Source organism: Spinacia oleracea, chromosome 3 (genome assembly GCF_020520425.1).
Source record: "Spinacia oleracea cultivar Varoflay chromosome 3, BTI_SOV_V1, whole genome shotgun sequence".
NCBI lineage: Eukaryota > Viridiplantae > Streptophyta > Magnoliopsida > Caryophyllales > Amaranthaceae > Spinacia > Spinacia oleracea.
In genome coordinates, this window is record NC_079489.1 from 137,608,112 (window position 1) to 137,680,200 (window position 72,089).

The following is a 72,089-nucleotide window of genomic DNA, read 5'->3' on the forward strand; positions in this document are numbered from 1 at the left end:
TGACTGACAGATTACACACAATTACCATTCCTAATGGTACTGAATTGTCAGTCACACATAAAGGTCAAATTGATTTAGGAACTATTGTTCTCCAGGATGTTCTTCATGTGCCAGGGTTCCAGTTTAACTTGATCTCAATCTCTAAGCTGTGTTCTGATAATAATTGTTCTGTGTTGTTTACAAATGGTGAATGTTTTGCACAGGACCTTTCACAGAACAAGCATACTCTGCTTGGTAGATTGGACAATGGATTGTACAGTCTAAATGATGGTCTATTGGTGTCTAACAACAGTTTCAATAAGCATGCTCTTTCAAGCATCTCTGCAGTAGAAGAAGCAAAGCTTTGGCACCTTAGATTAGGTCATATACCTTTTGAGAAAATAAAAAACATCAAAGGCATTGATGTTAAGGGTTGTTTAGCTGAAAATTTCTGTCAAATTTGTCCATTGGCTAAGCAAACCAGATCTTCTTTTCCTGTAAGTAGTATTAAGACAGTGCAGCCCTTTGAATTACTTCACATTGATGTATGGGGACCCTACTTTGTGCATGATAGTTCCAAGTGTAATCAATTTCTCACTATTGTAGATGATTTCACTCGAATGACATGGACTCACTTGATGAGAAATAAAACTGATTCTGTCAAAATTATGCATGATTTTTTCTTATATGTTGAGAACCAGTTTGGTCTTACAGTGAAACAGATTAGGTCAGACAATGCATTAGACTTGACAGAAGGTGCAATGAGAGATTTGTTTCTCAAAAAGGGGATTGTACAACAGAAAAGTTGTAGCAACACACCTCAGCAGAATGGTGTTGTTGAAAGAAAACATAAACACCTCTTAGAAACTGCTAGAGCTCTCTCATTTCAAGCTAAACTACCTGACAAATATTGGAGTGAATGCATTCTCACAGCTACTTATTTGATAAATAGAATGCCTCTCAAAAGCATACAGTTCAGCACTCCATATGAAAAGCTGTTTAAAACACCACCTGACTTGTCTCATTTGAAAGTCTTTGGTTGTTTGTGTTATATCAGCTCTTCTAAAACTCATAGAACTAAGTTTGATCCAAGAGCTGAACCCTGTGTTCTTGTTGGATATCCACCTCATCAAAAGGCTTACAAAGTACTCAATTTAGCTACACACAAATTTGTTGTTTCTAGGGATGTAGTGTTTCATGAAAAACATTTTCCCTTTCACTTTTCAAACTCTCCAAACACTACCTACTCAAATAAATTCTTCTTGCCTGTTGTGACTCCTTTCTCTACAGAAATCTCTTTCACACCATCCACTTCACTAGACCAGCTTCAAACCTCACAAATCCATTCCAACTCCAACTCCAATTCTCCTACTTCTTCTTCTACTGATATTTTACACACTTTTCCTTCTACTGCTGATACACCCACTCTATCTACCAATCTACCAAATGAACCTCCAAATGAACCTCCAGCTCCCAGAAAATCTACCAGACCTTCCAAACCACCTGCTCACTTACAAGATTTCATATGTTCTAAGCCTACAAAGCATTGGTGTAATCTTGTAGCATATGACTGAAGGAAATAATGCCCTTGGTCCAAGTATGCATTCTATGTTAAGTCTAATAAATGCGGTTCAGTATTAATTAACAAGTTAATAATTCAGTGAGATCAAGTGAGCTGAATGCCTAGCTAGAGGCCGCTTCAGTTCAAGTGGAATTAATGATATTAATCCACAGCTTACTCTTGACTGAACCCGTAGGGTCACACAAATAGTACGTAAACGGATCAAGTATTTAATGGCATTAAATACTCCATCTATGAATATTCGGAACCGACGGATCTTGGTTTCAGTGGGAGCTAAGATCGTCACAGGCAAGAAATGAATACTCCGGAAACGATGATATTGCCGGAAACGGAAATATGGATCGTATCGGAAATATGAATATTATCCAAGTCGTAGATGTTGCCGGAAACGGAAACATGGTACGTATCGGAAAATATTGTTGGAAATGGAAATATTACCAGAATCGGAAATATTGCCGGAAACGGAAATATTGTCAGAATCGGAAATATTACCGGAATCGGAAAATAATTCCGGAAACGGAAATATTAAATATTTGTTCGAAACGGAAATTAATTCCGGAATCGGAAATATTAAATATTGTTCGTATCGGAAATAGATTCCGGAAATGGAAATTTAATCGGAAGCGTATCGTACGAATTAGCATCGGACGAGGCCTGCCGGACGAAGGCCCAGCACGAAGCCAGGCCATCGCCCAGCAAGCACGCACGCCACAGCCCAGCGCGCACAAGGCCGCGCATGCGTGGGCCGCGCTGCGTGGGCTGCTGCTCGCATGCGTGGGCAGCCCTTGTGGCTGCCGTGTGTGTGTGAGTTTGAGCTCATGCGAGATTCCTGAATCTGCAAGAGTCAGTGTATGATTAAATGTCTATTCCTATTGGATAAATTGATTAAGTAGAATTCATGTAGAATTCTAATTCCAATTAATTCGCATCCTACTAGGATTACGATTCCTTTTCCATAACTCTATAAATAAAGGCCTAGGGGTCATAATTTATACACAAGTTTCAAAGTATTCAAAAGTGAGTTTTTGAGAGAAAATTCAAACACCCATCTTGCCCCAAAAGTGCCGAATTTTCTGAGTACCTTAAGGGCGATTCTAGTTGGTCAATCTTAAGGCGGATCCGGACGTGCTGTGGACTTTCTACGGAGGGACGACACTTGGAGTCCTAAAAGACTTGTTCTTGTTCGGTTCGGGCGCAGCTAGGGAAGGCACGCAACAAAGAGTATGCATCTAATTATGCTATATGATTATGTGTAAATAATATGTTTTCTGGGTTAATGGTTGTTTCCGCATGATCTATGTAAATGTCATATGTATCATAACCTAACAGTGGTATCACGAGCCCCTTATTATTTTCATAATCTAAATTGCATGAACATGGTTAAATATTACAAATTTGCAAGAATTAAAAGGGGTGATTAATTTTCGTAATTGTTAATTAATTGCAAATTGCGTTTATTTAAATATATGTACGCAGTTTTTCGGCAGTTTCTTCATTACTCATCCGAATTGAGTGATTTTTGTGTCAATTCCGTATGTAAAAGGCATTCTAAAATTTTGACAAAAATAGTATTTTTCTGCCGAACCCAGAATTCTCAAATTCGAAGCCTAACTATGACTTTTCGAAGGTTTTAGTTTTTCGGATGCAAAATTTCGTAAATTTAAGATGTTAAATTAAATATTTGCGATTCTTGTTGATAAATCTTGAATTTTTGATTGACCTACTGCATATGTTTAACAAGTTTGAATGCCTAGTCTTGTTAATTATGCAATCTAATTTGTAATTATGATTAATTTGTTGAAAATTAGAATAATTTAGAATTAATTTGATTTTCATAATTAATTGTAATTTAATTAGAAACCCTATGATTAAAAACCACCATAAAAATTGTAAATTTACGATAAATTTTAAATTTTTATGACCTAGACTTGAATCCATATCAATCGGAAATCAATTGGATAATAAATTTTCGATTTTTCGCCCTAAAATTATGAAATTAATATTATTTATTAATTTGTCATTAATTTTAAATATAAATTTTAAATTTTATGCGATTCGTTCAAATAACTTGCACGCACGAAGCAATGGACGCTTCGTGTTACCCTTAAGGGGTGTTGTATAATGCGGGCATGCGACGACGAGCAAGGGAGCTCGTCGCCCGTGCGGCACGAATGCAATGAGCAAGGGCGTAGTGCACGAGCACAAGGCAGCAGCCCTGCCTTGTGTCGTGTGCCACGAGCAATGAACGAATGGGCATGGGCGAAGGGCGAGCCAAGGCAGTCGCGTGTGGGCAGCAAGCGAGCTGCGCCACAACGCGCGCTGCCTCGCACAAGTGCGCGCAGCCTCGCGCGCAGCGAGCGCAAGCTCGCGTGCCACGAGCGCTGCGCCCAGCACTGCTCGCGCGCGCAGCGCGCGATGTCGCTCGCCCAGCGAGCGATGTCGCGCACCAGCGAGCGATGGCTCGCGCCAGCGAGCCAAGGCTCGCGCCAGCGAGCGATGGCTCGCGCGCGCAGCGCGCGATGTCGCTCGCCCAGCGAGCGATGTCGCGCCCCAGCGAGCGATGGCTCGCGCGCACAGCGAGCGAGCCAGCGCGCCCAGCGAGCGATCTCGCGCGCGCACTGCGAGCGATAGCTCGCGTGCGATGGGGCGCTGTGCGGAGGCTTGCGTATGGGACAGCAGCAGCTATGCAACGAGCGCATGGGCTGCGCGCACATGGCCAGCAATGGCTGTGTGCGTACGGCCCATGGGCGTGCAACGCGTAGGGTGTTTGCGTTTCGATTAGATCGTTTTGAATGTTTAATTTGAAAATTTCAGTTCACGTAATTTTAATTAATTTTTAAAATTAATAATTTAAATTAATTTCTTGGATTTTAATTTTGAATATTATAATTATAATAAATGGAATTTATTCTAATTATTTTACTAAAATTAAAATCATGAATTAATTTAAATGCGACTGAAATTAAATTAAATTTTGGATTCAATTATAAATTTATATGAGCTTTAAATTTTAATTAAATTTGTATGTTTCCGGTTAGACTAGAAATACAATTTTATGTTTAAAGTTAGTAAAGCATATGAATTTATTGGTTTGAGTGGGAGCGCTTTTTAGTCATAAACTCTTGATTAGGTCTACAAATCCTTAAGGTTAAAACAACTCGATTAGAATTAATAAGGACTGAATAATTGGTAGATTATTGGTGCCCTTGATTAATTGCTGCAAATGTTTACGTGATGCATAATGTGTTTAACTAACCAGCTATGTGGGCCATTCATGATAATGAATGGGTGAATGGTATATATTGTATATGTACTGTTTTGCAGGTTATGAAGTGACTAGTATGGCCCAAATAGGATAGAAAATATGGTCTGCGTACCATTAATTTGAATGTAATTGGTCTAAAGTACCAAAGTTGTTTTTCAATTCAAATATGGTCTGCGTACCATCAAATAGTTGTAATTAGTTATAACTTATCCTATTTGAAGAAAATGGTGCCTCCCATGGAGATTTTCAAGACGGACTTTGAAGTCAAAGCTTCAAGATGAAGTCGGGCCATACTAGATCACAAATATCTTATGCATGTTTTAAGTTATTTATTGCTTTAAATATGTCTTAAAATGCATGAGATCAAAAGCTTGATTATGTTGCATGATTAAGGATTTTAGTTCACTTAAAATCTAACCAACATAGTAAGAGCCTTAAGTTCCAAACTTAAAAATTGAGTTAAAAGGTGCCATGCCAAAATATACACTTGCTTGGATATCCTTTACATCAATCTAGTAATAGTTTTCGCTCAGCGAGGTGTTACTTATTGGTCCTAAAGGGGCAAGGTACACAAATAATTGTGAGTACATGTTAGTTTTGGTGAAACTCAACGATATAAGTAAGGAGTCCTTTTATGTCGTGGCAAATTCGATAGGTTTACCTAATAAGTTCTTAGACGTACCTATCAACCAAGAATAGTTTCTAGACTATTAGCAAAAGGCTTTTGCTTACCTAAGATGTTCTAGGATTAAGTCGACAAACTGTGCTTAGTTCTTCAATGATTTTAGGATCTTGGAATCATTTTATTCACACCTGCCGGAACAATATAATCGAATAAAATGCTAATAACTTGTTTGAATTGCATGGTTGCTTTAATTTCAAGTTATTATTCATGATAAATGTTTAGACTTTGCATGCTTCAATGTATGTTTTAATTATTGTTTATAATTAAATATCTTGCACTGCAATAAATCCTTTTAGAAAGGTAACAGTAAATTTCCTCGATTGGTAGTGAATCCAAGAACGATTCACGGAAAAGAGAGAAAGTGAGCAATTTAAAATGTACGTTTCTTATATCGACTTTTATGGTTGTTTTCGAATATCAAAATCGAATGGCAAACCAATTGGTGCTTGTGAATTCAAAATACAATGTAGTTTTGAGATCGTAAAGCATTGAGTTTAAACGCTCAGCCTTACCAATGGTTAACAACCTAATATCTTTGTCCATTTAATTCTCGAATGAGTCTAGTCCCTAGACATTCGAATAGATCGATGCTTAGAGAACTTTAGAAGCTTCTGGTAAGATCATCTAGTTGAAACAAAATATTCAACATAAATTAAAATGGTAAAGAACCTTGTTGGTGACATTGGACATGTCTAACAAAGTATAAAAGTCAACACTAAAGAATTCAATTCTTAAGACTATAAGAAAGGGTACAAGAAATAGGAAAACGAGGAACAAATGAAAGGAATTTACGATTCCGTTTCTACCTATAAGTTTATGTTTAAAGAGAAGTGACCTAGCAATCAAACTTCCTTGGTATCATATACCGCTTGAGGTTCTTACTTCGGTAATAACTCAAACAATGGAAGCTAGGATACACTAATGACCTACAAGTGGGAAATGAAGCATGGCAATGCTACATTAGTTGTAGGGTCATCTAGTTTGTTTTAAGTCCTTTCAAGGCTGGAACTTAATGGCTATTTTGTTCCATAATCAGCATACCTAAATTTCTGCTTCAAACACAGAAAGACTCACATTCAGAAGAACAAAAACAATGCTTGTTTGTTTGTTTATTTGAATGAAATGGTCAATTACAGGTTGAGTCAATATGCTTGATTAAAACAAACAACTCTTTAAAGAACTTTACTAGGTTCAAATCAACCCCTTGATTTGAGTTCCACTAATCTTTGGCATTGTTGCTTAGACCATATCAACAAGTTGACATTCATAAGCTCTATTTTGATGGACCTTTTGAAAGTTGGTTGATTTCTAGATCAACTTAAGACAAGCTAGTCTTACTTGTTGAAAGTAACAAAGAATATGAACTATTGTTAGAACGCCTAGACAATAGAGTTCAAAGCTAAAGAAAGATTTTATGACTTTATTATTTCACATGGATTTGAGTGAATATAGGTTTATTTACTCAAATGTGATATAAGTTGAATCTGTTTGGCTAGTTCAAAGATTCAGAAGTATAAATCCCACTTGGTAAGAAATCATAAAGATCTAGGTTAGATCATGTTGATGATTACTTGAGACCAAATATGATCATCAATGATTGTGTGTTCACAATCTAGGTCCATAAGATATGGCATATCTACGTTGGAATGATCGAAGTCAATTAGTACTTGATTCGATCAATGATGAATCATAAAGACTTTTCCTATAATTTCTAAAACAAAATGCTCAACTACCACCAAACTAAACCAAATTCGTCAAAGCTATTGAAAAGTAATTTCAGAATATCTTTTCATAATATATCTAAGAGTTCTTAAACTCAGTGGGAGCTTAGTGTTTGTTATTCAACAAACTAAGGTCCAAGTATAGATATATGTTTCATTGTGATTTATTCAAATGAGACACAAGGGTATTGTTTCTACCACAAATTTTTGAGAACATAATGTTTGTTTGCTCGAAATGATGTCCTTTTGGAGATTCGTTTCCAAAATGACAAGTGGGAGAAAATAGACCTCGAAAGTCTTCGAGACGAACAACAAACATAAACGGACATTCCGGAGGCTTTTCGAAGTGCTTCAGAAAACCCGAACTTATTCTTTAAGGACTTTAGAAGTGGCTTTAAAGAATAGACATCTCTTAGAAGACTTTACAAGTGCTTCAAGGAGAACAGAATATTCAAAGGACTTTCAAGTGGCTATTGATATTCTATTGTTTGATGTTCTATACCCAAGTAGGCATAGAGTTCAAGTCACTGGAACTATGAGATTCTTCTATTAGATAGTAAGGAAACATAGAGTTCTGGTCAATGAAACTATGAGATTCTTCTATTCGATAGTGAAGAAACCTACAACTTGCAGTCAAACTATTATCATGTAGATTAATGAGTTTATGACTTGTAAGAAAGCTATGACGAAACCTAGATTCCCTAAAACGGTTAGAGGCCATATATAGACTCAAATGTTTTAAATGGTTAGAGGCCATAAAACATACTCAATGTTTTGATGACAAAATTGAAATTTTGTTGATTTGCAAGAATAGTTTCACACCTATTGGTTGCAAGTTTGTTTTAAGGATAAAAACCATCAAACATGGAATTGTGTTCACACACAAAGCTAGATTAGTTGCTAAAGGTTACAAGCAAATTCATGGCATGGATTGTGTTGAAACCTCATGCAAAATCGTAATGCTTAAGTCTATAATTCAAGCAATGATTGCATATTGGTACATATGGCAATTGGATGACAAAACGTATTCCTCAATCAAATGTTGGAATAAACTATGTACATGGTATGTCATAGGATTTGTGGATCCAAATAAATGCTTGAAAAGGAAAGCTAGCTTATGAAATCTAAGTACAGATTTAAGCAAGCAATTGGGAATTAGAAATGTATTTTAGTGAAGCTAATAAGTATTTTAGTTTCATAAAATGTACATGATTCTTATAGATATATAAGAAGTTTAGTGGGAGTACTTAAAACTTAATTGGTCCTATGTGTATTACACACATATCTCTCTATTGTGAAATAACATTCAAATGCTAATGACTTAGATTTGAAATAATTCATCAATGATGGACCATGGCGAAACTTAGTACATACTGGGTATTAAGATCTATTTACAAAAATCTTATGATATTGTTTTGGATTAAGTAATGGCATTTACTAAATCAAACACGAAAGTCTCCATTGGAGATATTCGACCCATGTGAATAAATCTAAGTAAAGGATGTTTGAACTATGTATAAGCATTTACTAAGTTAAACATCAAAGAGTCTAAATGAGATTCTTAACCTATATTATATGTCAAAGAATTTAGCTGGATTCAGTATCTGCTGAAATTGAATAAGCTAAAGTTACATGAATAGAATTCAATTGGGAATTATTCTGCAAAAGAATTTATCATGTATGATATAATATGAGGATCGCCAAAAACGTATCGTATGACTTTAGCCATGACGAACATATACCAATCTCTATTGATCTAAGTGAAGATCAACTAGATTGAGATCAAGAATACTTATGGTACTTGAAAAGGTACATAGGAATAGTTCTTGATTCAAGGAAATAAAGATATGCTAAATATTGATGCTACACGCAGAAACACTGGCAAAGGATCAAGCAAGACCCCTTTGGAGTTAACCATTGACAAGGACGAGCTATAGAGCATCGTGTTTTGAAATGGCAACATGGGTTGGAGACCATGAGTTGTTGCGTGGGAAATTAAAATATTAATTTCTATGTTCTAAGATACAGCTGGAAAGTCTTCCACATATCTATGAACTGCTTGGATAGGTAAATCCAAACAAAGCATCACTAGCAACCTATAAAGTTGAAGTAAAAGTAATTATTGCCTAAGAAGCAATAAAACAGGGTTGTTTAAAGTTCTTCACTGAACTTGGGTAGATCACCTATCTGCTGGCTTGATGATTCTTCATTGAAAAATGCGTAGAACCACTCTTGAAGCAAGAAAAACGTCTGCTAACTTGATGGTTCTTCATTGCAAAATGATAAAACCACCATCGAAGTAAGAAAGACTAGATCACATAATAAACAAACTCGAAAAGATCTTATCATCATATCTCGAAGAACATTCGATGAAAAGGATATTAAGATTGGCAAAGCATGATAACTAAACCTATGCAACAAGTGAGAAGCAACACTCACATTGTAGCACTGGAAATCAAGCATAGCTTTGAATTCCATGAACTGTTTTAAAGATGGGTTTGAGGCCCATGGTTGTAAAACAATTGGGTTAAACATTTATCAAATGTATTTTCATATTCCATTTAATCTTGGTTTAGTATTAAATGATGAGTCCCTTCAATTTGACGAAATATTCAAGATAGACTGTCAGGACCAGTCCTGTGACTAAGAAATGTCTATCAAGTGAACTTGAATGTCAAAGGTTGAAAATGGTCCCTAATCGGAGTTTTCTATAAAATTGGACGCATAGAAAACGTTAGACGATTAGAATGCAAGATGACTAGTAGTTCTGTTTCTTGAACTATGTGGACATGGCAATGTCATAATCATTTGCATAGATACTTACTTTGGGAAGACTAGTATCGGACAAGACCTATGAAACTTTACTGTAAGAGATGAAAGTCTGTCATAAGTAAATTTCATTAAATTATTAGACACTAAATCCTCAATACCTGAGTGATTTGAGATTACTTGTTTGAGAACTGGTTGCTTTGACGTTGACCAACCGTCGCACCGTAAAAGGAGGCTATAAAGGCAACGCTCAGGTAATCACCTATCAAACGAAGTCTAATCTCAAGATCGCAAGATTGGGATTGTCCTCCCATAAATCGGGATGAGATGCTTAAAAGTTGTACAAGGCCACTCGGAGAGCTAGAAACTGTGAAATGCATGGCCGTGCTCGGATGAATCATAGGCTATGATTATCTGTTTATTTGATCAGTTGAACTCTGAAACCGAGGAACACCTCTGGACATAATAAGGATGACAACTCTTACCTTATGTTCAAGAGCAAGCATCGAGCGACAAAGGAATTAGGAAATGCACACTTGTCCCTAAGGACAAGTGGGAGACTGAAGGAAATAATGCCCTTGGTCCAAGTATGCATTCTATGTTAAGTCTAATAAATGCGGTTCAGTATTAATTAACAAGTTAATAATTCAGTGAGATCAAGTGAGCTGAATGCCTAGCTAGAGGCCGCTTCAGTTCAAGTGGAATTAATGATATTAATCCACAGCTTACTCTTGACTGAACCCGTAGGGTCACACAAATAGTACGTAAACGGATCAAGTATTTAATGGCATTAAATACTCCATCTATGAATATTCGGAACCGACGGATCTTGGTTTCAGTGGGAGCTAAGATCGTCACAGGCAAGAAATGAATACTCCGGAAACGATGATATTGCCGGAAACGGAAATATGGATCGTATCGGAAATATGAATATTATCCAAGTCGTAGATGTTGCCGGAAACGGAAACATGGTACGTATCGGAAAATATTGTTGGAAATGGAAATATTACCAGAATCGGAAATATTGCCGGAAACGGAAATATTGTCAGAATCGGAAATATTACCGGAATCGGAAAATAATTCCGGAAACGGAAATATTAAATATTTGTTCGAAACGGAAATTAATTCCGGAATCGGAAATATTAAATATTGTTCGTATCGGAAATAGATTCCGGAAATGGAAATTTAATCGGAAGCGTATCGTACGAATTAGCATCGGACGAGGCCTGCCGGACGAAGGCCCAGCACGAAGCCAGGCCATCGCCCAGCAAGCACGCACGCCACAGCCCAGCGCGCACAAGGCCGCGCATGCGTGGGCCGCGCTGCGTGGGCTGCTGCTCGCATGCGTGGGCAGCCCTTGTGGCTGCCGTGTGTGTGTGAGTTTGAGCTCATGCGAGATTCCTGAATCTGCAAGAGTCAGTGTATGATTAAATGTCTATTCCTATTGGATAAATTGATTAAGTAGAATTCATGTAGAATTCTAATTCCAATTAATTCGCATCCTACTAGGATTACGATTCCTTTTCCATAACTCTATAAATAAAGGCCTAGGGGTCATAATTTATACACAAGTTTCAAAGTATTCAAAAGTGAGTTTTTGAGAGAAAATTCAAACACCCATCTTGCCCCAAAAGTGCCGAATTTTCTGAGTACCTTAAGGGCGATTCTAGTTGGTCAATCTTAAGGCGGATCCGGACGTGCTGTGGACTTTCTACGGAGGGACGACACTTGGAGTCCTAAAAGACTTGTTCTTGTTCGGTTCGGGCGCAGCTAGGGAAGGCACGCAACAAAGAGTATGCATCTAATTATGCTATATGATTATGTGTAAATAATATGTTTTCTGGGTTAATGGTTGTTTCCGCATGATCTATGTAAATGTCATATGTATCATAACCTAACAATGACAGCCTACCAATTCAACATAGATTACTAATTGCTGCACACATGGAACTTGTTGAACCAACTTCTTACACTGAAGCTGCAACAGATTCTAAATGGATCCAGGCTATGGACAATGAGATTACTGCTTTACAGAAGAACAATACATGGGATTTTGTTTTGCTTCCTAAAGGAAAGAAGGCAATAGGGTGCAAGTGGGTTTACAGAATTAAAAAACATGCTGATGGCACAATTGAGAGATATAAAGCAAGGTTGGTAGCAAAAGGGTTTACTCAAAAATATGGCATTGACTATCATGAGACCTTTTCTCCAGTTGTCAAAATGTCCACTGTCAGGTGTTTAATCAGCCTAGCTGCCAGTAAGAATTGGAGAATTTTCCAACTAGATATCAACAATGCTTTTCTTCATGGACACCTTGATGAGGAAGTCTATATGAAAATTCCTGAGGGTGTTACTGCCCCACCTGGTTTTGTTTGCAAACTCAACAAGTCTTTATATGGTTTAAAGCAGGCATCAAGGCAGTGGTTTGCTAGATTACACTCTGAACTAAAGTCACAGGGTTATAAGCAGTCTAAAAGTGATTACTCTTTGTTTATCAAACAAGATTCTGGTGATTTGACTGTGGTGGCTGTATATGTTGATGACATCCTCATCACAGGATCCAATGAGGATAAAATTACTGCTCTAAAATCACATTTGCATCTCACATTCAGCATTAAGGATTTGGGAGTTCTTAATTTTTTTCTTGGTATTGAAGTCAGTCATACCAATGAAGGTTATATCCTTACTCAAAAGAAGTATACCAAGGAACTTCTTCAAGATTGTGAGCTGGACATTTCCAAGCCTGTTGTGACTCCATTTCCTCTCAATCTAAAGCTCACCACTGAGGGAACACCTTATCACAATGCAGAACTATATAGATGTTATGTTGGAAAGCTGAATTTTCTCACTCACACAAGACCAGATATCTCCTTTGTTGTTCAATGTTTGAGTCAATTTATGCACTCTCCTACTCTGCAACATATTGAAGCTTTGACTCACACTCTCAGATACATTCATTCTACTTCAGGGCAAGGTATTCTACTCAAGGCTACAGAACAGCTCACCTTGCAAGCTTTTTCTGATTCAGATTGGGCAGCTTGTCCAACAACAAGGAGATCTGTTACTGGTTATGTTTTACTACTAGGAAATTCTCCTATTAGTTGGAAATCGAAGAAGCAATCAACTATCTCCAAAAGTTCTTCTGAAGCAGAATATAGAGCAATGTCTCAAGCTGCTGCTGAAGTTACCTGGATTGTTCGACTTCTTGAAGAACTAGGGGTGCACAATTTGAAGCCTGTTGCTCTACATTGTGACAACCAGTCAGCCATTCACATTGCTACAAATCCTATCTTCCATGAGCGCACAAAGCATATTGAAGTGGACTGTCATTTTACTCGAGATAAGGTTCTTGAGGGACTTTTGCATCTAAGTTATCTTCCTACTCACAATCAGTTAGATGATATTTTTACTAAAGTTTTACCCGGTGCTCAACACAGAAATCTGTCTACCAAACTTGGAATGGTCAATGACTCTCCCATGCCAAGTTTGAGGGGGGGTGTTGGTATTCAGCTCAGCTCAACAACACTGCCAGCAACATGATCACAACAACAGCAACCAAGCAAGGCTGCATCATCTCTTCTAGAACATTCCTAACTGATTTGCCTTAGTTCAAGGGAGTTAGTTATAACTGATTTTTAGTGTAATAATTAGCCTAGCTGATGTGTACCAATGCACGTTTATGATTGGTGCTAACACATCATCAATGTAGCTCATCCTAATGTATTTATACTCTCAGCTTGTACTCCTCAATTCATTCAATCAATAACAGAAAATCATTCTCTCCATTTCTCTCTTTCTCTAGTCAATTTCTCTTTGCAGAAATTCATCCCAAATAGGTGAATTCTGACAATCAGTTTCCCAACTAACGCCATGTGCTTGTTTGTTGATATGAAATATAGGAAGTTGTTCCTGTAAACGAGGAACTTTCTACGAAACTCAATCAAACAACATTTTTCATTATCTAGGAAATACCTTTTTTTCCCATGCTAAACTAAACGGCCACTATATGAAAGGTTTATAATGTCATTTCTTCTCGAGTAAATCTCAATCCTTAACAGTTGTTTGAAAGAAAAACTTAATTTATTATCAGGAGATTTGAAACTACGGAGGAAATTACGGATGTTATTAGGAGATTGGAAAAATAGGGGTATTTTGAGCACTAAAAGTTTCTCCTCTCCTCATTTAAAATTTCCCCCTCAAGAGCTAATTACATTAATGCTCATTTTTGGCATGCTATTCTTTTGTCTATATCAATAAATAACAAAACATAGAAAATTATAAAGCATACCACTGACCAATTTAAATAATGTTAGATTAATGCCTTGGATTGGTCAAATCCCTTACAACTACGCACTAGTACGGAGATCTCGCTTGGGTTATCTGTTTTAGACCTATTTTCTGGACTTTAATTATCTATTTTAGGCCTCTTTTCTGGATTTTTCTGCATCTGTATAGAAAGTACTATATATAAACTCTCTAGGTCATAATCTAGTCGTATTCTACTCCTCAAGATCAATAAAAAATTTCTCCCCATCTGCCTGTGGAAGTAGCTAGACGTTAAATCTCTGCGTTCTTTATTTACGTTATTTAATCTTTCTTTGCCTCCATTATAACAAACTGGTATCAGAGTCGGGTCTGTTCTAGGGTTTGAAATTTCGTTGAGAAAGATGTCTGGTATTAACGTGAAGATCGAAAAATTTACAGGGAGTAATAGTATCAGTTTATGGCGGATCAAGATGCGAGATTTGTTGCAACAACAAGGGTTGTGGGCGCCGCTTGCTAGGAAGCCGGCAGATCCAATCACCGATGATATGGTTGTTCTGGAGGAGAAGGCACACTCGACGATTATGTTATGCCTTGTTGACGATATCATCACCGAGATTGCGGAGGAGGAAACCTCGCAAGGTCTCTGGGTTAAGCTCGAGGGTTTGTATATGACAAAGTCCTTAACGAATAAGTTGCTTCTGAAGTAACGTTTGTTCAGTCTGCGAATGTAGGAAGGTATGCCTCTCCGAGATCACTTAGATCAATAAAAACACAATTTTATTAGAATTGCGTAATATTGATGTTAAAATTGAAGATGAGGATGCTGCTTTAATTCTATTAGTTTCTTTAGCATTATCGTATGAAAATTTCGTACAATCATTTATTGTTGGTAGAGTTACTATTTCTCTAGAGTAGGTTATATTGTCCCTTCATACTAGAGTGTTGCGCCATAGAGCGACTGGCACAGGTACAGATAATCAGACTGTTGGGTTAGTAGCCAATGCGAGTTATGGACATGGAAATTCGGAAATTCGGGAAAGAAGAACTTCAAGAAACCATTTTCTAAGGGTCCTAAAGCTAATGATGTCTGTGACTACTATAAGGAGAAGGGACACTGGAAATCTGATTGTCCCAAGACACAGGATAAATCGACAGGTACTGCTGTTGTAGCTGATAGCAACTTTGAAGAGGATATTGCTCTATTTGCTGATAAGCACACGCATCACAATGATGTGTGGATCCTTGATTCTGGAGCGTCTTACCATATATGTCCGCGCACGGAGTGGTTTACAACCTACGAGCAAGAACACGATGGCAATATTACAATGGCTAATTATAGTTCTGTTTGTAAGGCGGTTGGAGTAAGCTCGATTAAAATTAGGACACATGATGGTAAATTTTGCACATTGAATGATGTTAGGCATGTCCCACTTATGACAAAGAATTTGATATATTTGAGTATGTTAGACAACAAAGGTTTCAGTTTCAAGGCAAAGGTGGAGTTTTACATGTCTGTAAGGGTTCGAATGTGATTCTGAAAGGCGTAAAACGTGGTACCTTGTATTTTATTCAAGGTTTCGTTGTTGTTACATTCTTAGAGATTGATAAGGAAAACATGATTAAGTTATGGCATATGAGGCTTGGTCACATGAGTGCGAGAGGGATGCAAATTTTGTCAAAAGCGGGTCTTCTTTGTGGTCATAAGGTCATAGATCTTGCATTATGTGAACATTGTATTTTTAGAAAGCTACATCGCAACAAGTTTCCTAAAGCTATACATAGAACAAAAGACACACTTTTTTTTTTTTGCTAGGCAAGTGTAAGACACACTTGATTACATCTATTCTGATTATTGGGGCCCTTCTCGGGTGGAGTATTTAGGGGGTCACATATATTTTGTGTCAATGATTGATGACTTCTCAATGAAGAATTGGGTGTTCATAATGAAGCATAAAAGTGAAGCCTTTAAGAATTTCAGGCAGTGGAAGGCATTAGTGGAAAATCAAACAGGGAAGAAGATCAAAAGGCTGCGAACTGATAATGGTCTGGAATTGTGCTGGTCTGAGTTCGATGAGTTATGCAAGAATGAAGGGATTGCTAAGCATCATACAGTCATGGATACACCACAGCAGAATGGTGTAGCAGAACGTATGAATCAGACACTTCTAGACAGAGAGCTAGGTGCATGCTCTCAAATGCTGGACTAACTAGAAGATTTTGGACATAAGTGGTTAGTACTAGATGTTATCTAATAAATCGTGGAACTCACACAGGTATAATCTCAAAACTCCTATTGAGGTGTGGTCTGGTAAGCCTGCTAATTACTTTAGTTTAAGAGTTTTTGCTTGTACTATTTATTATCATGTAAATGAGGGAAAATTAGAGCCACGAACTAAAAAGGGAATATTTGTAGGCTATGGGGATGAGGTTAAAGGGTATAGAATATAGTTCCCATCTGAAAAAGGGTTATACTAAGTAGAAATATAGTCTTTGATGAAAATTCTATGTTTAACCCTACTGTGAAGTCTATTGTTGTGTTAGAAAGTGGTAGTGTTGAGAAACATGTGGAGCAGCAAGTCACTCTAGATGAGAGTGAACCACAACATGAAGCTCAACAACCACAGTCAGAATTAGAACCATCAGGTTCTTCATTACCAGTAACAAATTAGCACAGTTTGGCTCTTGATCGATCAAACATAGCTAGTTAGGGGATGCCTCCCGAGATATATGATTTTGAAGATATGGTGGCCTATGCACTACAGGTTGTTGAAGAGATGAATCCTTACTCTGATGAGTCATCCACCTACAAAGAAGCAGTTACATGTATTGAGTCTACCCAATGACTTGCTTCAATGGGAGATGAGATGGATTCACTTCATAAGAATCGAACTTGGAAATTAACTCAGAGACCCCGAGACAGAAAAATCGTCACTTGTAAATGGGTCTACAAGAAGAAGGAAGAGAAACATCTGTTGAGGGTATCAAGTATAAAGCTCGAGTAGTACCTAGAGGGTTCACTTACAGAGATGGAGTAGACTACAATGAGAGTTTTTCAAACACACTTCCATTAGGGTTCTACTAGCATAGTTGCACATCAGGATCTGGAGGTTGAACAACTAGATGTGAAGACATCTTTTCTGCATGGAGAGCTGGAATATGAGATATACATTACTCAACCAGATGATTTTCAGGTTCCTAATAATGAAGACTATGTTTGCAAGTTGAAGAAGTCCTTGTATGGACTAAATTAGTCTACGAGGCAGTGGTATAAGAGATTTGACATCTATATGGTAGATTGGCTACATCAGGAGCCCGTATGATTGATGTGTTTACTATAGCAAGGCAATAAATGTTTCATTAATTTATCTGGTCCTGTATGTAGATGATATGGTGTTAGCTGCAAAGAACAAGTCTGATGTTCAGAAGTTGAAGGATCTCTTTAGTGCTGAGTTGGTTACATCAGGAGACTGCATGATTGATGTGTTTACTATAGAAAGGCAACAAATGGTTCATTGATTTATCTGGTCCTGTATGTAGATGATATGGTGTTAGCTGCAGAGAACAAGTCTGATGTTCAGAAGTTGAAGGATCTCTTTAGTGCTAAGTTTGAGATCAATGATTTGGGTGCGACTCGGAAAATTATGGAGATATATAGGGATAGAAGCAAAGAGAAGCTCTTCTTATCACATAAGGGATACATTCAGAAGATTTTGTCAAGATTTGGCATGTCTACAACAAACTCCATATATACTCTTAGTGTTGCAAATGTACATCTGTCTGTTGCTTTTGCACCTAAGTCTGCTGAGGAGAAGGAGTACATGTCTCGAGTTCCCTATGCTACTGCAGTAGGATCGGAAAGCTTGAAGTATGCAATGGTCTGTACTAGATCTGGTCTTGCATAGTCTGTTAGTGTTGTTAATAGGTTTATGGGTGAACTTGGCAAGGAACATTGGCAAGCTGTGAAGAGGATTTTTCGGTACCTAAAAGGTACATCTGATGTTGGTCTCATTTATGGAGGTGATACAGAGTGTTTGGTGACAGGGTTTTCAGACTCTTATTATACTGGAGATGTTGACAGTAGAAGTTTTATTACTGGTTATGCTTTCACTCTTGGTGGTTCAGTTGTCAGTTGGAAAGCTACTTTGCAACCTACAGTGATTTTGTCTACTACAGATACAGAGTACATGACATTGATAAAACCAACAAAAGAGGGAATATGAAAATAAATAAATGGCCAAGTATCTTGTTTAAAAGGCTTTAGTTTCACACATTTTAGTTATTTATCTAATCTAAGTTGTTCTGATTTTTCGTTACTAATAGTTTCACACATTTTATTTTTATTTTTATTTGTATTTGTAATCGATTTGTTTGAGAAAAAGCAAAAACGTGAGTTCTAACCCTGGGACATAGAGACTGAGTGAATTGAATGGGTATGAAGTAGGTGCAGCATGGCACAGAAGGACAAGAGATAGAATGGGCCGTGAAAGTGACAACAATATGTCACACCCATCATATATTCATATCCAACAGTACGTAGAGATTGTTAAACCCTAGAAAATAATCAAAGCTTTTGCATTGCCGGGGTAGAGGGTAGACAAATTTCTATGTTATTGTTTCATCAGGACCCACTATCATAACAATGCATGTAATATATACGGAGTAGTCATACTTCTCTTCCCTCTAATCTTCTTTTATACATTCGTGTCTAACATCAATTATGCAATTAATTGCCCAACAATTACTTTTTTTAACTTTTGTCGGACTACTATAATTAGTAGGTCTGTCATCAAAATTTTGCCCTAAATTCAGTGATGTGATCACACAATTGATGTTAGGAATAAGTATCCAGTTGATGTTAGGTATAATTCTCCTAACTAGTATAGGATACGTGCGATGCACGCTTTATATATTTTAACTTTAAGTGCAAAGTTCAATTAATTTAGAAAAGAAACATAGAAAAATACATAGATTTTGTATTCGTTTCCACACACCACCCATTGTTTCATGTTAGGTATAAAAATCAGTTATAATCATGTATTATGAGAGATGTCAATTCTCAAGCTGAACCGTTGAATCCGTTGGGTTGGTCCGATCATTTAGAACCCAAACCGTTAATAACCCGCGAGCTGAAATCGAAGACCCAAACCGACCGGATATATTAACCCGGTTGAGATCTTATTATTATTATTTTTAATTTGATATCATGTGAATTTATTTTGTCTGATTTGAGCGGGTTGATTTTCTTGGACTTAAGATTTAAAATAAAATTATGATTATTATTTACAGGTTTATATGCTTAATATCATCTATCACTATCAAAAATAACTATTTAAATTTATAATATTGTTTTCGTAACTTACTAATAAACGGAATAAAAAAATAATTAAGTTAGGTTCCGTTCGAGTTAAGTTACGACACTCAACAAAATGTCCTTTGAGTTTTAATCAAAGCCATTATTATTGTTATGGTTATAAAGTCAATCAAATTACAAAAACTTGGAAGGAAGCCGAGATACAATATGGGCCCCCACTCCTCTAGTTATAGCAAAGCCTATCTGGTGAAGATATGAGCAGCAACACGAGCCCCAATGTATTGAGTCTTAGAGAATTTCTGAACCCGCTTCAGCAACGCAACAACATCCTTATTCAGTTCCCCAGAGAAGAAAAAAATAAAGGAACAAAATCATAACCAATTGCCCGACAACTTGCTTCGTACTTGACCCGCTTTCGATTAGCCGCATCATTCACAGCATGCTTGCCTTGCCCTGTGCGTCGTCGAATTTGCCAGATCTTCTCCTCAATCAAACTCCACTTTTCCAGGGAAGACAAGGCTCCATTTGACTTCCTCAAATGTTCGAATCTCGCTGTCAATGCTATGCTCAGGCGGTCCTAAAGGGAGAATCTTGCTACTTACTTGCTATATCCCCACGTCCTTGCTGCAACAAGCATCCATCCTTATCAAACAACCAAATTTCTACTCTGGACGAAACCAAGAAATAACCCCTCACGTGCGAAATTATAGAAGATCCAGGCAAAAGTGTCCAGGTCGAGTTGCCATCTCTCTTGGTCTCCCTTGTGCTAGCGCAAAGAAAGAGGAGCTCTGATTCTGATAGGAACCTGGAACAAAGTCAGACAATTACCCAGATTGTGTCAAAGGAGAAGATCCCAAGAATAGAGTAACACGTCTGCATGTAGGAGAGCTCTGTCGTTTCCTCCAAACAGTCCAATATCAGCATCTTTCCTTGCCGCAATCCCATACCGATAACAAACATCAACAAGGGTATCCCGAACAACATTATGCCGATGCTTAATACCCCCAATACCATCAAACGACACCACATGATCACCGAAGATATTCCCCGCAAAAACCCTAGAGCAAGCAGAACATGGTGTCCACATAGAGAACAAAGGAACACCCAACCGGTAACACAACACACAACGGTAGGTCTTAGCATTCATCGTCTGTCCCAAAATCGATATGCGGACCGCCCGAAGCCAATTTCCACAATGCCGATTGCCGAGCATATAATTAAAAGGCGGATTCTGCAGATGCAGTAACCCTTGTGAAATATATAGCTGTCAATTTCTACATGATTTTAGGGGAAGCGACCTCACTAAGATTACTCAAAATGTCAGACTCCATAGTTCTATTAAATAGATTCAACGCATCTTCAAAGGCTCGACCAAGACCAACAATGGCAACATGCCGGAGAAGCTTTGTCTGCAAACCAGCAGACTGTAATCGAGAAGCAAGAAAAGCATAATGACGAACATCACCTGCGGAATAAGCACCAAGCCCTCAAAACGTAAAAGGTAAGGTGATAAGTCGCCACTGCCAATCGGCCACGAAGCAGTAACAATACGCTCCAAGGAAGATCGAAGAGCCCCATTGAATGTGCGCTGAGCCGCCTCAAAAATACAAGGAGGACAAGTACGCAAAGCAAATTAGAGTTTAGAATAAACTCTGGTACATGCCCTAAGTAACAACAACTCACACTGAGGATCATCAAGCTTAGCAACCTTACTATAAGCACAATGGTCTTGGTCACCTTCTGCATCACAAGCTCACCACTAAAAACGGAATTGGAAGTGGCAGGACTGCCAAGAAACTTAACACCATTCAAAGGTCGAGCAATATTAAGGGGAAAGACATCCACAAGCCTGGTTCAAGGGTCTTCTATAGACCAGAAAACTTCATCTTTTTTTTAACGTTGAGATGTAATCCGAAACGAGGCCCTTCCTCCATAATAAACTTCAGAACCTTTCCCACCACCAAGGTGTCACCAATAATAGTGTCGTCATCCAAATACCACATCTTAAGACATACATCAAAATCGTCTCTTATTTAACACACTAGGGGGTTGTAAAACCAAAGCAAAAAGCAGAGGACCAAGGGGTTATTATTATTATTATTATTATTATTATTATTATTATTATTATGGAAAACACCAAAACATTACAAGCTTAACAAGCTTACAAACATTATTATTATTATTATTATTATTATTATTATTATTATTATTATTATTATTATTTATTTTGTGAATAAGCTATAAAGGTATTGTAAATAACAAATGAAACATAGGGGATTCAACATAATCGTATATAACTTTTCATTTTTGCCACTGTTTCAAGACATTGCTGGTGATCGAAACCACCTATGTGATTTCGAGTTAAGTTATTGCACAAAAAAATCGAGTTTTAATCAAAGTCATTATTGTAATTATTACTACTTATTTATTTTGTGAATAAGCTAAAAGGATATTAAAATTAATAAAGGGGAGAGAGGGTATTCAAACATATGACTTATTGACCTATCGTGCATAGACTTTTTACTTTTATTACTGGTTAAAGACATTACCGGTAATCAAACCATCATGTGGCAAGATATTATTCACTTTTGTTTTGCAAATCATTAAAACAAATATATGGTAGCGTAAAATAATAAGCATTTCTTCTTCAAACCAACCAATTTGCATACAAACATTTCTATCCACATATAGTGTTGATGATAAGGCAGTAGTGAATAGAGATGGCATGTCACTGCACCTATGATCAAGAAGCAAGCTGTTGATTATTATATTAAAAAAAGGCTTTTGTATTACTGTTTTATGGCCTATTGTAGTTGTAAAATTGATTAAGAATAATTGACAGTCCGTATAATTTAATAAGAGAGGTTATGTTATAGAGAGATTCTAGAGGGGAAGAAACGAATCTTATGGGGGTGTGTGAAGAATAAGGGCAGAGAAAAAGCTGATTTAAATAAAGACATGCATACAGAATGTTACAATGACCAGAGGATAAGTGCTCAGTGGGGTGCCCGCTTCTTACAAAATAGCCCTAAAGGGGCGGTAGCCCGCGGATCAAGGGTCCCTCTACTCATACACACCCACGTAGACCTGTTAAAAATCGATCCAATTCGAAACCCGTCTCAAATATACTACTAAAAATTGAATAATTTTGTAGCCTGGAATCTGATTTTATTCAAATCCGAATAACCCAAATAATATGGTCTGAAACACGACCGATTTCGTGTATGACCCAAATGACCTAAAATTATTGAATACATAAATGATTTTAAAGAAATTTTAAACTTGTTATTGCATTTATTGCTGAGTGTAATATGATTTTGGTTTAACTTAAACACCATTTTATGATTGAACTAGATTAAGTCCCGTGCATGCACGATATTTGAAAATTATTATTTGACCATTTTAATATAAAATACGAAGTACTTATTTAACTAAGATATTTATCGCTTAAATCTATGTCGTAATTAATAAATCTCGAACGTTTCATTTCATCATATAATATACAATTTTCGCCCTGTTATGTATTATATATTTAATACGTTTAATGTGATGATTTGACCAAAATATTTGATATCCTTAATATGCTAATTTGACCAAAATATTGAGTAAGAATATTTTCTATTATTGATGTAAAAATTTGACTAAAATATTACCGAAATTGTCTAATATAATATCATATTCCATAATCCTATAATACTTTCCATATATAAACGTTTATATAAAAGAAGAGAAAATAAGAAAAAGAATAAATTAGATTTGTATTTTTAGGAAAGGGTTTTTGGCGGGAAAATTTTACACCAGGAAATGACATGTGTCATTCCTGCTATCTGTTTTAGTATAATATAATAGATAATGGATAATAGATTTGACTACAAATGAAGTTATGTATGATACATTATTATTTAGTATGTGTGAAATATAAGACTATGTATAGAGAAAGAAAATAGTGATGTAGACGAGATTCGACTTTTAGTTTTGAAAATTTACCTTTAAATTGAAACTAAAAATGATCATTTTTGAAAATGTGAGTAACATTACTAATTTTTTTAAGTTTAGAGAGCCACTTTTAATAATAAATAGCATCTGAAGTATATAGAAAAAATTTAATGTAAATTTTGTGATACCATTTTTGGACAAAAACCAACCATCCTTAGTAATACCCTAAGATGGTGTTTTAATAATCCAGTCAAAGTACGGAATATACTAGTATAGTGACACACATTTTGCTGACAATCTTTATATTTTCCCTTATTAACAATTTTCCTTGAATATGTTTGTACATTTTGTAAATTCTCTTTCTTTTCGTCTTTAAAAAGTGAAGTGATTTCACTTTTCTAATTTATTAATTAGAATATACATATGAATATGGCACCTTTGTTCCATGCATATGCATGCGTTGAATGGGCATAGTGCAATACTTCTATGTTATTTAAGTTTTACTCACTTTTCGCTTTTTTTACGAAATACATTTTTCCTATATTTCTTTGATCACATGTTAATTATAGATAGGTTCTTCGAATTGGTTAAATTCGTATCATTTAGTTTGGGTGGCGTTTGAGTAAAGAAACATCCAAATCGAGTTATTGCGAGTCAGGTCAGTGTCACTGTATTTAAACGTAATCAATTTTAGTTAAGTATAGATCGAGTGGAGTTGTATAATAATGCAAAAGTTGGAAAATGACATAAAAAAAATGAGGTAGAAAACAAAGAAAGAGGGAAAACATGAGCACAATCTCTATCTAATGTCGCAATCGAAATGCCCCGCACGCTGACGCTGCCCGTCAAAGAAAATATTGAAAGACGACATTTGATTATTCGGATTTTTCATGAAATACCCCCGAATTTTGGCGTAATTCACCAAATGCCCCTCGACTTTCAGAAATTCACCAAATGCCCCTCACAAATGACTTAATACCCAAAATACCCTTACTAATGATGAGCCGTTAGTCCTCCGTTAACCTAATTTTCAAATTCACCAAATACCCCTATTTTAATACTTATTTCACCAAATACCCTTATTCAGAAACTTAATTCACCAAATACCAATAACTTAAAATTACTCATTTTGATACTCAACGGCTAGTTTTTGTGTTTGAAAATTAGCCGTTGCTTATTGTTTGCTTATAAATACTCTTTTTCTGACGGTTTATTGTAGTTTTCCTATTATTTTGTTAATTTCATATCATTTTTGTCATGAGTTTTCTTTCAAAATCATCATCCACACCCAATGAGTCCACATATGTAAGAGTCCAAAATAAATTTTGTTATCATGGGAGAAAATTTGACATCCGAATATCTGATACAACACTCAATCTGAAGCTCCGGTACAACACTAAAACATAAAACACTCCTAAAAACACCTCAAAACGTCGCAACTCTTCAAGAAAATAGCTACTTCTTTTGTACCTTATTCTTTATGTGAGCAATTAATTATATTTACCATGCAATCGGAAGGTATTCCTTTTTCAATATGGGAAATATCTTTAACATATGCAAACAGATTAAAAATAAAGCTCTTATTAATTTGATTCTAACGCATATGTTCCAGCTACCTCGGCTTCTATTGCTTCCATGCCACATATTTAACGTTAACTCCCTTTTGTCTCCTGTCTCTACTGCCTCCAAACATCTTTCTTCAATCTCCTAACTTTCTCTCAACCTTACAGTCTAGGCATAAAGGTTTTCCCACTTTTCTTTTGAGCTAGGTCCTATTGACATGGTCAGATTTATGGACAAATGTCTATTTTTGGATTTGAGGGAACAAGAAAAAAAAAATGAAACTAAGGTATGTTCCAAAGCTCATGAACCAGTGAAAAAACATGAATCTTGGCACAAAGATTTGCCTCCAAACTCAAGATTTTCACATCATGAATCCAAGTTGAAATCGAGGTTGTGATAAAAATGTATGTGTTATTGAACTTGATTTCTTAGTTTCTTTACCATTCGGACAATAAGAAAATTAAGGTGTTAGCTTTAGATTGAATTACTTCAGCTTCACTTACATAAGATCCCTTTGAAAATGGGGTTTTTTGGCCTTTTGCTCAGCTAAAGTGCATTGTTTACTGGATGAGGCCTGAACTTATTGGATCATAATTGAAACTTACTGAGTGTTGTATCGGAGCCTCAGATGGAAATTTCCTCCCATAATATTAGAAATTGTTTGGGACTCTTACATATGTGGATTCATGGGTGTGGATGATGATTTTGAAAGAAAACTCATGACAAAAATGATATGAAATTAACAAAACAATAGAAAAACTACAATAAATAGTCAGAAAAGGGGTTTTTATAAGCAAACAATAAGCAACGGCTAATTTTCAAACATAAAAACTAGCCGCTGAGCATCAAAATGGGTAATTTTAAGTTATGTGTATTTGGTGAATTAAGTTTCAGAATAGGGGTATTATATGAAATAAGTTATAAAATAGGGGTATTTGGTGAATTTAAAAATTAGGCTAACGGAGGACTAACGGCGCGTCATTAGTAAGGGTATTTTGGGTATTAAGTCATTTGTGAGGGGCATTTGGTGAATTTCTGAAAGTCGAGGGGCATTTGGTGAATTACGCCATAATTCGGGGGTATTTCATGAAAAATCCGTTGATTATTTGAATGGAAAATGGAAATATCCCGCTTTCAGTCTCTGGGCACTCCGGACGGCACGCGCGGTCAGGTTATTACTGCTTTACACAGAAGAATTCGATTTTAGGAATAAGGTTCAGTCCATCAAAGTTTGAACGTAGTATTCGTACTACCAGTACTTCATTAAATTAAATTATACAGTACTACTCACTTGATGAAAAAAGGACCATTATGTCCTGCTAGATTTTGGTGTCAATGACATCACACCACTATTGGACTAATTGGTGTTAAACACTTACTTATGCAGGTTAATCATTTTGGCATTATCTAAACTAATAATTCAAATATTTAGAGGTGAAAATCCGTTGCTAGAACCAACAGGGGTGGATCTTGGATACTTTTTCGATGGGACATTTAGAAAAATTAAGCAATATAATATGCAATTTTTTATACACAAATTTTAGAGGAGCCGTAACTAAAAATACACTGTGAAATTTTTCGTCCAAGAGGCAGGGGCCCATCCGAGCAATATTGAACATCAGTCACAGAGAACAAAGATAAAGATTTACGATAACATTGGATGGTGAGACTTCGAGATAAAAAAAAAAGAGGTTTTAAGGTGTGTATAGGCTTGACCATTTAAAAAAACTAATGAGAGTGTTTGGTGAGGTAGGTTTAGAAGATATTTTTGAGATGAAAAGGCTAATTTTAAAATTAATTATCGTATGAGTTTTTTTTCATTACAAGTTTGAAGTAGACTTTAAATGACAACTTTGTCATAATATTGTCCATAATTACAATTCTTACCAACCTACATCACTTTATATCGATTCCTTGATGATTATTTTATATATTAAACAACCGACGATTTTATTACCTAACACTTTACGCAAACAACTAATTCAATTAGATAGTGAAATCAGCTAATACAAATAACTAACGAACGATGACACAACTAAGAACCCTACACAATGACATAATCGAATACCTCCATCCATCGAATTAGAGTTCATGCCTTCCTCCTTAAAGTAGCTAGAACTTCAATTCTATGACATAGTTAAGTTTATGTGGATTTTCTTTGTAGAAAAGGCAGGGAAAATGTTAAATGTGCAGAATACATAATCATAACCGTTATTGCTATTCAAAAGAGATTTCACTAACTATGAATATGTCACCAAGTCTTGTCACAAATTAAGAGAATAAGAGTAGAAGAAGAACCCTTGTCTTTTGCCCCCCTCTAGTTTCTTGGATATTATTAGAAAAAGGCATGAGGAGCTCTATTTTGGATTTTACGTAATACCTATTTTATTCATGCAATTTTTTTTTAAAATGGTTGTAGGTCATGCAAAAAACAATAGTGGGATATAACTATTATTTATTTTCAGATTGTTAAATCCTGTTAGTGGATTGTGGATATCATTATCATTATCATTATCATTATATTAAAATTGGTCCAATTAGTTAGGCCAATCCTCTTACTCAGGTTTAGTTGGCTCTAGGGAGGCCTAGCTGGCTACGTACGTACAATAGCTAGACCCATGAATGTAGCTGAATTTCATGATTGTGATCTCAACAATCAAACGAATTTAACTTAGATATGAATACTACTGTATTTGTGAGCAAATCACATGTGTATTATTACATGGTCATAAAATACACCTGAATTCACATTTTGGTTGACTGAGGATGTCGGTGTCGGATCCTCCGACACTTCGACACTACATGACACCCAAATATATAGTGCCCTTGTATGAAATTTATTATATCTAGAGTGTCAGATCTTTCGACCCCTTGTCGAACACGACACCCTAATAAGTGTCTGAGCAACATAGCCTGAATTGAATCCCTGAAAATATGTACAATCATTTATATGCTAGTCAATACTCCCTCCGTCCCTTAATAATCGCACCACTTTTCTTTTTGGGTCGTCCCTTAATACTCGCACCGCTTATATAAATGGAAATATTCACCAATATTATATTATTTTTCACACTAGACTACTACCCTACTTACACCCCTACTCCCTACAAAAAATCATTTAAAAATCCACACCCCCAACTCACCACTCCCCACCCCTTACACATTTCCCACTAACTATATTAAAAAGATACCCACTATCAACTAATACCCATTAAATTAATAAGTCAATTCAAATGTCTTAAACTCCGCACCGGTCAAACCGATGCGAGTATTAAAGGACGGAGGGAGAAGGTCTTAAATTCAATTTCTCACGCCTCTATTTGCAATTTTATATAACATTGTGACTCATTGGCATCAAAAATAAAATAAAATTACTCAAATCAACAAATGGACTATGTCTTGATTGATTTGTTTTATAAACAAAGAGGCCCTTGTATTAGTATGAAGGAAGGAGGGCTCCATTTGTGGCATAAGTCTCGGCTAGGCAATCACTGTATAAAACAATGGTAACTTTACACGTAGCAGCACATGATAAGCTCTGTTTTTCAATTTAATTTATCACTCTCTCCCCCACATTGAAACTGTAATGATTACCTTTGAATGGCATCTGCAAGAATGGAAACTCCAATGACTCTAACCAAAGATTATTCTTTTACTAAATTTGATTGCATCTTCTCATTATTATTTGCTCATAATCCTACCCGCCACTTTCTTAATACCAAGTATTATTATTATTATTTGCTCGTGCTTAGCAAATTCCCATGAGATTTCCGATCTGTATTTTTATCAACCTTTTACTTGTTCTGGACAATCACATTTTCTTCCAATCAAGCTATTTATATATCTTGAAATTTTATTCTGTTTGATGGCTTTCTCTTCAATCCTTCTTAAGCTTATTTATCTCTTAAACATCTACCTTTTAAAACGCGTTGTTACCATTTTTTATTCCTAATATATGAAATACGAGTAGAAAATTCTTTTAAACTATTGACAAAAAGGACACACATTTCTTCTTTATAAGTATATACTCCGTATTATGGTTTCCAAAAATGTTGTGATAGTGAATTAGTACTACGTACAACATTTAACTTAAATTTCTCTTGCAATTTAATTAATTAGTACATGGGGTTTTGGCCAAGAGCATACCATTTTTAGGTTTATTGGTTCTATGAGGTGTAAACACTAGTACACTGTACACCATTATATTTAAAAAAGGAGGAGAATTCAAACTCATGCATATCTCCCGAGTCTTGACAGAACCGAATACTCGAATAGTATAAAAAATGCGGCAACTTTTGTGTAAGATCGCCTTACCGAAAATACCACTTTTACTGCTTAACTAATTGGTTTTATTGCTTAACTAATTAATTAGTTTCATTGTTTAACTACTTGGTTCTAATGCTCAATTAATTACTATAGTGCCTAACTAATTAATTTCATTACTTAACTTATATGACACCAAGGGGCTTTTTGGTGTAAGACTGCCTTATATAAAAGTTTATATAAAAAATGATAGAAAAAACAAAAAGAAAAATAAACCAGTAGCATGGGTAATGTTATATGATTGGGCAATTCAAGTAAAAACTAGTTGTAGTTGAAATATGTAAAAAAGGGTTATTAACTACCACTGTTGTTGGTTAATGTTTTCAGTTGTATTGTTTGTATTTGTAGTCATCCAAAATCATGATTGTAATGATGATATGTTTATATCAAAATCTATAGTTTTAGAATTTTAGAAGATTAGAAAATACAAATAGAGGCAGCTAGAGGACAGATTGGGAGACAAAGGACAAATAAAATTCCATACACAACCCTCCAAAAACCTACCCACATTTCAAAAATTCCCAAACCCCAAATTCCAAATTAATTAACTTTAATTTATTATTATTATTATTATTATTATTTTAATTGCAACAACCAAAAAGCAAGTTTCACCATGTATATATTTATATGTGTCCAACTAAAGCTTCCCCCCACTTGGCACTTGCTCTTTTATCCTCCTCCTTTTCCAACTCAAATTGAACTTGCAAAAACCCCAAAGCTCAACAAAAACAAAACTCATTCCTTGCTTTTGCTTTTCCACTTTGCTAATTAGTTGATCTCAAAAAAGACTCTAATTTCTTTGTTATCATACCATCTTTTACACTAAATTTAAGGAAACCAAAAAGAAAAAAAAAAAGAGATGATCCAAGAACTATTGGGAGGAACTAGTGTTCCTACAAGTTTTTTAGGTGAGAGAAAGATTTCCATCCCTTTCTCTTCTCCTCCACCTCATTCAACCACACCAATTCTCACCACCACTTCCACTTCCATTGCAACATCATCAACTCCGTCATCATCACCACTCTTGCCCACCGCAACCGGTGGCAATAACAACAACACCACCACCGCTTCCGAGGCGTCTAACGCTAGCCAGCAAAATCTGAGGTGCCCTAGATGCGACTCAACTAACACCAAGTTCTGTTACTACAACAACTACAACCTCACCCAACCTCGCCATTTCTGCAAGACTTGTCGGAGGTACTGGACCAAAGGTGGGACCCTCAGAAACGTCCCCATTGGTGGCGGCTGTCGGAAGAACAAGAGCACCATTGTAAGTGGCTCAACTTCTTCTTCTTCAGGGTTAGTCAAGTCATCCTCAAATGCAATGGCTAAAGCCAAAGCGAGTTTATCAACCGAGTTGCTAGTGAACGGGAACCCGGGTTTTCTTGGAAATGGGTTGTTGGATCACTTTCACCATCATCATTCGGATCTCCATTCAGCTTCTTCAAACCCAATCCTTTGGCCTTCTCTTGAACAAAACTCCCACATCTTGTCTTTGCTTAGAGGGTCAAATCAATTCCATAACCCTAACCCTAACCCTAACCCTATATCAAATGGTTTCGTTTCTGTTAAAACTGAGGGCACGAACCTCGGGTTGGATTCGTATGGTAACGGATCTCTACTCGGGTCATTCCAAAGGAGCAACCAACACCAAGTAAACGGGTACTCATCTGGGGTTGTTCCAGATTTTGGGAACAATCATAATAATAATAATAGCAATAGCAATAGCAATATTCTAGAGCTGTATCAGAGGCTAAAATCATCAAGCAACAATAATTACAATAATTATTGTGGTAATGAAAACAATCAAGGGACGACAACGACGATGATTTTAGGAAATATGGTGGGAGGATCAACATCGCCTTCTTCATCTTCTTCCCCAATGCATTCGACAATATTGGATTCAGCGCCTGTAGGAGGTGGTGGAGATCATAACTATGGAGGTTATAGCTTCATGAATTCTCCTGCAATGTCTGGTTGGTCTGATTACCCAATAGCACCTATTAATGGTGCATATCCTTGAAACTATATTATACATATATAAATGGCTACTTAGTTTACTTTTATTTGTTCTTCTTGTTGTTTATTGGGGGGGGTGTTAATGTAACTTTTTTTTACTTTGTTTTTCTATGAGTTGCCTTTTGGTGATTGTTTCTCTTAATTGTAGTTAGTTAGTTTGGGGTTTGTGGTATATGATCGATGAATTAATATGGCTAATTACTCCTTTTGATCCTTGTAATGATATTTGTTCTTGTTTTATACATTTTGTGTAAGCTTAATTTTCAGTTAGTTTAACTTCTCCTTTTGAAATTGCTTCCCTATTCCCTACACCCTAGTCCTTGATAAATGTTTTAGGAAATGAATGATAAATGTATCAAATTACTAGGTTGAGGAAACTTATCAGCAATATTGGTAGGCCGGAGAATGATTCCTAAATGTTTGTGTAATCTTGTTGGAGGATATTAATTCTAATGTTTGTGTTATTTCTGGTGTGTATTTTAGTATAGAGCTAGTAATTGATACGTACGATGGTGTTCATGATAAGGAGATGGATCAACAAGTCTATGTTCTTGAGATAATGGTTGTCGGTAGTCTCAATGAAATTAAGTTTGTAAGTATAATTAAAAACTAGGCTTAATATAATCTAACACTATAGTAGTAATTAAGTGTTAGTTTATCATATAATGGAACATGAAATAGTGAATATGATAGGTTTGTATAGGTAGCAAACTAGCTGTAAGAACAATCAGCATTGATTTTCTCCTTAGATTCTCCATATCTTGAGGCTCTATAATTTATGCAAATTTGTCTCCCATTCACATACTTAAAATATGTAATTCTTTAAAGGTCAACTAAAATACTGTTGGTACGAGTATGTCTTTTGATCTATCTCTCGTGTTTAACAGTTTTGAAGACACATATTTAGCCTGTCCATGGGAAACTAGTGCTAGAAACTTCAAGAGTCTAGCACTAGTTTCCTATTACGAATTTACGATGATACGAGTCCTGGCCAATCATTAGGATCGATGGGAGACTGAGTCTCATCAATCCAGGTTAACCTTTTGCTTGTCGTAGTTACTGTTTTGGACAAATTCTACCTAGAGTGGAATTCGTCAGGGTAGGTGCTGACAATCCGAGCTAGCAAGATAATACTTAGATTACAATAATCGGTTTGAGAGAACAAGGGTAGAGTATTATTATGCAATGTGATAGAATACATACAATGAGCCTACAATTTCCTATTTATACATGATTCCTTGATTTGTAACATAAAACAATCATTTAATCAAGGAGTTATTGGATGTAACTCCCCTAACATTTAATGTTTGTAACCGTCTCTTAATTTTAGCCTTGCCATCGATGTTTGTAACCGTCTCTTTACTTTAGCCGTCTCCCTTGATCAATGCCCTTGGGGAGGGTTTTTTCCCCCTAACAGTTACTCGATCCATTTTTTAGGCTAAGTTTTCAACCTTTTTCCTGGACAAGGTAAGCTTACATGGTACGGCGCCTACCCTATCTCAGGGACTTATTTTGTAGATATTATAACAGAAGTGAGAAAGATTATAAATAACGTAAACAAAGAACACAAAAGTTTAACATGGTTCACTAACAATGTGTTATCTACGTCCACAAGCAGATGAGAGAGCAATTTTATTTATCTCGAGGAATGAAGATTGCAGAATACAACTAGGTTATTACCGATTCATGACACATTCTTGGGGCGTTGCAGTAAGGGGATTGACCGATTCAAGAAATATTCTAACAATAGATCGACCATGGTTCATATATATCAATTACTTGGAGATCTTAAGGAGCCTATATTTCACGGTCTTGTTCTCAGTTTCCTGCCTTTGAATCTACTAGGATTTCTCTATTGGAATGGAATTGAATGGCGTTCAATTTACCTCTTTTAATTTGCCACTAATTTCATGGCGTTCAACTTCATCATATGATATCCAATCAAGGACAACTCTTTCTTTCTTGAAATCCATCAATTTCGTATTTTGGTCTCTATTAAATTAGTTTTTAATTAGAAATTGTTAATGTACTATCTGCCTTCTAAATCATTCCGCAGTTTATTGGTCTTCCGAAATTATCCTTAACCCATTGATTGAAAAAACTACTTGCCTAATGCCTCCATGGCCGTGGCCTCATTCTAAATTACCATTAGCTTCTCATCAAAATAACAGTTGATCGGTCATTATATTTACGGCTCGTTTGGCATGAGGTGGGGATAGGAATAAGGATATAAATTAGGAAAATGATGGAGAATTTATGATAGAGAATTCGTTATTTTATCCCTATCCTTTGTTTGGAATGATAGAGGATAAGAATAGAGATTAAATAACAAATTTACTATCGATCTTACCCCTTTTAAAATGGTAGGCTACAACTCAGCTAGTCAGCTGTATGATTAATAAAGGGTAATAGTCTTTTAACATTAAAAAGAGAAATCCTCAATTCTATACATGCTCCTCCCCTAGCACAGAATGATGGATATAAAGGCTCTATTAATCCCTACTCCTATCCCTATCCCCAAATAAATTAAAATCCCTTGTAAACAAACAAGGGATAAGAGTGTAAAGGGATAAAATATCCTTATCCTCACCCCTTATCCCTCGTACCAAACGAGCTATTATTGTCACTTTTAAAGCTTTTACGTTTGTGAGTATAAGTCGCAACTGTTGAGGAGTCATTTGATTTCACCTAAAATACTAAAATGACCTTATTTTTATATTACAGAGTACTTTTTCTTTAAACGGTTGTTGTATGTGTTTTTGAAAATTTAATCGTCCATCGAATGCAAGCAGATCTAATGTAACTGAGATGGAGAGCGGTTACAAGAATAGGTATGTTTAATAGTAGTGCGGTTAAATTTCTTTAAGTAACGGGTATTAGAACGAGATGAGAGAGAGCGACAGTGAGAGTGAAAAAGTGAGAACGAGTGAACCCCCCCCCCCCAACCACCAGATCCCACCGCGGAGGCCGCCGGTCAAGCAACACAGTTCTCAAAGGTCGTCACCGACCCTGCTTTCCAACCACAGTATCCATCACCCACCACCAGCAACCCCAGGCCACAACCAAACCTATCATATGCTACAATTCTACAACACCAAACAACAAAATTGCAACCCATATCAACCACCACCAGCGAATTCTGGCCCCCTTTCACCTCTATAGTTGCAACTGACCCGCCCCCTACCTATGACCCTGCCATGGAAGCCTTTATAAGCCTAGGTCGCGAAGAAGCCACCTCTCTGTCTCAAAGATGGGTCCGTTCCCTGATTATCAAGGTCATTGGGAAATCCTTTTCAGTCGAGTTTCTGAAATCCTCCATCCAAAGAATTTGGAAGCTACACCAACCTCTTCAACTAATTGCCTTAGGGAAAAGCTTCTATAATGTGTCTGTGCCAACAGAAGAAACACGAGAATCAATTTTATCCAATGGGCCATGGTTCATTGCGGGACATATGCTCATTGTACAACCATGGATACCTGGCTTCAAACCATCACAAGCAGTTATCTCGAAAGCCCCTGTTTGGGTTTCTCTCCCAGAACTTCCAATCGAGTTCCACACCCTATCAATGTTGAAAAAAATTGCAAACGAGATTGGAAGTTTCATCAAAACAGACATGAATGCAATAGAGCAAAACAGAGTCAGATTTGCAAGAATCCAAGTACTCCTGGACCTTGCAAAACATAGGAAGGAAAGTGTATGGCTAGGAGCATTCAAACAGAGTATTCAGTATGAAGAAATCCCACAATTCTGTGGGGTGTGTAAAACAATCGGCCATGGGACGGAGAGATGCCCTAAGAGACGATTGGAAAGAGAAGAACAAAAGATGGATGAGGAAGAAACCCAAATCCCTACCGTTGAAAAAACGGCGCGACACGTGGAAGAATCACAAGACACAACACCAAATGATGAGGCAGGAAACCCCTGGATCCATGTTTCAAGGAAGGGAACGGCAGAAAAGAAAAAAAAGAACCCAAAAGGTGGAGTGACAGAGGGAAGGAAGAAAGTTGGACGAACAAAATCAGAGAAAGGAGATAAGGGACAAATACGAAAAGGACAAAACAAAAAGACAAGTGGATCGACGAAGAACCACACGGTCTTGGTCCACAAAGTGGTTACAAGGCTTTCAGCCCAACTGGGAAAGAAAGATAATGCCAAAGCCCAAATGAAGCAATCAAAACCCCAGCCCATCTGCAGTGAAAACCTAACTATTCTTAACCCTTTGGGTTCTGATGTGAACACGGAGAGTCACACCCCTCATTTAATTCTACCTTCACCCAAACCAATCAAATCACCTCAATCCGTTCCATTCTTCACCGTCCATTCTTCACTGCCCACTCAGCCAATCCCAACCACCCATAATCAACCCTTCACATTCTCATCCACAGTAAAACCTAAAACTACCTCAGATCAAAACACCATACCATTTCCCTCCTCTTCTCTCTCATCTCCCTCCTCTCCAAATTCAAAAGTCACATTATCAGAAACACCCCCAACTTCAAAAAATGTCGAACTCCCTGGACGAACAAATGGTCGATCTTGGAAGCGAGTCGGAGGAAACGGACCTTACAAAGCCACCGCCGTACATCCAGAAGTACATCTACAGTCCCTACACCCCAAACCCCAAGTTCACTCTTCCCTTCCAACCTCTCCCACTCGAATTCCCCTTCCCAATCATCGAACCCACCGCATATCACTCTCTTAACCACTATGTGTGCAAGGAAGCACCGATTCCGACTTACCCGGAATTCCATGTCAACCAAATGAGATTTACTCTCAGAACCCCCTCTCAATGGAAAGATGTCAACCCACCGGCGATGCGCCATTTCATGCTGGAACCTCAATGGCTCGATTCCCCCCTACAACGACATGGAAATGTCGCCAAAAAAAGGAGGTATGATGATACCCTTTCATCTCCCAGACCTCAAAACCCTCAAAGCTCTCTCCCCAATACTGGAGAAATTTGTGAGATGGTGGATGATCAGCAAGGAAGCAAGTGTGGGATGGGATGTGTTTCCCCCGGAGCTGGAATTCCTAAGCGACCCAATCCCAATTCTGCCACAAGTGAGGAAGACTTGGCCACTAACCTCACGAAACATACTGAGGGGGACCTTTGAAGAGGAAACGAATGCCCTAATGGTGATCTCAACGATGGAGGACCTACCACAAGTGGAGATCAAGGTCCTCCCGGTGAAGGAGATAGAGGAAGGGGACTGCGAAATGGAATTGGAGTTCGTAGTAAGGAAACAGGTGCTATGGAGCAAGAGGAGTCAGGAATTTATCGACAAAATCGACCCCCTCACTCAGAAGAAGTACAAGGAGTTCTCTCGAACTCAAAAAATCCCTGATCCAATGATCATAGTCGCGTGGAATTGTAGGGGAATTGCCCGCCGAGGCTTCTAAGCAAACATCAACCATCTCTACAAAGAACACCTTCCCCAAATCCCAATCCTAACCGAAACCAAAACAAGCCCGAAACATACAGAAAGAATTATGAGGAAGACTCCCTTTGAGAACTATGTGCTTGCTGAACCGTACGACCTCTCCGGTGGGATCGTAGTCATGTGGGACCCCACCTTCATCAATTTCCAGATGATAGGGAAGGACCTCCATGCTATTCATGCTGTGGTTGAGGTAAACACTAACCCCTCTTTCAAATTCTTTTTGTCTACAATTTATGCTAGTACTAAATACAAAAGTAGATTAGAATCTTGGAATGAATTGATAGATATGTCTAAACATGTGACTATCCCTTGGGTGGTAATGGGAGACTTCAATGAAATTACTTGTCAATCTGAAAAACTGGGTGGGAATCCTTTAAAACAATATAAGGCTAATAGCTATGTTGATGCAATGAACAAATTGAAGGAAATAATGCCCTTGGTCCAAGTATGCATATAATGTTAAGTCTAATAAATGCGGTTCAGTATTAATTAACAAGTTAATAATTCAGTGAGATCAAGTGAGCTGAATGCCTAGCTAGAGGCCGCTTCAGTTCAAGTGGAATTAATTATATTAATCCACAGCTTACTATTGACTGAACCCGTAGGGTCACACAAATAGTACGTAAACGGATCAAGTATTTAATGGCATTAAATACCCCATCTATGGATATTCAGAATCGATGGATCTTGGTTTCAGTGGGAGCTGAGATCGTCATAAGCAAGAAATGAATACTCCTGAAACAATGATATTGCCGGAAACGGAAATATGGATCGTATCGGAAATATAAATATTATCCAAGTCGTAGATGTTGCCGGAAACGGAAACATGTACGTATCGAAAAATATTAATGGAAATGGAAATATTGCCGGAATCGGAAATATTGCCGGAAACGGAAATATTGTCAGAATCGGAAATATTATCGGAATCGGAAAATAATTCCGGAAACGGAAATATTAAATATTTGTTCGAAACGGAAATTAATTCCGGAATCGGAAATATTAAATATTGGTCGTATCGGAAATGAATTCCGGAACCGAGAATTTAATCGGAAGCGCATCGTACGAATTAAGCATCGGACGAGGCTTGCCAGACGAAGGCCCACCACGAAGCCAGGCCCGCGCCCAGCAAGCCAAGCGCCCAACACGAAGGCCACAGCCTCGCCAGGCCCAGCAAGGCCGTAGGCGCGCGCGCTGGAGCGTGTGCTCGTGGGCTGCGAGGCAGCGCCCACTCGTGTGGGCTCCAAGGCCTGCGCGGGTGCGTGCGTCCCTCGTGGTCGTGCGACACTCGTGTTTGTAACGAATCCTAATCCTATCGGAATTCATGCAATGATTAAATCCTAATCCTAATAGATTAAATTTATTATTTAGAGTTCAAATAGGATTCTAATTAATAAATCCATATCCTAGTAGGATTATAATTCCTTTCCATAAACTCTATAAATATAGGCCTAGGGTCACATATTTAATAGACGATTTTGAAGTATTCAAAGGTAAGATTTTTAAGCAAAAATCAGCCAAACACTTGCAACCCAAAATAGCCGAAAATCCTAAGTAACCTTAAGGGCGATTCTAGTTGGTCAAGCTTAAGGCGGATCCGGACGTACTGTGGACTATCTACGGAGGGACGACACTGGGAGTCCTAAAGACTTGTTCTTGTTCGGTTCAGGCGCAGCTAGGGAGGGCACGCTACAAAGTGTATGCATCTGAATTATGCTAAATGATTATGTGTAAATAATATGTTTCCTGGCTTTATGGTTTTTCCGCATGATTTATGTTTATTCATATGTATCATAACCTAACACAAATGTGGTTTAGTTGATGCTGGATGTGTAGGAAGTAGGTTCACATGGTTTAATAAACAAAAGGATAATCCCATTTATCAAAGACTTGATATGGCTTGGATTAATATGCATTGGATGAACCTGTTCCCAAACACTTCTGTCCACACACTTCCTAGAGAAACATCCGATCATAACTCAATTAAATTGGTAACTGACCAAATCACTAGTCAAAATGTTTTGAGTCAAAAACCTTTTAAGTTGGAACCACTTTGGTATGCAGAACCAGGTTTTGCAAACATGGTTGATACTGAATTAAGTAATGACCTGTCTGGCCTTGTCATTAAACTCAAAAATATTTCTACAACAATGGCTTCCTGGGTTAAGGACAATATAGGGAATATCTTCCATAAAAGAAAAAAGTTGTCTGCTAGATTAAGTGGTGCTCAAAAAGCTTTAAAGTCTAGACCAAACAATAAACATCTTCTGGAACTAAGTGAGGAACTCTCTAAAGAGTTAAACCTCATTTATGACCTGGAATAAGCTTTCTGGATGGCAAGATCAAGGAAAAACTGGATTAACAGTGGGAATAAGAACACCACCTATTTCCATACCTCTGTCATTATTAGAAGAAGAAGAAACAAAATCTTGAAATTAAAATTTGAGGTAGGTTGTGAAATAGAAGGTAATGATTTGACTAGTCATGTGGTTAAGTACTTTTCCAACATCTTTTCCTCAGAAATTAGCATTCCCCCATGTCAGAACCATCACTACTCTAATAAAATTAACATAGATTATGCCACTAATGTGGAAGAGGTAGGAAAAGCAGTGTTTGACCTAGGACCCTTGAAAGCACCAGGGATTGATGGGCTACATGCCCATTTTTACCAACAACACTGGGGGAGTTTGTGGAAAGATCTTTACAAGTTTGTGGACAATGTCCTTCTGTCTAAAAACTTTCCCCAGTCCATAAATGACACCACCATATGTATCATCCCTAAGTTTGAGCATCCAGAAACCATTAAACAATTTAGACCTATCAGCCTCTGCAATGCCAGTTATAAAATAGTGTCTAAAATCCTTGTCAATAGAATCAGACCTCACCTTAAGGATATTATCTCCCCAAACCAAAATAGTTTTCTCCCTGGAAGAGGGTGTGAGGTCAACTACATTGCAGCATCTGAGATCCTCCACTCAATGAAATCAAGGAAAGGCAAAAATGGGTGGTTTGCTCTGAAAATTGACTTGGAAAAGGCTTATGATAGGTTGGAATGGAACTTCATTAGGTTTTTGCCTAGCTAGGAAAGGTTTTGATAAACCTTCTACTGACCTAATCCTAAGTTGTGTAGCTTCACATAATATTTTAAAGTGTGGATTATAAAAACTAATAGTATTTTAAAGTGCATAACGAATATGCGACACTCGACCCATATAGTCTTAAAATACTTAGTATCTATGAAGCTACACCTCAACCATATATAATTACACTATTTTCTCCAGATTATTTGATATGTAAACTATCAATTAACAACATCTTTGATAATAACTATCATATATCCTAATTAACCATAATCGAATAAGATTAAAATAACCAATAGCAATCTGGTACCAACTACTCACCGATTGCACGCAAACAACCAATATCACAACACCGATAATGAATACCTTTAAAAGCAATATCAATCCAACTCAAAACATCATATTATATGTCACAAATAATATGGGTACAATAGTAGTGTATAGTACATACAATTCCAAGAAATATGTGCAACGTACAATTGACAGGTAATATACTTCGTATAAACGACTCGAATAGACTAAGTGCGTGTGATTACAACTAATAATATACACGAACAATTTGAAGAGACTAAGCGTGATTACAATTAACATATACAAATAACTTGAATAGACTAAGTGCGTGTGATTACAACTAATAATATACACAAACAATTAGAAGGGACTAAGCATGATTACCTTCCGATGATTGTTTATATTCAAGTATCCGAACAGATCGAAGAACCAGGTAAAAGGATGATTACGACTATTATTTTTAGTTGATAAAGATCATGATTTGGTTGATCATGAGAGGTCTAATCATAAGGTTGAAAATTTGGTATTGAAACTAAAAATCAAAATTGGTTTCATGTGATAGATAAGTGCGCATGCACAATATTGGTATACGAAATCTTGAGCTTGAGCACAAACAACCGTACAAGCGAAATGTTCAGTTAGCTAATGAATGTATGACGGCCGAGAAGGTAATTAGGGTTATAGGTATTTATAAGCTCCAAAAATATGAGTCATAATAAAATAAAATAGGGTTTTAAACTTTTCGAAATTTTTAAAAGGGACTAACTAAAAACGGAAATAATTATATTTTGACTATAAAATATTTTATAAAATTATAAAATATAGGACTATTACAATCTATCTCCCTTTAAAGAAGAGTTATAAAAATACAGGGTATTACAGACTCAGTGTAAGATCAGCAATCATTTTGAATCAAGCCCAAATGACTAAACTTTGCTGGAAATTAAATACTGGAAATAACTTGGCCACTAGCCTAATAAGAGACAAGTATATAACCAATAGGATTAACCCAACTGGGTTTCAAAAAAGGTCTCATATTTGGCAGAATGTAGGGAAAGGGTGGGATCTTTTCAATAAACTAACCTCTTGGTGCATTAGGGATGGTACTCACATAAATTTATGGCATGATAATTGGACAGGGAAGGGTAGTCTTAGATCCATGATCCATGGCCCCTTGAACAAAGGTGAGGAGAACAAAATGTTAGATTCTGTCATGAGGAATGGTAATTGGAGTCTAAATGCATTGTCCTTTATGCTTCCCACTAACATTCTCATCTGGATTAAGGCCATACCCATCCCCCTGTTTGGGGAAGATGCTCCCTACGGTAGCCTTTCCAAAGGTCTCAAATTCAATCTAAAAAGTGCCTACAATCATGTTTGGAATAACAAATTCTCTGAATCTACCTCTAGTGATAAATGGAGTTGTGTCTGGAAAGCAAGATGTCCACCAAAAATTCAGTTCTTCCTTTGGCTAATCCTTTGGGGTAGACTCCCAACTGCCTCCCACTTAGCTAGCAGACATGTAATCCCAAATGGAAAATGCCAATTCTGCCCCCATGTCCAGGAAGATATTGACCATTTGTTCCTTCATTGCCCTAGAGCCATTGAATTTTGGAATCAAGCTGAGTTTAATGACAAGTTCAAACATCTGCACAGTGATTTTGAAAACTGGTTTTTGGAAAATCTAAAATGCATTGATCCCTCATCTATGAATATTCCCAATCAAACTGTTTTTGCCTTCTGTCTGTGGAGACTGTGGAACAAAAGGAACTTATGGATTTTTCAAAAAGAAAACAAGACCACTGGACCTTGGTGTAAACAAACCATATGGCTGGCAAATGAATTTAAAACCACATAAAACACCACCATAAAATAGGGTAAACCAATGAATATAGAATCCCCAATCCAGACCAAGTTTATTGTTAAATGTGATGCCTCCTTTTGTACAACTACTTTGCTTGCTTCCTATGCCATTGTGTGCAGAGATTAAGACCACAAGTTCCTTGCTGGCATAGCTGGAACTTTTAATACAATTACAGCCACAGCTGCAAAAACACAAGCTATCTTAATTAGGGGTGGCAATCAGGTCGGGTTGGGTCGGGTTCGTATTCGGGTCAGACTTAAACAGATTGAAAACCTCAAACCTGAACCTGATCTGTTTAAGTAATCAGGTTGAAAATCTCAACCCTAACCTGATCTATTTTTAATCGGGTCAACCCGACCTGATTTGTTCAACCTGATTTATTTTTTACCTAACCATTTCGGGTCAACCTGAACCCATTCAACCTGCCTGTTTCGGGTCAACCCGAACCCATTTTATATTTAGATATGGGGAAGCATGAAATGTTAAATGAATTATACAAAAATTGAGAAACTTTTCAAATTGATAATCACCAGCATAATAAAATCAACTTAAGAGTGAAAATGATAGATATTAACGTTGTATATATTATATCAAATGAACAAAATAACATTTACGCTACATCAATTACATCAAATGAGATCTGAAAATCTAAAATATATGTTCCAAGTTCTACGCTTGTTGACAATTGTACTGAGCAGATGCAAATTTTCTCAAATTGATAACCCCTTCTGCAGTTCTGCTGAAGAAACAAGAACAAACAACCATATTATTATCAGATTTGGAAAATAAAGTTATAAAGCAAAAACAAAAAATCAGCCACAAATTATTAGTCCAAACAATAGCATTAAAATCGATAAAATCAGCCATTAAAATCGAAAACACCAGCCATTAAAATCGAAAAAATCAAAATAAAATCGAAAAAAAACAAAATCGAAAAAATAAAAAACATTAGCGTAAATAAAATTGAAAAACACAAATCGAAAAAATCCTAAACAAAATCGGAAAAATCCTAAACAAAAACGAACAAACCCTAAAAAAATCAAAAAAAATCGAAAAGAAAAGAAACAGTAGCATAAATATAATCGAAAAAGACCCCCGATAAAATCGAATAAAACAACCAAAAAATACCATAAATTAGCAGATAAAACAATTACAAAACCGAAAAAAAAATTAGCATAAATTAGAGAAAGAACAAAAAAAGTGAATGAAGAATGTTACCGAGTGGATGAAGAGGAACCGAAGTGAAAGAAGAACGTTGAGAAGATCAGCAGAGGATGAGAGGATTAGAGGAACGAGAAGCGGCGCAGTTAGAGAGAGAAAGAGTTTGAGAGTGATTGAGAGAGTGAAACTGTGAAAGGGTAGAAATTAGGGTTATAATTTTGTATTGCATTCTCAACATTTAGGGTAAAACAATAGCAATTTGGGCTTGGCCCATTATTACTATTAGTATACCACCCGTATTCCCTTTTTTTTCAAAATTTTCGTTCTTTCTAAATAAAATTACTGCTGTTTAAAAATTCTATTTTTTAAAAAACTTTTTTTCAGGTTATCAGGTCGGGTTGACCCGATCAGATTTTGACCCATATAAATAATCGGGTTACACGGGTTGTTTTCGGGTTGAGATTTTCAACCCAAACTTAACCCATTTAACTTTAGGTCGGGTTCGTGTCGACCCATTTAATTAATCGGGTTGAAAATCTCAACCAAAACCCGCTATTTTTGGGTTGGGTTCGGGTCGGGTTATCAGGTCGGGTCAGCTTTTGCCAGCCCTAATCTTAATGGCCACATCTTGGACCATAGCCAAGCCAAAGACTGGCAGAATACCACCATAATATCTGATTGCAAAGAAGCAGTAGACAACATCACAAGTCATCAAGCACCCGTTTCTGTACTTACAAACTTGTTTGGCAAATGTAGGGAGTTGTTAAAAAACCAATGAAGCCTATGTTTGAAGTTCAGAAGAAGAGAACAACTGATGGAGGTGGATTTCATAGCAAGAAAGGCGAGGAACCAGCTGAGTCTGTTGGATCAGTGCATTAACATTGCCCCCCATGCCCTTTTGATGATATTTCAGAAAACAACCAAACTAATGTTTTGAAAGCATGTTTGTTTCGTAACTCTTAGACCATCTGTGGCTATAGCCTTATCTCCACTGGAAGTGGATAAACTATGAACTTGGAACATGCTGTATTATATTTTTATTAAGCTCATAATCTAATCACTCTTTATTACCAAAAAAGAAAATAGTAATGTTGTTATGAATGCATCTTTTAAGACTTATATAGAATGGTCCCTGTTTCTGCGAAGAAAATGCTTAAGTATGAAAATAGGGGAAGCCTCGTCAACCAGGCTGTCGTTTTCCTCCGATCGGTCGTGGTTTGTCCTACAAAAACGGCAAACGTAAACTGGCCCGGGGGGTTTCCGGGAAAACCCTCTCCGACGCTCAAGTCAGTCCTTGTAGAGAGAGAAAGTAGTGAGAGAGTTGGTTTGGGAATAATTGCATACCTCAGTAATGATTAGGTGAGACATATTTATAGTAATGCAGGATGGCATTATTAGTAAATATAGGCAAGTGTAGGGGCATGGAATCTTGGGCTTGTTAGAGGCTGAGATATGGGCCCCTAACTTCTGGTCTGAGCCCATCAGAAGGTTTGTGTTTGAGGGTATTTTCAGTAATTTCCCTTAGAAGGGTATTTTGGTAATTTATGCAAAAAAGTGGGTCCCACAGGGGGCCCGAACATTAGCCCCACGCCAAATTTGCGAGTTTGGCTGAAAACTCGGGCATTTGGCGGAAGGAAATAACCCGGAGCTTGCCGGCGTGGCTTGCGGTGCTTGGTCTGTAACATAAGCACATGGGTGGGCATGGTGAGGTGCACAAGGGTCCGCGCTTGCCGTGCATAGGATGTGCATGTGTTGATTGCGGTGTGTGGGCGAGGGACTTCGCTGTTGTTTTTCCTTGCGCGAGGTGCGCATATGGGTTACACTCGGGAGACGTGGCTTTTGGCGTCATCGTATGCCAAGCCCCAAGTCGGGCGAACCGAGTGAGCATGCATTTGGCTTGGCTGCTCTTGGCGGACCGGGCGAGAGGCGTCGACTTATAGATGGGCGAGCACGGTCGAGCGAGTATGAGTGGGGCATGATGGCATGGACAGGCGTGGCTCCTTCTCCCCCTTGGGCGTGGCTGCCCCTTCTCGGTTTTTTTTTTTTTTTTTTTTTTTGGCAAGGTGGCTCCGGGCGTGGCTGCTCCTTCTCCCCCTTGGGCGTGGCTGCTCCTTCTCGTTCTTTTTTTTTTTTTTTTTTTTTTTTGGGAGGGCTTCGGCGTGGCTGCTCCTTCTCCCCCTTGGGCGTGGCTGCTCCTTCTCGGTTTTTTTTTTTTTTTTTTTTTTTTGGCAAGGTAGCTCCGGGCGTGGCTGCTCCTTCTCCCCCTTGGGCGTGGCTGCTCCTTCACCCCTTTTTTTTTTTTTTTTTTTTTTGGCAAGGTAGCTTCGGCGTGGCTGCTCCTTCTCCCCCTTGGGTGTGGCTGCTCCTTCTCGGTTTTTTTTTTTTTTTTTTTGTAGAGTTAACTAGGTGTGAGGATCCCATGGCGAGTCATATCACCAAGGTACAGTTGTTGAGGGCACAGATTCAGGCCAAGATGGCGTCGGGTGCTTTGAAGGCTCCTCCGCCACCTGCAGTAAGCTTTCTCGTGCTGGTTACGAGGTTCCTGCCCCTTTGATCTTTTTCAACCCTGATTTTCTAACTCATCCTTGGCTTCTTGCTTGTTTTTATGTAGGATCATAAGAAGGCATCAAGGCGCGTACAAGCTTCTGCTGGGAAGGCTCCTTCGGTTGTTCATGTTGAGGAGTCGGATCATGAAGGTGATGACCATATGGTGGAGGATAACAATGTTCCCCTCCAGGCTGATGGTGCTGAGTCGGCTTTCGCTGGTGAGGGACATGACTCGTCCCCGGCTTCGAAGAAGAGGAAGGTAGGAGAAGGTCAACCATGGGGTCCTGACGATCCTCCCTTCATGGTGATTAGTGAGAAAGATCGCTTCAAGCGCCTTACTAGGAGCTTAAACGTGCTTTTTACCCCGGCTGATGATGAGTATTTTGAGGGGATTCCTCAGGATGAGGAGTTAGATGGATTCCACATGGCTTGGGCTGAGGTAATTGTACTTGAATATCTCTCTTGAAATTTTTAACTTTGCTTTGGATGTTAACTCTTTTGTTTTGATGGTGTAGCTCTCCGTTCGTGCGGCGGCTATGGCTAGACGCAAGCATCACCTTAGGAGTATGGAGGTTGAGCTTGATGGTCTTAGGAAGCAAAAGGAGGAGCTTTCTATCAGGGTGTCCGATCTTGAGGCTGAGAATTAGAAGATGGAGTCCGAGCTTGAGGCGGCGGAGGAGAAGTCAGATAAGTGGAAGAATTCTCATGACAAGGTGAAGGCGAGATACATGTCATGTAAAGCTTCATATGCAAAGACGAAAAAGCAGGTGGATAAGCTTGAGGAAGAGTTACTTGTAGCCCAGGCGGAGAGCAAGGAGCCCAAGGATGGCCCAGCTTACATTGAGGCGTGGAAGGAGTCCGAGGCCGGGGCGGCTTATTCAGCTAGTGTGGGTCAGCAGTCTTTTACACTTGGGGAGGAGTCCACTCTGGACAAGATGCGTGAGCTGTTTGCGCGCAGGCTTCCTTCTGCTGACTTTGCCGTTTTCGAGGAAGATTATCGTGCCATGAAGCTTGCCGAGGAGGAGGCTCTTATGTCTGACATGCTCAGGGAGGAGCAGGAGCGATTGGCTAGGGAGGACGTTGTCGGGACCATGACTGAGAGCATGACAGCGGAGGCTGGAGGTCCGGCTGCGGAGCCTTCTTCTAGAGTGGTTTCTTCCCAGGGGCCTCCGACTCGTACCTCTCGGGGTGATCCGAAGAAGGTTCGAAGTGATCGAGAGGCTCTGTACCACGTGCTGAAGCCCGGTGTTTCTCTTGGTTGTTCTTCTGCTTCTGAGTAGCTTCTGTTATGCCGCCTGCGTGCGCGCCTTTTCATCTCTAGGCTTTTGTTTTCTTACTATGTTATTTGCTTTCTCGGATTTTGCCGTAGGTGTGGCTTTTGATGTATCTTGACTTGTTATGTCTTTGATTTGGGTTTTGTTGTACTTTTGAACATGTCTGGCCGCAGTTCGGCTTTTGATGTTGTTTTCACTTAGTCTTTCTATCTGTTCAACTTTCTCTGTTTTTGAACTTAGATTTGACTTGCTAATGAGCCCCATGTTGGGACGAAATGTGAAGCGCCTTTCTTGAAAATGACTTAGATTATTTCACTAAGTATAGGAATGGGCTGTTGTTCTCCAGAGGGACTAATGAGTCCCATGCTTGGACGAACTGTGAAGCGCCATTCTTGAAAATGACTTAGATTATTTCACTAAGTATAGGAATGGGCTTTTATTCTCCGGAGGGACTAATGAGCCCCATGCCTGGGCGAACGTTGAAGCGCCATTCTTGAAAATGACTTAGATTATTTCTCTAAGTATAGGAATGGGCTGCCGTTCTTCAAAGGGACTAATGAGCCCCATGCTTGGGCGAACGTTGAAGCGCCATTCTTGAAAATGACCTAGATTATTTCTCTAAGTATAGGAATGGGCTGTCGTTCTCCAAAGGGACTAATGAGCCCCATGCTTGGGCGAACGATGAAGCGCCCTTCCTGAAATGACTTAGATTATTTCACTAAGTATAGGAATGGGTTTTTGTTCTCCGGAGGGACTAATGAGCCCCATGCTTGGGCGAACGATGATGCGCCATTCTTGAAAATGACTTAGATTATTTTTCTAAGTATGGGAATGGGCTGTTGTTCTCCAAAGGGACTAATGAGCCCCATGTTTGGGCGAACGTTGAAGCGCCATTCTTGAAAATGACCTAGATTATTTCTCTAAGTGTGGGGGCTTATGTGCCTGAGCTTGGCGTGTCTTTCCCTTTTGACGCGGGTGGCGCTTGCCTGGTCGATATTTGGCTTCTGCTTATGACATTCAAGAAACAAGATTTCGATAAGCGATATTACTAGCCGAGCTCTTTACTATTGCCTTGAAGATATAAAGCTTTGTTTACAATGATGGGATGTTTGTTTAGTCTATGGCGGGCTTACATACACTATGCCCCCATGTTCATCACTGAAAACTATGGCTAAGAGCTATGAAACTAAGTACTTCTTAGGGAAGAGGGAACATCTATGGGGTTTAAACATAGAACCTTCTGAGATTATCGGCGTTCCATGGTCGAGGCGGAAGGTTCCTGGCCTTACTTGTTCAGTTACCTTGTAGGGTCCTTCCCAGTTAGGAGCTAGCTTTCCCATGTCAGATTGTTTACCCGTTGATTCGATGTTCCTTAGCACCCAGTCTCCTTGGTTGATGGGCTTATGCTTAACCCTTCTGTTGAAGTGCCTTGTCATCTTTCTTTTTTGGGCAATGGATCTGAGTAAGGCATTACCTCTTATTTCAGGAAGCAAGTCTAGGTCATGGCTCTTCTTTCTCTTATTCTCCTCATAGTCATAGAACGTTACCCTTGGACTTGTAATGCCCACCTCTACAGGGAGAACAGCTTCACTTCCATATATAAGCTCGAAGGGGGACCGCCCTGTGGCGTCCTTGTTTGTGGTTCGGGCAGACCAGAGTACTCCGGGAAGGTCGTCTACCCACGTCCCTTTGGACCCTTCTAGCATGTTTCTGAGTCCATGGAGTATGATTTTGTTTGCAGCTTCTGCCTGACCATTTGTCTGTGGCCGTGATACAGCACTGAAGTAGGTGCGTATAGCAAATTGCTTACAGTATTCCACGGTGGGTTTGCTGTTGAACTGCCTTCCATTGTCGGATATCAAGGCCCTAGGAACGCCAAAGCGAGTGATTATGTTTCTCCAAATGAACTTCTGAATTTGCTTGTCTGTGATTGAGGCAAGGGGCTCGGCTTCAATCCATTTGGTGAAGTAGTCGATGGCGACCAACAAAAACTTTCTCTGCCCCGTTGCGGGGGGAAAAGGGCCTAGGAGGTCCATACCCCACTGATCGAAGGGTAGTGTGGCAATGATGGCTGTTAGTTTGTTGGAGGGTAGATGTTGGACTTGAGCGTATTTTTGGCACTTTTCACAATGACGTATTAGCTTCTCCGCATCTGCTTGGAGAGTGGGCCAGTAGAATCCGGCTCTGAGTGCCTTACCAGCGGTGGTTCGAGACCCTTGATGACTTCCACACGCCCCTTGATGTATCTCCCTTAGCACATAATCACCATCCTCGGGGGTAATGCACTTGAGGAGTGGGTGTGTATAGGATTTCTTATACAAGTTATCTTCATACCATACAAACCATTCAGCTCGTTTTTTTACTTGGGCTGCTTCTTTTTCATCTTCAGGCAACTCTTGGCTTCTCTTGTAGGCTACTATCTGATCCATCCAAGTGTTGGATCGGTCGAGGTAGTTGACCGCGGGCTTGTTGATGCTTGGCTCTCTTAACACCTCCCACATGATGGTTCTTGGGGTAAGCCCTTCAGCCGAACTAGCCATCCTTGCCAAAGCATCTGCCTGTGTATTCTCTCCCCTCGGGATATGTTGAATTTGGAACTCGGCCAGTGCGGTGCTCATGTTCTTGGCTTTGTTTAGATACATCCGCATGCTATCCTCTTTGGCTTCGTATTCCCCCGTCATCTGTCCCACAATGAGTTGCGAGTCTGAGAAAACATGTATGGCGCTTGCTCCAGCCACTTGACATAATTCTAGACCAAGGATGAGGGCTTCATATTCAGCCTCATTGTTTGAGGCGTTAAAATCAAACTTCACAGCATATTCGAACCTTTCCCTTGAAGGAGATACAATGAGGATACCAGCTCCACTACCGGACTTGGAGGAGGACCCGTCTACGTTCAGGATCCACGGTGTGGAATCGAGGTTTTGCTCAGGGCGGTTGGTGCATTCAGCAAGGAAGTCTGCCAGGGCTTGAGCTTTGATTGCTCTTCTCGGCTCATATTCTAATCCGAAGTCTGCGAGTTGATCAGCCCAGTCAGTCATTCTACTTGAGTGATTCCTCCCTTCAATGATCTTCCGAATTGGCTGACTTGTGAGAACCTTGATGGGGTGTGCTTGGAAGTAGGGTTTGAGTTTTCTACTGGCCATTACGAGGGCGAACACAAGTTTCTCTATGTCCGAATACCTGGATTCGGCTCCTCTGTAGGCATGGCTGACAAAGTACACTGGGTGTTGGGTCTTTTCTCGCTCAGCCACCAGGACAGCACTTAATGAATATTCGGACGTGGCCAAGTACAAGTATAAGGGCTCTCCTGGTAGGGGGATACAAGTTTTGGTAGGCTAGAAAGATGATCCTTGAGCTGTTGGAAGGCTATTTCGGCTTCTGCATCCCAATGAAATGAACTCCCCTTGAGAGTTTTGAAGAATGATAAGCTCTTGTCTGCCGACCTTGAGAGGAAACGCCCCATGGCTGCTATGCATCCAGTTAGCCTTTGGACTTGTTTGACGGTTTGAGGGGATTCCATGTCTAGTATGGCTTGGATTTTATCAGGGTTGGCTTCGATGCCCCTCTCATCCACCAAGAAGCCTAGGCATTTCCCCCCTTTGACTCCAAAAACACATTTTTGTGGGTTGAGCTTCATGCCATATTTTCTAAGTGTTGAAAGGGTTTCTCTCAAATCTGTGACATGATCAGCCTTGGCTTTTGATTTCACGATCATATCATCGACATAGGCTTCGACGTTTCTACCTAACTGCCCCTCGAAGATTTTGTTGATGAATCTTTGATATGTGGCTCCGGCATTTTTCAACCCGAAGGGCATGACTTTGTAGCAGTAGACGCCCTGGCTAGTGATGAAGGCCGTGTGGGGCTGATCCTCTTCAGCCATAGGGATCTGGTGGTATCCCGCATTAGCGTCCATGAAACTGAACAAGGCGTGGCCGGCTGTTGAATCGACCAACCTGTCAATCTTGGGTAGGGGATGGTCATCTTTCGGGCAGGCTTTGTTAAGGTCGGTGAAGTCGACGCACATCCTCCAAGCGCCTGTTGGCTTCTTGACTAGCACCACATTTGCCAGCCACTCTGAGTATTGGCATTCTTTGATGAATCCGGCTTCTAGGAGCTTCTTTACCTCAGCTGCGGCTGCGGCATTGCGTTCCACCCCCTGATGCCTTAGTTTCTGCTTGACGGGTTTGTATTCTGGTTTGATGTGAAGGTGATGGGTCATGGTGGATGGGTCTATCCCCGGCATCTCTTCTACTGTATAAGCAAAGACATCTTTAAACTCTCGCAGGACCGACAAGATTTCATTGCGTAGTGCTTCCTCAATACCTGTGCCTACTCGGACCATCCGATTTGTACCCTCTTGCAGTACCTCTTCCTTGTCTGCCTCTGCTGGCTTAGGACGATCATATCCCGAGGGACAGTCGGTGAATAGGACCAGTGGGGTCTCTTCCTGCTTGACTTTCTTGGCTGGGGATTGGGGGGTGTCTGACGCCCTTTTGAGGCTGTTGACATAGCATCTTCTACCCACTTGCTGATCTCCAAAGATCTTTCCCACAGTGCCATCCTCCAACTCGAATTTCATGAGAAGTTGGTACACAGAAATTGCGGCTTTTACTTTGTTTAGTAGAGGTCGACCCAAGATGATATTGTATGGTAGGGAGATGTCCACGACAAGAAAGTCCACCAGTAGTCGTCTTCCTTTGTTCTTAGGTCCCAACCTGACAGGTAGCCTGATGGTACCTTGGGGATGCACGGCTTGTCCTCCAAACCCAATGAGCGGCTGGGAGATGGTTTTCAGATCATCCTTGGAGTATTTGAGCCCTTCTAGGCATTTCAGAGTGATAATATCGGCAGACGACCCACTGTCTACCAGCACTCGCCCGACTGTTGAGTTGGCAACTTTCATTTCGATTACCAGGGGATCGTCATAGGACTCTTGGATTGGGCGACCAGTGCTTCCGCCAAAGGTCATCACCGGTGCTGTCTGAGAGGCTGATGATACTTTCAGGACTTGGTGTTCAAGTGCCCATAAGCTGTCTTTTGCTTTACTAACAGACCCGCCTGCGGCTAGGCCTCCAGCTATCACTCCAATGTAATCCCCCGTATCTTCACTGGCGGATTCCTTTTCCTTGTCTTTTCCTTTCGGGGTAGGATTTTTCCTTAAGTAATCATTCAGCTTGCCCTGATCAGCCAGGTGGTCTAGCGCCCTTTTCAGCTCCCTACAATTCTTCGTGGTGTGCCCGCATTCATGGTGGAACTCACACCACTGCGACTTGTCTCGCTTTGTCTCGGGCGTTCGGATTGCAGGGGGCTTGGGAAGGATGTCTTTTCCCTTTAGATCAAGGTAAATCTCTCGCCTGTTGCGGTTGTACCTCGGATCCTCACCATGGTCCTCGGCTATCACTGGCTTTTTGAGGGAGGGTTGAGTTCGATCGGGGCTGCCATTTTTCTTTTTCTCCGATTTCGAGGGCTCTCCCCAACTTGGCTTTTGTTTTTGCCTTGTACTGCGCTCACCTCCCCAACTGATTTTACACACATCTGTGGCCTGGATGTGCTTCTGGGCTTTTTCCATGGCTTCTTCGAAGTTCGACACCCCAGACTTGATCAGCTCAAACTTGAAGTCATCCGGTTGGAGACCCGCCAAGAGGGTTGTGAACTTGGTTTCGTCCTTAAGGTTGTGTATCTTCAGGACTTCTTCATTGAACCTCTTTACATAATTGCGAAGGGTCTCCGTATCTCCTTGCCTGACTGCCATTAAGTTGACACTTGTCTTTTGGTGCCTCCGACCCGCCGCAAATTGGCTGATGAAAACTCTTTCAAGTTCATTGTAGCTCTTGATACTTCCTTTTGCTACGTGCTTGTTGAACCAGATAAGGGCCAGACCCTTCAAAGTAGTAGGGAAGTATCGGCACCAAGTGGCTCCACACCCGGTCTGGACGCTCATTTGGGCTGCGTAGGCAGCCATGTGCTCCTCTGGGTCCGTAGTTCCATCGAAAGTTTCAATGGTAGGAACCTTCACTTTATCCCGGCGAGGGGTGTTCATTATCTCTTGGGAGAATGGGGTGAGGGCTTCTTGCAATGATGAGGTAGGTCTGTGCTTATCAATTCTTGGTTGGGGGGAGTCCCACCTTCCTCTTGGGGAGGCATGCCTACCTCTGCTCTCTGGGGGTGGCGAGTATGTTCGCTCACGGCGCGGAGGGCTCCTCTCTATTCTCGAAGGCGAACGAGGTCTAGGGCGATGAGAGGATGAATGGTCCCTTGGATGTTGGTCAGGGAGTGAAGTCCGTGGCCTGGGGGAATGGCCTCTAGTTCGGGTAAGGGGTGAGTGCCGCCTCCTTGTGGGAGATGTCCTTCGGGAGCTGACTTCGATTGGCTCGGCCTGCTTTGAAGGAGTGGGGTGATCTCGTGCAGAGACTGTAGTCCTGACACTAGAGGGGGGTAGACCTCGGGTGATCCTATCATTCCTGATGGCTTCTCTAGCTTGTTCGAGGCGCCTCTTGTGTAAGAGGTCTCGAGCATCGAGGTCTCCTCTGTGCAACCGTCGCTCTTCAATTATCTGGCGTGCATCTTGATTGGCCCTTGATTGATTTGGGCGAGGCTGTGCCCCACCCCTGTCTCCTAGCCTGTCCATCACACTTCGAGGCTGTGCCCTGTGGATGGTGTGAGATGTCGTGCTCACTCTTGAGCTAGCTGGGTGGTTTGGATGTTTCCTTGAAGGTCCTCCTTCTCCCCTCCCTTGGAGGTTGTGGATAGCCTCATTGACCTGAGCAGCCAAATGTTCCAGATCCTTTTGGGTGGCCAAGTTCCCCAGGTGACCTTCAACACAAGGCTGCTGGTTCTCATGGTCTTGGTCGCCATCATGATCATCTCCGTTCCCCGGAATAGGCATCAGCACATAATTAGGATGGGACCCTGATCGGTGAGAGGATGACTGTTGTCTGTTTCGTCGAGTGTTAACCATGGCTTGTAGTTGACTTCCCCACAGACGGCGCCAACTGTTTCTGCGAAGAAAATGCTTAAGTATGAAAATAGGGGAAGCCTCGTCAACCAGGCTGTCGTTTTCCTCCGATCGGTCGTGGTTTGTCCTACAAAAACGGCAAACGTAAACTGGCCCGGGGGGTTTCCGGGAAAACCCTCTCCGACGCTCAAGTCAGTCCTTGTAGAGAGAGAAAGTAGTGAGAGAGTTGGTTTGGGAATAATTGCATACCTCAGTAAGGATTAGGTGAGACATATTTATAGTAATGCAGGATGGCATTATTAGTAAATATAGGCAAGTGTAGGGGCATGGAATCTTGGGCTTGTTAGAGGCTGAGATATGGGCCCCTAACTTCTGGTCTGAGCCCATCAGAAGGTTTGTGTTTGAGGGTATTTTCAGTAATTTCCCTTAGAAGGGTATTTTGGTAATTTATGCAAAAAAGTGGGTCCCACAGGGGGGACCGAACCGTCCCAATTGGTTGGTAAGCCTTATGTGGCCCATCTTATTTTTTTAGGGCCCATATTATTATTATTCCATTAGGTCCCATCTTATTTTTGTAGTGTTTTGGGCCCATCTTATTTTTTTATGCTGCTCGTTGGGCTACAGCCTCTTATTATCCTTTTCTGGACACGTCAAATGTAGGAAAGCAATGCAGAAATTAAACGAACATCATCTGTTGGGCATTAGAAGCCAAACCTTAACTTTGATAGAATACTGATTGTATTACAGAACGTATTTGTATAACGTCGTATCTTCAAAGCCTATAAATTTTGGAGGAAATTGATGTTCGGTCTTTCTTCCCAAACTAAGAGGCCAGTCTTTATTTAACTCTGTAAGTTTAATACCTTAATACTCGTCTCGATTTGACCGGCATAGACTTTTACATAATTTAGTTGACTTATTAATTTATTAGGTGTTAGTTGATAATGAATTTTATTTTTAAATATAATTAGCGGGATATTTGTCAAATAAAGTGGTAAGGGTGGGGTGGATACATTTTTTAATAGTTTTTTTTTTTAGGAATTAGGAATATATGTGGGTCCATAGTAAGTGAGAAAAATGATATAATATTAATAAATATGACATTTATAGAAACAGAATAAGTATTAAGGGACGATTTTATAAAAAAAACGGTGCGAGTATTAAGGGACAATTTTATAAAAAAAAGCGAACGGAGGGAGTAGAACATATTACTCCTCTTGTCTTCTTATAATAGTTACACTTTTTAAATTTCAATCCTTCCAAAAGTAATTACAACACGTTAAAACTGGAACTAAGTTGCCAATTTTTTAATTTCTTACCTTTCCTTTTGGCCCATGATAAGAATGAATTTGTAGGCTTTTTAAAGGCTGGGCTCATCTTGTGAGCTATTTCTAGATTTTAGCATGAATTTTTTATTTGCAAAAAAAAAAAAAAAATAGTTGAAATTTCTATCTTTATAAAATGGGAAATTTGTTTATAACCATAATAGTTTGTTTTAGCCAAGGCGATACACCAATACTATTTTTGCTCCCTATAATAAGCTTGTTTTCCCAGTTTTAGGACAGTCACACCCTCGTGACTATTCCTTAATTTCTTTTTCTTTTTCTTTTTTGAGAAAAATATGTAAAAAAACACAGAAATTAAATCCACTTGGTATTATTTAGCAGCCTTCCCACACTTGAGAACATTTGAAGGGATGTTGTTCTCTGTCCTCAAGCTCGGTTCATCATTCCACACCCTGAAATAAACTTGCTGTCCTAAGTACTGTCTATGCCATATTGCTGATCTCAAATTCCACATTCCTTTGTTATCTAGAGATACTAGTACTACTGTCCATGATTTTTGATATACCTGCATAAAATTTCAACACAAAAGTAACGTTTTAAGTTTAAACAAAGTTTATAAAAAAATAAGGAAATGTTTGATATTTATCACGTTTTAAGTTTCAGATTATGTATTAACAACCTTAAAAGATATAATTTTATATTTACCACTTTAATTTTATAAAATGTTTTATACATGCACAATTTTTTAACGGATTCTATCCAATTTTCCGTCTATGTAAGCATCACTTTTGGTTAAATGAGACCCAAATGAACAGAAAATTGGATGAAATCTGTTGAAAAGTGGTGCATACAAAACGTTACATGAAATTAGAGTGGTACAAAGTATATAAAATTTCCTTTATAAAATGTTAAATACAAAAGCGTAAAACTTAAAAGGTGACAAATATGAAGAAAAAAAACTAATGCAAACAACAAACTAGACACATATCATTTTCAGATAAATGAGATACTCCCTCGGTAATTTTTAATTGCATCACTTTGATTTTAATTTGGAGTTTGACTTGAATTTTTATCAATATATAATAATCAAATGTTACTTCACCCCACTACCCCGACGTTTAGGCTCACTAGGATATACATCATTTAGGGTCATTATGTTGAGAAGATTAACCCATATATGAGTTGGAAACTAATTGTCCCACATGAAAGAAATAGAGATAAATTAACTAACATATAAGATCGATGGGTTAATCCACCTAATACCAATTGGTTTTCATAATATAAACTTTTTTATTTATAATTTGTACCTGAACAGTGCTTCTCCAGACAGCATCCACCATATTGTATTTTCTCCTCATACGTGGACTCCATTGATTTGCACCAAATCTGAAACATATATTAAGCTTCCTTGTATTAGGATAAAGATTCCAAAGTTAAGAAACTTGTACAAATATAGAGTACTAGCTAGATCGAGAGGATTGAATAAAAGGCTTACGCGACAACAAAGAAGTTATGTCCATCAAGATGCCAAGACTGAGTGGTATCCTCATCGTTTTGGAAGACGATCTCAACAAAATCATGAAGAGCCAAGTCATAAACTGCGGTTCCAAGGACCATTGGGCCGGGTGTGGGTTTATCCCTACTCGTTTTAAGGTCGAAAACTCCAGGAATATGGTAATGGTCAGCCAATTTTAGTGGTGTGGTTGGATTCACATATGAGATATTGTTAACTCCATAACGCCTCTTGTTAGCTGAATTTCCCAAAATGATTGTTTTTGTGATTTGGATTCCTCCATAACGGTAAGTTCCTTGAGGGTTCGGTCTTGCAGCATTTGCAGTAAGATTCCATCTGCATCACACAAGAAAATAAATTAAATGGATACAACATATTTCATTCGTTTTATTATGATGTTCTAATTTAGAATTTTTATATTATCCAAAATTGAAGGAAATTTTCTTAGAATATTTTTAATACATATTAGAAAACATATCTATGTGGAGTCTTGTAAACGTGATCATCATGTGCTCGACTCGAAAAAGAACGGGTTTTGGACATAATTTTTAGGCCCGTTTTCCGAGCTAGGTATGATTTTAAAAAAATTTGGGTGAATTATGTCCATATGGATAATTCAAAAATAAAATTTTGGTTATAAATTTGACCCGACCCGAAAAGACCTATTATAATGGATGAGGGGAATCAAGGAGAAAACAAAAGCCCATAAACATAGCCCTATCGAGGTTCCATACTAAAACCAATTGACAATAGGAGAAGTAACCCACTTAAGTTATAAACTAAAAGCTCTTTGCTTCTATGGGACACAATACTTATACTTACTTTCTAACAAGATCCCTATTTTAGCCAGGAAAATTGGGCCGAAGTTTGGCCCGACTCGACATATTGTGCAGAACTTTAAGGTGCGGCCCGACCCGAATTCGGCTTAGGGTCTTATTTTATTTTATTCAATATATATATATATATATATATATATATATATATATATATATATATATATATATATATATATATATTTTGAAATCCTTTCCTTTTCTCCCAAGTTTCCTCTCTCGGTGCACGTTAGCTTAACGTGAGCCGTAGCCATGGCAAGAAAAACTGGGTCGAAAGCTCAAGGAAACAGGCATGGAAATGGCAATGGAAGACCACGAGGACCATCTTCAGACTCTCAAGCGCTGAAAAATCGTTCGATGGACAAAGTTCTGGGCGTAGAGGCTTTGGATTTTGGGATTGAGAATGAAGTTTTCACTCCAAAATCTGGGTTGCGACATCTCCAGGTTCGATCAGAAGTTCGTCATTCATTCAATGAATTCATGGAAGTCATCCATGGTTCAGCAAAACAGATGAATGCAGGTACTTCTCGATCTCAGCTGGATATTGGTATGGTTTCAATACCCATTTTACAACAATTTGATGATGCTGCTAAATCTGAGCATAGTGATAACCATAGTGAATCAACTACTAATCATAATGATGCGATTCCACCCATAGTGAATTCAGTTCATATTGAAATAGATGATATACAGGATGAGATTGATTTCTGGAATTCTGCTGTTGTTTGTTATGTAGTGGGTGCAAACCCTCCTGTTCATGTGATGGAGGGATATTTTAGGAGAATATGGCGGAATTTTAAAGTGGATAAAGTGGTGATGGTGAAGAAAGGGGTATTTCTGGTGCGATTTATGACAATGGAGGCAAGAGATACAGTGTTAACTGGTCATTACTTCTTTGATAAGAAACCCCTAATTGTTAGACCTTGGTCTGTGGATATGGACATGGAAAAGGAAGAAGTACAGGTTATCCCTATTTGGATTCAATTGAGATTGAACTTCAAATATTGGGGTGAAAAAGCTCTGTTTAAAATAGAGGGGCAGATTGGCAATCCAGTTAAGAGAGATTCAGCCACTATTAATAGGGACAAACTATACTATGCTAGAGTTATGGTGGAAGTGCCAATGAATCAGAAATTACCTGAGTCTGTTTCTTTTGTAAATGAGCATGGCATGACAACTCAGGTGGATTTGAGATATGAATGGAGACCAACACTCTGTGAGAAATGTCAGTTGATAGGGCATACTGAATCAGAATGTAGACAGAACAAAGCTAAGAAAGTGTGGGTGCAGAAACAGGTTCAACCTGTGCATCAAGAAAGATCTCAAGAGGTGGAAGTGGATCAAGAGGGGTTTCAGAGGGCACTTAGACCAATAAGAGTGAAAGTTTCTTCTGTGGAACCCGCTCAGACTGCAAATCCTTTCCAGTTACTTAATGATGAGCAACAGGAGCAAGCTTCTCTACAATTGCAAGAAAGTTCAGGTGATCACAGATGTGTCACTGAACAAATGGGGAGTTTAATTGGAAGAGGGAACTCTTCTTCTCCTCATGGATAGGATATTAAGTTGAAATGTTAGGGGGCTCAATTCATCCCAGAAGCAGAGTGAAGTGTATAGATTCATTCAGCAGCATGGAATTGGATTGGTTGGTCTCCTAGAGCACAAGGTAAAGTTGCCAAATCTGGGTAAACTTTATCAGAAGATTTTCTCTGGTTGGTGTTTCACTAGCAACTCAAGCTTCCATTCTGGAGGAAGGATAATTGTGTCTTGGAATCCTGGTAGTTTCACTGTTAGCATTTTGTCTGTTACAGCTCAGCATATTCACTGTCATGTCACTCCTATGAGTGGTATGCCAGCTTTCTTTTGCACATTTGTGTATGCTTTCAATGATAGTAAGCAGAGAGAGAATTTATGGAGTGATTTGAGAGCTTTGAATACTCAGGATCCTTGGATTCTTTGTGGAGATTTCAACTGTGTGATGAACATAGAGGAGAGAATTGGTTCTGCTGTTAGACAATCTGAAATTGCTGACATTAATGCTTCTATGCACTGTTGTGGCATGGAAGATATCAAAAGTAGTGGTCATTTCTTTACTTGGAATAATAAGCAGGAAGGAGCAAATAGGGTCTTTTCTAAACTGGATAGGGTTCTTGCTAACCCTAAATGGTTTGATTCTTATTCTGCTGCTGAGGTGTGTTTTCTGAGTGAAGGTGCTTTTGATCACTCACCTGGTTTGCTCACTGTTTATCCTAAGAATAATGGGGGGAAGAAATCTTTTAAGTACTTCACTTTGTGGAAAAGTGCTCTAAAGTTTAGTGAGATTGTTAAGACTCAATGGGATAGACCCATTTCTGGAAGTAAGATGTTTGTAGTGGTTTCTAAGTTGAAGAGAGTGAAGTTGGCTTTGAAAGAGCTTAATAAGACTGGTTTTTCTGATGTTCATGCTGCTGACTTGAAGGCATATCATGACTTATTAGCTGCTCAAGAAGCTATGCATCTTCATCCTACTGATCATTCACTTGCTAATGAAGAGCTAGATGCTATTAAGACATACAAAGATAAACATCAGGTTTATTTGGATTTTTTGAGGCAAAAAGCTAAAGTTGAGTGGATCAAGAGTGGGGATGAGAACACTGCTGTGTTTCACCAGAGTATTAAAAGAAGGAATTTGCAGAATCAAGTGTATAGTATTCATGATAAGAATGGAGTTTGGAGAGATAATCCTACTGAGGTTACTAGTGCTTTCTTGGAGTATTATGAAAGTTTATTGGGTGGTAATAGTACTCGAAAAGCTGATGTTCTTTCTCATATAGTTCAAACAGGCCCACTGGTTACTGATGCTCACAGAGCTATTCTAAATTCTCCTTACACTAGAGAAGAGGTGAAGAATGCTTTATGGTCTATTCCAGGTGTGAAAGCACCAGGGCCAGATGGATTTGGATCCTTCTTTTACAGAGATGCTTGGCACATAGTGGGGGATCATGTAATTGATGTTGTGTTAGATGTTCTGCAGAGTGGCAAATTGTTGAAGGAGCTGAATCATACTGTTATTACCCTTATTCCCAAAACTAAATGCCCAAAAAATGTGAGTGAATACAGACCTATATCTTGCTGTAATACCTTATATAAATGTGTTACCAAGGTTTTGTGTGGGAGAATGAGACAGATCTTGCCTGATCTTATCCAGGAGAATCAGGGTGGTTTTGTTCATGGGAGATACATTGTTCACAATATCATGGTGATCCAGGATTTGGTAAAGCAGTATGGTAGGAAATCAGTTAAGCCTAGCTGTTTAATGAAAATAGATTTACAGAAGGCTTATGATACAGTGGATTGGGGGTTTCTGAAATCTATGCTTGAGCAGTTGGGTTTCCCTAATTCCTTTGTGCGGATTGTTATGGAGTGTGTTACTACTCCCATGTTTTCTTTGATGGTTAATGGCTCAATGCAAGGGTTTTTCAAATCCAAAAGAGGGCTGAGACAAGGTGATCCCATGTCACCCTTGTTATTTGTCATCTGCATGGAATATTTATCAAGAATTCTTCAGAAAATGAGTGCTCTCCCTCAGTTTCAGTTTCACCCAAGGTGCAGAGATATTAAGCTCACTTACTTGTGTTTTGCTGATGATCTGATCCTGTGTAGCAAAGGTGACTTCCCTTCCATTTATCTTCTGTTGCAAGCTTTCAAATTGTTCTCCATAACCTCTGGTTTGTCTGCTAATATTCAAAAGTCCTTTGTTTATTGTCATGGTATGACTGAATCTGATGTAACTAGAGTGATTGCTGCTTCTGGTTTTACTAGAAGTGCTCTATCTTTTAGGTATTTGGGAGTTCCAATTTGTTCAAAGAAAATTACAGCAGCTCAATGTGAGATGTTGGTGGATAAAATGACTGCTAGAATCAAAGTTTGGAGTTCTAGGAACCTCTCTTATACAGCTAGGATGCAATTGATTAATGCTGTATTGCTTAGTATCCATATGTATTGGTCCCAAATTTATATTTTGCCCAAGAGTGTTCTAAAAGAGATTACCAAAATTTGTAGATCCTTCTTATGGAGTGGACAGGCATATAGCTCTAAGCCAAGTTACATAGCTTGGGAGCAGACTTGTTGTGATAAGAATCAAGGTGGTCTTGGTTTTAGGAATGTGGAGGTGTGGAATGTGGCTAATCTGGGGAAGTATGTTTGGGCTGTAGCCAATAAGCAAGATAACATCTGGATAAAATGGATCAATTCAGTTTATGTTAAGGATGGGGATTGGTGGGATTTTGTCCCTACTAGTTCTTCTAGTTGGTATTGGAAGAAAATCTGTGATACTAAAGAACAAATCAAGCAAGTGTTTACTGCTACTGAATTCTGCAATATGCCTAAATATTCTGTGAAATTGGTGTATAATAAGCTCATTGATTCCAAGCCCATGGTTCACTGGGACAAGATGGTCTGGAATAGGCTTATTGTGCCAAAACATAGGTTCATCTCTTGGTTGGCAATTCAGCACAGATTGCAAACAACAGCAAAAATGGCAAGAATTGGAGTGAGCTCAACTTCAGATTGTCTTCTCTGGGTCAAGCCCCTGAAGATCATGAACACTTGTTTTTCAAGTGTCCTTACAGTAGCAGATGTCTCACTGATTTGAAGAGTTGGTTGGGGATTCACAGCTCCCTTACTACCTTACAGAGAGGAGTTAGACAACTGTCTAACAGCAGCAGTTCCAAATTTAGGAAAAGTGTTATGTATGCTAGCATGGTTGCTTTGATCTATCTGATATGGAGGAGTAGAAATAGTAGTTTCTGGGATAAAGCTTTCCCTACTGTTTTGAATGTAATGACTGTTTTAAAGCAGACAGTTAAGAGTAGAGTGATGGCTGTAATGCCAAAGAATGTAAGTAGGAAGGATAGTTTGTGGTTTCAGAATCTCTGATTCTTAGTTGTGTTGTGCTTGCTCTTGTGAGGAATGGTCCAACCTAGTTGGTTTGTTCCCCTTGAGTTAGCCTAGGTTGTATTCTGTTTTGTGGAAATTAATATTATCCTTACTTGCTTAGCAAAAAAAAAAAAAAATATATATATATATTTTTTTTTGCTAATGTATAATTAGAGTTATAAATAATAAAAAATACTCTCTCCGTCCCGGAATACTTGACCTGTTTTCCTTATCGGGCCGTCCCTTAATACTTGACCTGTTTCTAAAAATGGAAATATTCTAACAATATTATATTATTTCTCACTCCAACCCTATTAACCCACCTACCCCCTACTCCATACAAAAAATAATTAAAAAATCAACCCCTACTCTCCCCCAACCCCACTCCTTTACACATTTCCCACTAACTACATTAAAATAATACCCCACTATCAACTACTACCTATTAAATTAAATAAGTCAATTCAAGTCACTTAAACTCTGTGCCGGTCAAACCGGATCGAGTATTCCGGAACGGAGGGAGTACTTCGTATGCATTAGCATACGCAAAAAGTAGCAATTGAACCTCATTATAGAACGGGGAGATTAGTTAAATTAGTTGATATTGACAAAAGATTACATATGTAGAAGATGTTACCTGAAAGTTCTGGCTTGCTTCATAGACCAGTGAACCTGATAAGTAGGACCAACAGGTAAAGGACCAGAAGGTCTGATGTTCGAACCCTTATAACGAAGGATTGCAGTAGCTTTACGAGTCTTCTTCATGAAACGAGTTGAAGTGACAATGTAATAGTCTTCCACCCCACCATTTAAGGTCACAAGGACAGACATAGATTGACCTGGATGAACATCGAGTGAGTCGTATACTTCTTGCAGTACGTGAGAACCCTCAACCTCAACTAACTCCATTGAATGACCTTGAATCCTGATGTTGATTGAAGCTAAGATCCCAACATTCGACACTCGTAACAAGTAGGTTTTCCTTGCTCTGCCAGTGAAGGTTGTACCACTAGGCTTCCCATTGATAAGTAGGCCATCAGGCATCGGCATACCATATCCATTATCCATCTTGAATTTGAGCATGTCTGCTACTCCATTTTTGAACTGATTTTGAATATAGTCACAACAAAAAGTGTACTGTTTTAGACATTTAGAATTACAGGTAATATAATTTGCTCACTATATTATAACAGAAGAAAGAAACATTATACTTTCTCCGTTCTTAAAAGATTACTCCATATACTACATATAAATGTCCCTTTTTGTTTGTCTCATACCTTATTTAGTATGTTTCTCACATGTCTCTCCTCATACACTATTATTTAATCTAACTAAAACACAGATCTATCTACGTACCCATTTGCTTTTGATTGTACCGATTCTTAATAAAGTACATTTTTTTTCCTATGGGGCAAATTTTTAGGGGACGGATGAAGTAGAATTAAATAACGTAAATAAAGAACACGAAGATAAAACGTGGTTCATTAACAATGTGTTAGCTATAGCAGTAAGTGGTAAAAAGTTAAATTACAAACCTGAGGTCCAGTATGGAACCAATCCCCAACAATGAGAGTGAATTCACCAGCTGGTACAGGGTAAGGCAGGGGAACATGTTGAGGTCTTCTGTGAATGTTGAATGCACCAAAACCTCCATCAGCTCGTTGCATCCCTGTGGATGGGAAGTACATATAAGTACCAATTTGATCCTTGGTTTGCATCCTGTATGTCCAGCTTGAGCCTGCTGGAATGGGACAGTTTGTTCCGAGTACCCCGTCTTGCCACGATGCTTTTCTCTGCCAAACCCCATTCCTACATACATAAAAATAAAACAGGACTTTGGTTTATACATAATTTAATTTGTATTTTTGTGTGAAACTTTTCATGTCAGTTATTTACAGCCATTTTTAGGCAACATTGCCCAATCTTAGCTTAGGGGTAAGCTTAGACTTAGGCTTTATTCTCTTTACCTTTATTCTTCTTATTGCTTATAACTTATTGTTCTTAATATTATATCAGATCAGATCAAACCATAACATAAAGAATCAGATAAGAGTAGACTAAATCATAAATTAGAAAAATCATACCAGGTGAAAAGAATAGAGATTGATATTGATTAATCACTAACCAAGTCATGAGGAATGGCTCACGCAAATTATTATGGATTGTGAGAAAGATATTGTCATTGGTGTCGCAGTCAAATGTTGGACCAGGAAATTTACCATTTATAAGAATGACCTGCGCGCAATTGAAAGCAGATACACTATTAGATAAACTTGTGCAAATAACGATGCATGCTTAAACTAGGGGGAAAAATAAAAGTTGGATTAGAAGTGCGAAAATATAAACTAACCCTTTGACGAACACCAAGAGGAGACCTAATACCATATGTTATATTCCAATCAAGATATTTATACGGACTATCTGCATAAACTCCGAATATACTTGACAACGCCAGAACGCCGAGGAGGAAGGACAACGATACTATTTGTCCCATTTTATGAGGATCGAAAGACGTATAGCATGCAATGCTAAGAAATAAGAAAATACCAAAAGTTAGTTAAAAGATTCTATTCTAAGGTTACTTAAGCTGCATACTATGTACTAACATATCAACTCTTTAACGATGTAGGTTTTGTTCTTTTAATTTCATCTTATTCTTATTGCTTATTATACCATATAAGAAAAATCAGACTAGTAAAAGTAGAAGACAAATCTCATATTACATTTAGACATAAACTAGAAAACTTAGATCAGGTCAGGTGAAGAGAACAAGACCATAGTAACAGTTATGCTTGTCAATAAACAGCTAGATTCCTAACACCCGTAATTTCCAACTTCTTACACATATAGTCATCTTATAACGACAATTCGACAAGCTAGGGATTATCGTCACATAAACAAAAACATACTAAGAAAACTTGAAAAATAATTCCCTAAATGAGCTAAAACTTATAACATAACCCTGCAAATTTATTAGCAAATAAAGTAGTCGTAGAAAGCAATATACATTACCTAATTGGAGGAGTATAATTAACCCGTTTGGTTAAAAAGAAAGTGATGCAAAAGAGATTATGAATGTGGATTGCAAGTGTGTGTTTCCCCAAATCGATCTCCCCCCCTTATATAAATTGATTGACAATTAAACAAATTGAAAGCGACGCTGGATTTTAATTAGAGGTGTCAGAGATCTATTGCGGCGCACTTCATGCTAGATGCTTAAATTGCCACTTTCTTGCTTCGAGTGTTCTTCACTGTATACCAAAAATATTATCTCATTTCTATATTTTTCTGTTGCAATTAATTTCTACAGGTATTTAGTTGCTAATCTAATATTTATGATTCATAAATTATGGTAATATTTTTATGTAGTGTTGCATCGAAATTTAATTGCAACGTGTCATTAAATGTGAAGCGTCGATGGTGGAAAAAGAATATGAGAGCAACTACAAATAAGATTTAAGTCTTTATTTTTTAATTAAAAAGTCAACTAAAATACTAGTATGTCATTGGATCTCTAATGTTGTCCTAACATTTGTGAAGGATTGCATTTTGATGATAATGTTGGGGTTGGAAGGGGTAAAGGATGGGTTCAAGAGCATAATTAAGGGAGTCATAAGGTGTGTTTTGGAGTTAGGCATGGAAACCTTATGGAGTTGGGAAAGCAACGACTGACTTTGAATAAACATAGTCTCTCCATATACTCATCAGATTGAGGTGATTCAAAGTGGAAGGTAAAGCTTGGCTCAATTTCTTGCTTTCTAACAACGCATGGTCGCATGATCCGAACTGCCGGATGGACTGTTGTTCTTGTACGTTGCGATTAAACCAAAAATTAGAACAAACTTATCTGATTCGATGAACTAAATAAAGAACAATTGTTGCGTCGTGGATACCCACTGTCCTAAAAGACGATTCTGTTAGGTTATGATACATATGACAATTCATAAATCATGCGGAAAAACCATAAACCCAGGAAAACATATTATTTACACATAATCATTTAGCATAGATTAGATGCATACTCTTTGTTGCGTGCCTTCCCTAGCTGCGCCCGAACCGAACAAGAACAAGTCTTTAGGACTCCAAGTGTCGTCCCTCCGTAGATAGTCCACAGCACGTCCGGATCCGCCTTAAGATTGACCAACTAGAATCGCCCTTAAGGTACTATTATTTTCGGCACTTTATAGGCAAATGTGTGACTGAATTTTTCTCTCAAAAACTCACTTTGAATACTTTGAAACTTGTGTTATAAATTGTGAGCCCTAGCCTCATATTTATAGCGGTATGGAAAGGGAATCGAAATCCTATTCAGATACAAATTAATTAAACCTAGAATCCTATAAGAACTCTAATTTAATTAATTTATCAAATAGAATTAGGAATTTAATCATTAACCGAACTCTGCATGTTTTAGGAAACGTGCACGAACACAAACACTTGCACACACACGCACGGCAGCCACGATGGGCCCCATGCGTGCGCGCGAGCAGCAGCCCACTCAGCGCCCGCGCGCGCTGCGCGCCGCGCGTGCTGTGCGCGCTGTGCGCGCTGTGCGCTGCGCGTGCTGTGCGCGCTGTGCGCGCTGCGCGCTGCGCGCAGCCTGTTGGGCCTGGCCTTGCGCTGGGCCTGGCGTGGCTGTTTGTGCGGCGCGCTTGGCTTGCTGGGCGATGGCCTGGCTTCGTGCTGGGCCTCGTCCGGCAGGCCTCGTCCGATGCTTATTCGTACGATGCGCTTCCGATTAAATTTTCCGATTCCGGAATTCATTTCCGATACGAACAATATTTAATATTTCCGATTCCGGAATTAATTTCCGTTTCGAACAAATATTTAATATTTCCGTTTCCGGAATTATTTTCCGATTCCGGTAATATTTCCGATTCTGACAATATTTCTGTTTCCGGCAATATTTCCGATTCTGGCAATATTTCCATTTCCGATAATATTTTCCGACACGTACCATGTTTCCGTTTCCGGCAACATCTACGACTTGGATAATATTTATATTTCCGATACGATCCATATTTCCGTTTCCGGCAATATCATCGTTTCCGGAGTATTCATTCCTTGCCTGTGACGATCTTAGCTCCCACTGAAACCAAGATCCGTCGGTTCCGAATATTCATAGATGGAGTATTTAATGCTATTAAATACTTGATCCGTTTACGTACTATTTGTGTGACCCTACGGGTTCAGTCAAGAGTAAGCTGTGGATTAATATTATTAATTCCACTTGAACTAAAGCGGCCTCTAGCTAGGCATTCAGCTCACTTGATCTCACTGAATTATTAACTTGTTAATTAATACTGAACCGCATTTATTAGACTTAACGTAGAATGCATACTTGGACCAAGGGCATTATTTCCTTCAGATTCCACGCTACCTCCCGGTGCAGTAGAACAGAATGCGGTCGCCCCCCAGGATTAGCGCAACTCCGACGTTGTGTGCACTCACAAAGCCGGATGGAGTCAGAACATATGCCCAAAACCGAGAGAAATTATGATTTAAGTAATCAGAATGAAAGCAACCCAACAGACAAAAACGGCTGAGTTAATGAAGATTGCAACAGCAAAAAACAGTCATAAATATTGAATATTGTAACGGATGTAATTAATGGTAATTAATCCAACGGTTACGTAATCCATACAGATTCCTATAACAATGACTTAACCAAAACGGTCCAGTTACCAAAAAGAATAGGGTTGGCCCAAGGCCTGCACGACCCGAGCCCGACCCGAGCCCGGCCCGCGCGCGTTTGTGATATGTGTCCACCCATACCACTCTCACACTTTCTTAAACAAGAGTTACACCCATTCCCCAATTAATAAACAAGGAGAATATGAAGAGTTTTTCCATGTGGGACTCTCTTATTTTTCACTCTCTTTTTCCTTTGTGTTCCCAATGAGAATTTCCAACAGTTCTTCTGCGCCAGCTTCGGGCAACGTTGCTTACCTTGATCCGCTAGATTTGTCTCTCCATATATGTCATATTATTAGAGATGTTGATTAAAAAGAGAGAAATGCCTCAAATTGAATGCTCATACACTTAGGAGTTATGTTATGTTTTCTTCACTTTATTCTCATTGCTTATTAGATCAGATGAGACTAGACTAGAAAAAACACTCACATAAAACAATCAGACCAGATCAAATCAAACTAGACTAGACCAGACTAGAAATTAACCAGATAAGTTAGACCAGACCAGAAATCAGATAAGTCAGACCATACTAGGTGAAGAGAACAAGGCCTTAAGCGAGGGAGAGTATTGAGGTGAAGCTTGATATCTCTTTGTGAATCATCAACATTATAGTGGTTTTCTCCCGATACTCAGGTTTAGTTCCCACAGTAAATCTTCCTTGGCACCTAGCTTTCTGATTCACCTTGAGACCCTTCCTTCCTTTCGCATGTCCCCTTTTCCTTGCCATGGCGACTGTCAAAAGATCAACTCAACCAAAAGTTTAAGTTGATGGTGAATCTCCAAGAATAGTTTTATACTATCACGCCCCTCACATGAAATCCCTTTGGGCTTGACGTGTGGATGCATCATAATCCTCCTCATATCCTACGCTAAATATTCCACTTTAAAAAGAGGGATGGATGAGATTTGAACTCGTGACGTTTGTGTTATGCTGGCTCTGATACCATGTCAAAGAACAAACTCAGCCAAAACCTTAACCTGATGGTTGAAAACTTCAAGATTAATTTTATACTCTATCAATATTCTCATGGCAACATGAAGGTTAATGGAGGGAGACATGCTTGTAACACAGGTTGAAGCCACGTCGACTTTGCTCAGAGTTAAGCTAGCATATGATGCAGGGATCAGAATGATTGAAGTGGAGGTAGATTGTCTCACCTTGGCCAACCTTCTACAGGCAAAGTGCAGGGAGAGTTCAACTACTCATGTAATCGCGAATGACATTTGTGGTTTTGTTAAATACTTTGTTGTTTGCAGTTTTAATTTTACTAGAAGAACTTGTAATAAAGTGGCATATGTCATGACTAGTGAAGTAGTGTTTCCCTCGCCTTTGAGGAAGACCTAGTATGTTTAGAAGAGTGCCCCTAAATATTTACCCCTTGTTCTTGCGTACAAGGCTGCTCTTGAATGAAGTAGTACCATACTTTCCCGTCAAAAAAAAGTTAATCCAATGATATAAGAGAGATTAATGTTATCTTGTGTAGCCTAGGTTGTGAAATGTCATTCATTTTGGTTTTTAGTACTGTTCTTGAATTGGGCTCGTGTATGGGCCAGGAGATGACAAAATGTTGGGCTAGTTCTACCTAAAATGAACCTATTTCTGATTTAAGCATAAATAAATTGACAAATTAGTTTATTACTTATAAATTTTGATCAAGGAGATACATGATCAAGGTACAAATCATACAATTAAATTCCTAATAAGGTTGCTTTCCCCCTTTTTTTTGGACAGTCACACCCTTGTGACTTGATTTTTCTTTTGGGAAAACTAATAAAATAACCCCCACAAATTTTAATTTTAAAAAATAAAAATAAGTAAAATAAAAACTAGAAAAAGTAAATCTAAAATTTAGCAGCCTTTCCACACTTGAGGGCATTTGGTGGGATCTCCGACTCTGTAAAGAGGCTTGTTTCATCATTCCAAACCCTTAGATAAACTTGTTGTCCAAGGTACTGTCTATGCCATATTGCTGATCTTAAATTCCACATTCCCTTGTTATCCAATGATACTAATATTGCTGTCCATGAATTTCGATACACCTGTAACAACACGAATATATCGTTACTTATCGATATGCGGAGTACATTTTAGACATATCACGTACATATAAGACTAATACATACAAAGTATATAAAATACTGAATTATTTCTTTATCATAAATTTTCCAATTTGTATTTACTATTACATGCGTTTCAAAACGATCTATACACTTTCCGTTTTAATCTGTTTAATAATTTTTTTACATGAAAAATTTATTATCTTACTCCTCTTACGCCCACAACATTTGCCACTTTTCACCCACTTTCTCTTAGTTTATACATTTTTTTCTTACATCCACCCATCCACCTTTTTACACATTCATCTTACAATATCCATATTTTATGATATTCACCCATCTTTTTACAAATTTTCATAATTTATCTTAATATTTGTACAAGCAGTAACAATAAAGATCATTTTAAATCGGCGGTAGTATAAAGTATCTATTGACTAAAATATAAGAAGTTTGTAAAATTCTAATACCCCTTTGTCCCAAATTAGTTGCATCATTTTAACTTTTTGCACTATTCACACAATTCACTTTAGCATATTTTATATTTATTATATAAAAACAAATATTAGTATGTATCCAGTCAAACTGGGGTAGTAATTTGGGACGGATCTAGCAGTGACTTATGGTTAAAAAACGATGAATACAAAATTACTTTATAAAATTAAGGTAGTAAATACATTTAATAAGGTGGTAAATACAAAAACCTGAAACTTAAAAGTTGAAATATCAAAGTAACCTTATAAAAATAAAAATAAAAATAAAAACAATAAACTAGACGCAACATTTTGAGATAAATGAGATAATATGTTACTAGTAAGTTTTTGTTTAGTTTACCTGAACAGTGTTTCTCCAGACAGCATCAACCATATTGTATTTTATCCTCATTTCCGGACTCCATTGATTTGCACCAAATCTGAAACATTTTAACATCCTTGTATTAGAATCAAGTCTTCGTTTAGCAAATGTACAAATTTTCTAAAGTAGAGAAAAGATAGAAGCTTACGCAACAACAAAGAAGTTATGGCCATCAAGATGCCAAGATTGGGTGGTGGTCTCATTATTTTGGAAGATGATTTCTGCAAAATCATGAAGAGCAATGTCGTAAACCGCGGTGCCAGACACCATAGGGCCTGGTGTTGGTTTATCCCTGCTTGTGTTAAGGTTGTAAACACCAGGAATGTTGTAATAGTCAGCCAGTTTTATTGGTGTGTCTGGATTGTTGTACGAAACATTGTTGACTCCGTAACGCAACTTGCCATCAACCTCACCAACTGTGTTTTCTAAAACTAATGTCCTTGTTATTTGGATTCCTCCATAACGGTATGATCCTTGAGGGTTCGGCCTTGCAGCATTGGCTGTCAGATTCCATCTATATTGAAGAGGAAAAAAAACAGTTAAAACCTGCACTTTTAGGTTATGTTCTGTTCCCCTTATTCTTATTCTTATTGCTTATTACATTTGTTTTTTCTTAAGTTCCGATAAGATCAGACCAGAAAAAGCAAAAGACACTCATATAAAATATTTAGACCAGACCTAAACAGAAAAATTCAAACCATACCAGAAAGAATCAAGCAAGACCAGAACAAAACAAAGTTAAGAGAACAGGGATCAATGCATATGTATGAGTGTATGACATTAACGGCTCGTTTGGTAGCCAGCCATAAATAGTGCCAATGGAATGAATTTGTACGTAAATTTGTTTGGAAAATCAATAGTCATTCTCATGGTAATGCTAGTTCATTCAAAATTATCTATATT

At 38.5% G+C, this 72,089-nt stretch overlaps 4 protein-coding genes across 5 annotated transcripts in view; 2 read left to right on the forward strand and 2 right to left on the reverse strand.

The window, feature by feature from the left end:
• The first annotated feature begins 30,030 nt into the window (after window positions 1-30,030).
• Window positions 30,031-31,689, forward strand: LOC110775593 (dof zinc finger protein DOF4.7). Its single transcript, XM_056840840.1, has one exon. The coding sequence runs from the start codon at window positions 30,260-30,262 to the stop codon at window positions 31,421-31,423; it is 1,164 nt and encodes a 387-aa protein (XP_056696818.1). The 5' UTR covers window positions 30,031-30,259; the 3' UTR covers window positions 31,424-31,689.
• A 2,927-nt stretch (window positions 31,690-34,616) lies between these two features.
• On the forward strand, window positions 34,617-36,122 carry LOC130470115 (uncharacterized). Its single transcript, XM_056839705.1, has one exon. The coding sequence runs from the start codon at window positions 34,617-34,619 to the stop codon at window positions 36,120-36,122; it is 1,506 nt and encodes a 501-aa protein (XP_056695683.1).
• Window positions 36,123-55,195: 19,073 nt separating this feature from the next.
• LOC110779633 (L-ascorbate oxidase homolog) lies at window positions 55,196-65,814 on the reverse strand. The gene is made up of 8 exons (XM_021984119.2): window positions 65,595-65,814; window positions 64,933-65,110; window positions 64,708-64,817; window positions 64,118-64,391; window positions 63,220-63,686; window positions 56,818-57,171; window positions 56,630-56,708; window positions 55,196-55,887 (listed from the first exon to the last, which is right to left on the reverse strand). Exons 2-8 carry the CDS (start codon window positions 65,074-65,076, stop codon window positions 55,693-55,695), a joined length of 1,623 nt encoding a protein of 540 aa, XP_021839811.1. The 5' UTR covers window positions 65,077-65,110; window positions 65,595-65,814; the 3' UTR covers window positions 55,196-55,692.
• Window positions 65,815-69,892: 4,078 nt separating this feature from the next.
• Window positions 69,893-72,089, reverse strand: part of LOC110775591 (L-ascorbate oxidase homolog) — a 4,350-nt gene continuing 2,153 nt past the window's right edge. For both annotated transcript variants that reach the window (XM_021980201.2, XM_021980202.2), the window contains exons 6-8: window positions 71,335-71,700; window positions 71,166-71,244; window positions 69,893-70,316 (exon numbers count right to left, since the gene is read on the reverse strand). In XM_021980201.2, coding sequence (XP_021835893.1) covers window positions 70,119-70,316; window positions 71,166-71,244; window positions 71,335-71,700 — 643 coding nt within the window. In that variant the 3' untranslated portion in view covers window positions 69,893-70,118. The remainder of the gene's footprint in view (window positions 70,317-71,165; window positions 71,245-71,334; window positions 71,701-72,089) is intronic.

Bases quoted from the DNA above. Each gene is read 5' to 3' on its own strand.
- LOC110775593 (XM_056840840.1), top strand. From the start codon at position 30,260: ATGATCCAAGAACTATTGGGAGGAACTAGTGTTCCTACAAGTTTTTTA.
- LOC130470115 (XM_056839705.1), top strand. From the start codon at position 34,617: ATGGAAGCCTTTATAAGCCTAGGTCGCGAAGAAGCCACCTCTCTGTCT.
- LOC110779633 (XM_021984119.2), bottom strand. From the start codon at position 65,076: ATGGGACAAATAGTATCGTTGTCCTTCCTCCTCGGCGTTCTGGCGTTG. The intron at 64,818-64,932 runs GTTAGTTTATAT...AATTGCGCGCAG, and splicing joins CTCTTGGTGTTCGTCAAAGG to GTCATTCTTATAAATGGTAA. The intron at 56,709-56,817 runs GTAAGCCTTTTA...TATATGTTTCAG, and splicing joins CATAACTTCTTTGTTGTCGC to ATTTGGTGCAAATCAATGGA.